Source organism: Papio anubis, chromosome 5 (assembly GCF_008728515.1).
Source record: "Papio anubis isolate 15944 chromosome 5, Panubis1.0, whole genome shotgun sequence".
Taxonomy (NCBI): domain Eukaryota; kingdom Metazoa; phylum Chordata; class Mammalia; order Primates; family Cercopithecidae; genus Papio; species Papio anubis.
This window is the reverse complement of record NC_044980.1, coordinates 155316922-155389010: the sequence shown is the minus strand read 5'-3', so window position 1 is coordinate 155389010 and position 72089 is coordinate 155316922. Positions and strand designations below refer to the sequence as shown.

Genomic DNA, 72089 nt, shown 5'->3' with positions numbered 1-72089 from the left:
AATAACTGATTTTGCTTTCAGTATTAAACTTAATATACTGCTATATTAGAACTAGAGAACTCGCATTTGTCAGTGACTTATAAAAACTTATGGAAGGAATAGAAATCGTCAGTTGGTATATCATTCATTTGTCTATTCATTCCTCAAATTTTACTGGAAATGACTTAAGGTCATTTACAAAAATACATGTTTTAATTATATAATAAAAATCTAAACAAAGCAACAAAATACAATAAATCCAGGGATGATGTCTGTAACAAAATTGTATTATTAGCTCTGTTCCAGTAAATAATGTAGGTGCTGGACTCCAAAAATTTGAAGAGTTTTTACAATTTGTTATCCTGTTTAATATGGATCAGAATGAGTCACCATGAATTAATCTTTTTAGGCTACAGAAATCTTGAAAGACATAGACTTCTCAAAACTATATAAAGATTAAAACACCAAGTTGGAACTTGCTTGTTATATTCATATGGGTATTATTAAGAGATGAGGGATTGTGGAGAGAGGCATAATTGTCTGGGAGTTTGGAGTTGTGGATTTCTGGACTGTCCCTTCTAAACATAGTTTGTTCATTTCATAGGCCCAAATTGTGATGGACTCTGGATGCAGAAGATTTCACAGTTGAATAGAATATAGTCTCTTCTTTCAAAACTTCACAGTGCTGTGTCACAGAAAACATTGTGGCAAGTTCTAAAATTAGAAAGTGTACAACTCTACAGGGACAGAATTCTGTGAAATGGAATTCTAAAGCCCTCATCATATGATCTGAGTATTAAAGATTGACAGTTCAGAAATCACACAGTAAAGAAAGAGGAAAAAATATAGAAATAGAGAAAACAAATTTCAAAGACAGACATTGAACAGCATCTCTATCTTGAAATCTGGTGCGGGAGGAAATGTGAATATATTTTTAAAACTGGAACAACTTAACAATGATACTGGGTTTCCATGAGTTGTATTTTCCGTACTACCCCAAATAAGCATTTCTGATAAGCGAGAAGACTTAGTGCTTTAATTAACATTACAGGTTTAAAGTTAAAAAAAAGAAAAAAAAAGAAATATACTTGTTTTAAGTTAAATAAGTTTTTCTCTACAATTCTCACTCTTTTGCTTTATATTAATCATGATAATTATTGCTGATCTCTCTGTTGCCATCAAGTACCACCCCTGGAAAGTTTTGGATTGTTTCTTAAAATGTACGGTTAATAAAATCTGAGAAAAATCTACTTTGGTTAGAATACACACATGAGGAATGGGCTGAGTGAGTAAGCTGTAGCAGGAAGAACTGGTTTCCTAGAAATAGAAGCAGAGGAAGCTTTTGTGATTAAACATAAATCCTTTCAGTATTCTATTAGTTAGGGGTCCATTTTTGTAAATAATGCTCTCTTTTGAAGATGCAAAGCTAAGAAAACTTATTTTTTAAGAGAGAGCAGTTAAAATAATTGTTCTTACAGTGGAAAAAAAGTGAGTCATATTCGGTCTTTAACATATACTAGTTTAATGTGAGGGAAAACGGTCATTCTTTCTCCAACACTCTTTTTGTTGTTGTTGTTGTTGTTGTTGTTTGTTTGTTTGTTCCCCAAAAGGGAGATAATCCAATCCGATTCTTCAGACCTTGGATCAGTGGTTGGGTTATTGCTACTAGTAGTCAGGACCACTATTCATCTTTTCTTTTTACTTTCTTTTCCTTGTCTCTAGGACTTGTAAGGGGACTAAGTTGAACTCCTACATGGGAGGGTCAGTTCCCCATCTGATATCTCTCTGCTTCCTCTTAGAACATTCCCTAAACCTAGGAAATCATCCTGATTGGATTGCATCCAGTAAAATAGAGAAACCCTGTTAGGGCTTGAGTCTAAAGTGATATATTTGATCCAGGTTACAAGAAAGTCTTGCATTTGGGTATTCCTGCTATCCCACTAGGAATTAAAGCAACATTTTGGGTTTCTGTTTAATAGTAATGTATGTATTTAGCTTCCTCAGCAATCATATCAGAAATATTTGATGAAAAGGGATTGTGGGGTCTTAGACTATTAATCAAATCTTATCAAATTGTGCCTCAAATACCATTGCAATAACTAATATTTGCTTTTGAAGATTAGATATCCAGGGACTTAAAAAATGACACTCTTTGGGCTTGGGCTTGTTAAAGAATTTATCACATCTTTAAAATGGTATTAACCCTAGCTCAAAGGATTTAAAGAATAAAATAAGATACTATACATTGCACATCACCTATTGGCATATAGTAAGGGCTTAATAAGTTTTATTTATTATTTATCAAACCCTAAGTATTTGAGGGCAGGAAATTGATTTATTCACTATTGTTTCTTCAACACTCAGTATATGGTGCGCGCGCACACACACACACACACTCTCTCTCTCTTTCTGTCTCTCTCTCTCTCTTCCTAAATGAATGAAATGAAAGAAGGGAATGTTAAAACTTCTTCAGAGTGTAGAATTATCAAATAATCATCTGTTTGACTTTCTGGAATATTCTCTCTAATTGGTATGGGAAGGAAAGCAGAAGAGACTTTTCGTGGAGTAAAACAAAAAGACCTCATGTTTTTGTTAAATTTGACAGTTTCCCGGCATCAGAGGACAATGGGTATCTAAAAAATTTGAGAAGTAAGAGATAAGATACTCATTTATGACGCAGTTTTAAAGCTAATTTTTAATGTTTTCATTCAAAACATACTGTGTGCTTATGTGTGCATACATATGTGTATATTATACAGCTATGTACATAAGTTGTACATTAAATAATTATCGAATAATGATAAAATGTTATATTAAAATTATTTTCCCAAATCAGAATGCAATTGGACTTGTTTAAACTAGACCATATAATTACTGCATACTACATAAAGTGTAAGCTATGCATTTATTTTAACTTGTTTGATATTTTTATGGACAAATCACAGTCATAAATGGGGTTTCTCCTGTCAGAATATGTAGTTAAATCTGTAGCTTTTCCAGGAAAACGCTAAACTTTCCCAAACTTTCTTTCCCATCTGCTTATGAATTGGTTGCTTGAGCTGTTTAAGTTGTCTTTCCTCGACAAAGGAAGTAAAACAATCGAATACAGAAGAAAAAAATGGTACATACTTCTATTTTTATAACTCTCATTCCTTTTTTTTCTTGTCATATCATCATTCCAATAAAGAAAATGTTGCTTCAAACATGTGATTGTGAATAAGTAATCCTAAAGATTTTGGAATATTTCCTTATGTACTTGATTTAAATATTCATTATTTTCTTACTCTTCAAAATTGTCAATAATATCACTCAGCTATCTACTTCATCTTTTACATGTAATTTTAGGGCTTTTAAAATTACTTTTCTGTGCATGGTTTCCTGAGGAACCACTTAATAAAATATTTATGTTTCTAAATAGGGGAATGTTATTTGAAAATTTATTAATCATCTTTATCATTCTGTTGTCAAGAGCTTTGTAGTAGCCACTTTTTTGAGATTTCTGCTATGGACATAGACAGCTGTGTATATAACCCTCTCCTCAAATGACTATCAATAGTTGGTCATAAATTATTCAAATTATTTTGATTATTTCTTAAAATAATTTCAAATTAAAGAATGGTGAGATTACACTAATTTGGATGCTGTGGGGCTGCTATGTGAACTTGGAAGCAGAGAAACCAATCTTTAGGGAAAGAAACATAAAGCAGATGCACAAAGAAAAGAAGAGATGAGAGACTGTGAACATGAACAAAAAAGTGAAAGAGAGTGGGAGAGAGAGGAGAAGCAAAGACAGACACTGATGCATATTAAGGAACCTTCATCTGAAACCAATAACTAGAGAATATACATTCATTCTTTTATTTGTTTAATACATTTTTGCTATTATGTGTCAGGTACTGTTAAAGATTCTAATGATAAAGTGGTAAATGTGAAACTTAAGCCTCTTTCTCATGGAGATTTTATCCTAGTGAGATAGGTTCTCAGTGAATAAACAAAGATATATTACAATTGAGGATAATATGAGTCATATGAAGCATCAAGAATAAAATAAAGGGTTAACTTGTGAGTGGAGAGGAGGGAAAAGGCCTCTGTGATGCGGTAACATTTTCAGAGCCTATACTAGGCAACTAACACTACTAATTTTCTGTTTTACAATTATTTCCCTGGAGTTGCCAGCTCAATAATTATATGATCAAAAGTTGCTGTAGGTAATAGCATAATCACATGTTTTCTTTCTGTATATGAAGGATTAATACATTTACAACCTCCAATATCCCTTTCTTGGCTGTCCTGACGTTTGACTCCTGAGCAGACACCACATATTTTTGTTTTCATTTTTGTTAGAGAAGTCCCCGCCCATTCCTAGTACTGATCTTGTTAATTTTTAGACTAATTAATGCTAGCTGCTACAAGACACAAATCCCATAATCTCAGTGCCTTGACCCAATATAAGTGCATTTCTTATCTCACAGTCCGAAGCAGTTTGGGAAGCTCTCCAAAGTGGCCCTCCTCCAAATGGTGACTCAAGAATCCCAGCATCTTCAATCTTCTAGCTATGCCATCTGGAACATGTGGCCTTTAAGGTCACGACAGCTGAGCAAGAGGGAGATAAAGGATGCCTACCATTTCCTAATTGCCTTGAAGATCGTAGCTGTTGCTATTCAAATTTCTTTGACTGAATTAATCCCATGGCTCCAACCTAACTACATGGGGATTAGGAAATGTGCAAAAGAATGGGGATATTTGTTGAACATTAACAATGGTTTCTACAAGGGATATATTTTGAAAACAGAGTCACAGGTTTTGGTGGTGGATGGAATGTAAGGATGAGAGAGAAAGTGGAAAATCAGAGATGATTCCTAAGTTTTGGCTTGTGTAATTGGGAGAATGGTTGCAAAAGGTCATTGGTATGTACAAACCTGGCTTTGACATTATTCACAGGTGTGCTTTACTATAGCTGCAGCCATAGCTATTATTTCTTGGTACCATTACAATTGATTTAGAAATATGATTATATACCTTATCTTATAAAATTATTTTTAGTTCATAAAGATGGGGTGCTTGTTTTCTCTCAATTTGATTTTCAGCTCCATTTTCAGCTTTTATGGCATGAAGAATTTTATGTTACATTTATTTATTCAATATATCATTCCAGAACACATATTGAATGCTCACTATGTACTAGGTACTGAAGATTAAAAAGTAAATAAGATATAATTCCTTATCTCAAGGAGCTCAAAGGTAAGTACAAATTTTAAAACAGTGATAAGCCTAAGTTTGTGACATTTTTATCTCATATGAAGACAGGGGAATATATCAAGTGACCTTTAAATATTTCTTCCGAATCTGCCTGTGGTTTGATGAGTCTAGGAATCTTCGGAGCACTTTCTTCCATCTAAATTTATTTTAACTGTCTGGTTGGAGCTCTAAGCTGAGTGAATCCGGCTTTGATTCTGCTAAGATTGTCCCTTATGGGCTTGGTAGCAAATATAAAGCAGATGTTCATAAAATATTTTAGGATAACATACTTTGGCTATTAAAAGCAGTATGTAAAAACGAATTTCCTTCTAGCATATTATGTGTCGCCAAATAAAATAACTTGATGAGCTGGAAAAATCTCCAAGATGCTCATCACCTGTTGGATTCATCTCAGCTTTGGAGGAGTCATAGGTCACTGAATTAATACATTCATTAAGCAGATTGTTGAACAACACAAAAGGCACTGCTCTAGGTACGTGGGATAGAGCAGTGACCCAAGTGGACAGAAATTCCTCTCTCAGGGAGAATACATTTGAGACGAGGAAGTATAATAGGCAGAATAATGGTCTCAAAAGATGCCTACATACCAGTCTCTGGAACCTGTGACTGTGTTACCTTATATGGCAAAGGGGACTTTGCAAATATGATTAAGTTAAGAATTTTGAGATGGGAAGAATATTGTAGATTATCAGACTGCCCAATATAATTACAAGGATTCTCACAAGAAAAAGTGGAAAGCAGAATAGTTAGCTCAGAGAAGGAGATGTGACTACAGAAGCAGAGGCCCGAGTACTGGGATTGTTGGCTTTGCAAAGGAGAAATGGGGCCATGAGCCAAGGGATGCCAGCAATCTTGAGGCTAGAGAGTGCAAGGAAATGGATTCTCTTCTACAGCCTCTAGAAGAAACAAAGCCTTGCTGACACCTTGGATTTTAGCCCAGTAATTTCCATCTTGAACTTCTGACCTCCTGAACTGTAAGATTATAAATTTGTGTTATTTTAAGATGCAGTGTGTAGTAATTTGTTACATTGGCAATAGGAACCTAGTATGAGAAGCTAAGAAATAACAAATAAGTAAAACACCTATAATGACATATGATACATGCTTGGAGAAATTAAAAGTTTTGAGAAGGAGGGGGTGACACTTTCAAATAGATAAGTTGGAAAATGACTAATGGGTCAGTGAAGTTTGGCAAAGATCTGAGGCTAGTGAGGAGTGAACCATCAGATATGTGAGGGAAAGCATCCCAAGCAGAGAAAACAGTAAGCTCAGAGTTCAGAGTATTGCTTGGTGTGTTTGAAAAATGAGAAAGTGTCCAGTGAGGCTGAAGCTCAGTGAGATGTGGCCAGAATGCTAGGAGAGGAGATCAGAGAGAACCAAGAGTTAGAGTTCTTTTTTTATTTTTTTTATTTTTTATTTTATTTATTTATTTTTTATTATACTTTAAGTTCTAGGGTACATGTGCATAATGTGCAGGTTTGTTACATATGTATACTTGTGCCATGTTGGTGTGCTGTACCCATCAATTTGTCAGCACCCATCAACTCGTCATTTACATCAGGTATAACTCCCAATGCAATCCTTTCCCCCTCCCCCCTCCCCGTGATAGGCCCCGGTGTGTGATGTTCCCCTTCCCGAGTCCAAGTGATCTCATTGTTCAGTTCCCACCTATGAGTGAGAACATGCGGTGTTTGGTTTTCTGTTCTTGTGATAGTTTGCTAAGAATGATGGTTTCCAGCTGCATCCATGTCCCTACAAAGGACACAAACTCATCCTTTTTTATGGCTGCATAATATTCCATGGTGTATATGTGCCACATTTTCTTAATCCAGTCTGTCACTGATGGACATTTGGGTTGATTCCAAGTCTTTGCTATTGTGAATAGTGCCGCAATAAACATACGTGTACATGTGTCTTTATAGCAGCATGATTGAGTTAGAGTTCTAAGACAATGCTTCTTAACTCTAGAATGCATGTCAGATGCTCTTATTAAGAGCTACACAATTAGTGAGGACCACATATCACCTCCAGATATTCTTATTCAATTCGTTTGTGCTCAGTTTCAGGCTGGAGTAGTGGTTAAAGATCTCCAGGTGATTCTAACGTACATCCAGGGTTGAGAACCACTGGTATCAGGTCTTGCAGACTATTCTAACAAACAAAACAAAACAAAAAGACATAAAATGACATAACAGGAAAGAAATGACATAACTTGGTATTTTAACATAACTGTTTTGGCCGCTCTATTGAAAACAGATTGCATGGTATTTAAAGCAACAAAACTAGCTAATATCAGCAAAAGAACGTGGGGAGAATTTTTTTAAAAAGGAAGAGGACTAGGAAGTGAGTTTTGAGGCATGATCAATTAGGGAAATAACTTACAAACAAGACGAAATAGTGGCCAAGGAAATAGAAAACAAAAACAAAAACAGATGACTATGGTGTCTATAATCTAAGTAAATAATGTGTTTTGAGGAATATGAGAAATAAAATGCATGTCACAACCGGATGGATTCTCAGTCAAGCAGACTCTGAAACCAATTGTAGCATATGCAGTTTTCATTAGGGGCTACCAGTGGGAGTAAAATCTGTGGAAGGAAGTGGAAGGAAGCAAGTTAGGGCAATGAGAGAGGTAGAGCTGAAATGCTGGTGTGATAACAGCCTGGGTTGATCCCACAGAATTAAAATGGTCCATTAAAATTGTCCCTTTCCGGGCAGAAATGTCTGGGCTTTCACCCCCCACCCACCCCAACTAGGCTTTGAATGTGTGCTTCCTTGGGAAGGGTGTATCCTTGAACTCAGCGACTCTCTACCACTGAGGAAATCCCTTAAGGATCTAACAGCTGAAGGCTGCTTAGTTGTAGTCACTCCTAGCAGCTGAGGCCACAAGTCTTCTTGAGGGGCACATCATTGTGCCTACTGCAATTCATCTCTTGCACTCAGATTCTTTTCATTACACAGATTCAAAGAGCAGTTCCCCCAAGATTCCAGTGGGCCCCTCTGCCTGGGGTAAACCACTTCTCACCAAGTATCAGCCTGTAGGAAGAGGCAGAGGCCTATGGAGTACACACCCACTCCTTTTCATGGCAACATCCAGACATTGTACATTTAATTTTTTTTTTCACATCCCAATTGCCAAAACTCTATCACACAGCCACTTTTTTTTAAAGGCACTATTTAGACATTGTACATTTAATTTTTTTTCACATCCCAGTGGTCAAAACTTTATTACATGGCCAAGCACAAGTGCAAGGTTTGCTGGGGAATGTGGTAAAGCTGTGTGGCCACATACCCATCCAAATCTCTATGAGGGGTAGGAAACTGAATGTTAGGGGACAAGCTAAATTCAGCCATACCTATACTATGCACAGTAATCTCCATATGGGAATTTACATTCAACCTACCATGTGATTTTATCTAAATTTAACTGTAAGATTAGCTCAAAGTAAAATTTTTTTGTGTGTGATGGTCTTCCCATTCACACTAATGAGTCTAATCCCAGAGCTTAGATTAACTACTATGGTGTACTGCTCTTGTATAATGACATTTGACAGCAGGGAAGGAGTTTGTTTTTCCAAGTTTTCTTCATCTGCTACTCTTAGTGTATGTATTTCTGATTTATCTCCAGGTATTTTATTCTAAGTCACTCCTTCATTTCTCCTGATTTCATTGTAGGGCTTTTGGCACAGTGAATGGTTAAGCAATATTAACTGACAAATACATCAACTGACACTTTGTATTACAGGTCAGCGACCACTTTGTGTTTTTATTGAGTTGAAATTCAAGTCTCTGAAAAGTCAAAAGCAAGGAACATCTACATGTAAATTTGTCATAAGATTATTGCTCTCAGAACAAAAGATGGGGTATAATAGCTATAGTAATGTCTGATGGTAGTGTTTGAAATCTTTAAGAAATTATTTTGGGAGACTCTTAGTTTCTCTTCAGTTTTGCTATTATAAACTATGTTGATAAAAATATTTGTATTTCTTTTGTGTTTACTCAGTGTGATATGACACTTTTCTTAGTACATTTTTCTTCTTCATATTTTACCTTCTGAATTCTGAGATTAAATTGGTGCCAAAATTGGTGAAAATAATCAGAGTGGCCCTGTAAGATATTTTGGCAAAATATATCAGGAGCTTTATACTATTTATTCCTTGATTTATTAATTTCCATTTGGAGGGACTGCAACTAAAAAAAAAAAAAAAATTCAACATGAAAAAATCATGCACAAAGATATTTATATCAAAATAAATGATAGTTTCTAATAGTAAAAACTGAAAAGAAACTAAATGTCCAATTATAAGAGAATTGTTGAATAACCTTACACCCATTCAATACAAAATAGGTAACCATTAAAAATAACAAAATATTCATAATCGTAAGTAAAAACAGTCAAGATACTGATAGCCAGTATGTACTCAGTGTTTACTATATGACACTTTTCTAAGTGTGCTACATTTTTAACCTCATTGAATTCTCATAACAACTCTGTAAAGGAAGCAGTGATATCGTTCCTGTTATGCACATAAGGAAGTCTAGGAACAGAACATTTGTAGTATTTGACCAAGGTCATAATGAAAATAAATGACAAGGGTGATATTTCAACCAAGACATTGAGGCTTCAGAACCCATGCTCTTAATTGCCAAATGATGTTGCCTTGTCTTTATAGTAACTAGATTTGGTGAGGAAAAATTTTATCACCTTAAGGACAGCAACGATTTTTGCAACTGGAAGTTTGTCTTAGAATTAATGAGCTCATTTACATAAGGTGCCTGGGAACTTTTTCAGAGAGATAGGATCAAGACCCAACTCTTTTCTCCTATGACAGTTGGACTGAGGTAGCCCTGAGTGAGGCCCTGGGATCAGGTCAAAGCAACATGACCTAAGAAATGAAATGTCAATAAAAGTAGAAAGGCACAGCATGATTGAATGGGCTCTTCCCTGCTCTAAAACTACAGATCAAAGGAAATGGTATTGTTGTCTTATGGGTGACACAGGGATATACTCTATGCAAGCAAGGCTTGTGCTTCAGCAAAATGGCTTTTGTGACTGAATCCAAACAGTTATAATATTGGAATCCAAGGCCAGTGATGGTGCAAAACATCCTTAGATCCTGTATCACTGATGGAAAGACTGTCCATCTCCCAGCTTAAAGAAATTCTGTGACCTGCCTGAAAAGGCATTAACTTCTTCTAAAGAAGGTTCAGGCCCAAGCATTAGCATTGGAACCGTATAGGATGTTGGTATGTTTCAGCATTCACAGGGGCAATTGCCTTTTTTCAGGTTTCATTTCAACCTCATATTTTGGGAACTGTTTGGACCAGACTAATCAGCTCTAAATTCTGGAATCTTTCACCTTCTTTATCTTCAAAGGGATGGGTACATATTCTGGCTAAGAAAACTAGAGCAAATAGTACTTGTCCTTTGGATGAGAGAATGATGGCTGAAGCATGTGTGTGTGTGTGTGTGTGTGTGTAAAGAACATGACATTCAGATTTAAATACTGTACATTGGACCCAAACTGTAAAGATAAACAGCATGGTTTCAATAGATGATTGATGCTTTGAAAAACAAAACCGATCATACTTGAGGAAGAGAAATGAGAGGAAATACACTAACACATTAACGTTGTTTTATGCTAGTGGCTCTTGGGATAGTAAAAATGTTCTTTATATTTAACCTTTTCTTTAAGGCATAGGCATTACCTTTCTAATAAAAACTAAAGGTAATGTTAACTTTTTTGATAACTATTATTGGGGAATGAGTTGTGTTTCTTCATGATTTTTAAGTTATTAAACATATCAATGTTCTTATTCTATTATTTAAATAAATTTCCTTACTAATTCACTGGACCAGTTGAAGAAGAATCAGTATTTAAAAAAAATTGTGTTCAACATCTCCGTAGACCGGACATGATTCAGCATTTTATTTATACAGTACGCTGCCTTCTAAATAGACAACAGAAGGACCTTAGGGAAACACCAAGGAGGTGTATTTTTGATCTATGCTCACAGTAAATCTCAAGGAAATCAGATCATCCCTTTACTCAATTCATCTCAAAATGCCCAAATCAGCCATGCATTAAAATTTAGTGGTTCAGGAAAATGCTCCCCAATGTCATCTTCATAACCTCTTACAGGGAGCAAGTATAATTCTATAAAGTTGTTCCCTGAATTTTAACACCCTTTCAGTCTGCACCTTTGGCGTGTAAAAATTAAATTAAGAGAAGCAAATTAAATTACCAAATTTTATCATATGTTGACTTCTTGCATTCCTCTAAAGCTAAAATGATTTAGGTTTGTTTTTGAAGGTTATATGGGGTTATTAACCTGGAGAAAATCACCAAGACATATTTATTCACCTAGTGAGCAGTCCCTGATTTCACTGGTTTCTTTTCAGAGAGGTAACTTGCAGTAAATGCTGTCAGTAAACGCTTTGCTATACTTAATGCTGATTTCATGGTCCTGGGAAAAGATAATAGAATGTAAGATATATGGTTAGTCCCAGTAAGCAAATCAGGGTGTATACAACCTTTGAGAGTTTAAATACTTAATAGTAGACCTCTTTTACATTTTGGAGTGGTGATCCAATCAGGGTCACTGTGTACCGCTGTTTGTGTAGTGTACTGCAGGATTCCACGGAGTGATATTCACTGTACTATCTGGTGAATGCGATAACTCAGGAGAAATTATTAAGTGTTATGGTGATGTACTAGAAAGAACATTGTTCTGAGAGCTAGAAAAATGTGATTCCTTCCCTGACTTTGCTAAGGTTGAGCCATGATTTTGATGGGAATTGTAAAGAATAAATACATAATCTGGGTTATCTTGGTGATTACTTTATATCAATAATGTCCATTCTATTTTCCTGCCTGTTTTCTCATTTTACTTAACATGATATTGACAAGAAATTTAAAATGGAAGCAGTTGGCATTTTAGAAATAACAACTTTATTGAGATGGACTCACATAGCACACAATTCATCTGTTTAAAGTATACAGTTTTTCATACATTCCAAAATTGTGCAATCATTGTCACAATTTTAGAACAATTTCACCACTCCAGAAAGAAGCCTCATTCCTACACCCCCCAAAAATAAGAAGCATACCCCTTGACTAATGAGCCACCAAGAAGGCTTATTCCAATTAGCAGTGAGGTACCATTTCCCTCTAACTTCTCAGAAACCCTAGGGAACCACTAATCTTTCTGTATCTATACATTTGCCTTTTCTGGACATTTCATCCAAATGGAATCATGCAATAGGTTGTCTTTTGTCTTTTGTGACTGATTTCTTTCTTTCTCTCTTTCTTTTTTTTTTTTTTTTTTTTGAGACAGAGTCTCACTCTGTCGCCCAGGCTGGAGTGCAGTGGCCGATCTCGGCTCACTGAAAGCTCCACCTCCTGGGTTCACGCCATTCTCCTGCTTGAGCCTCCTGAGTAGCTGGGACTACAGGCGCCTGCCACCATGCCCAGCTAATTTTTTTGGTACTTTTAGTAGAGACCGGGTTTCACGTGTTAGCCGGGATGGTCTCGATCTCCTGAGACTTCTTTCATTTAGCATAATGTTTCAATGTTTGTCCATGTTGCAGCATGAATTAGAACTTCATTCCTTTTTATTGTTAAATATATTTCATTGTGTGGATATACCACATTTACTCATGAGTTCACTTGATTGATGCTTGAGTTGTTCTCACTTTTTGGCTATTATGAATAATGCTGCTATGAATGTGTGTTAACGAGTTTTGTGTGAACATTTTTTTATTTCCTTGGGATATATACTTAGAGTGGAATTTCTGGGTAAATGGTGAATATGTTTAATATTTTGTGGCATGTCTAGATTGTTTTCCAAAGTGGCTGTAGCATTTTACAATTCTACAAGCAGTGTGTGATAGATCCATTTTTTCCTCAAGAACAGTTATTATTACCTGTCTATTTCATTATAGCCAGCCTAATGCATATAAAGTAGTAACTCAATGCACTTTTGATTTGCATTTCTCTGCTGGCTAATGATGTCTTAATGACCATTTGTATACCTTCTTTGGAAAACTGTTTATTTAGCAAACAATTTTTAATTGAGTGTTTCTCAAATAACAATACTTTTATAGAACTTTGAAAGATTCAAATTAGTAGTAGGTTTGAGAATATTTTATGTTTTTCATTCTAGCTTTAATATTCCATCATTTTGTATGATATGTGTGATCTGAAGAGGGTATATAGCCCACAGTATCTCTCCCCATCAGGCTGTAAGCTCCAAGAAGACAAAGATGGTCTCCTCCAGTAACTGTTGTTTGTAGCAACAAGTAGATTTCTTCTAATATGATAGATACTAAAATAATATTTGATGGATGAATAAACAGAGACGCTTCTGTTCAAAGACACTGATTCTATATTTCTGGAGCTGATTATATTATCTTTTCTACACCCCCTCCCCCTAGAACATATTTATTTTGAAATCCTTAAAAGTTACATAAACTTAATCATTTGCAATTTAAACAAAAAAATTACTCATTTGATTTGAGAGAAATGCCATACCTGTCAGCAAAAAAAGATGACTCAGATCCTAACTTTCAGGTTTTTCGAAGTATTTTCTTATTTGTGTCACAGGTCCATATTCACCAAGGGCCTGGCAGAAAACATCTAGGTTAATGCCATAATATAATAATCAGAGGCTATGGTTTTGCTGGTGAAGCAATATTCTATATATCCTGGCCCTGGTTATTCTAAGCAGTCTCTTATTGATTTTGCAAGTGGAAGATGAATCCCAAAATGCCTCCCGGCAGCCTGCTCATTGGTAAGTCTGGGTGAGTGAAATCCTGTCCCTCCTATCCTCAGCAAGCAGCTATATAATAAGCTGGGGATTCTATGCTAAATTGTGTTCCCATAAATTTGAATCATCAAAGTCTTAATTTCCCATTTTCTCTGAATTTGGAGAAAGGATCTGTAGAGAGGTAATTAAATTAAAATTAGGTCATAAGGGTGGTCGCTAATCCTACATGACTTGTGTTTTTCTAAGAGGAGATTAGTAAACAGACACCACACAGATCAGAGACCATGAGAAGCTACAGGGAGAATATGGCTATCTACAAAACAAGAAGACAGGCCTTGAAGGAAACCAACTCTCCTGACACCTTGATCTCAGACTTCTAGCCTTCAGGATTGTGGGGAAAATAACATTTCTGTTGTTTAAGCCACCAGTCTCTGGTACTAATGCACTGAGTATGGGCTGCATGAAGATAGAGGGTGATATGGTTTGGATCTCTGTCCCTGCCCAAATCTCATGTGGAGTTGTACCCTCCAGTGTTGGAGGTGGGACCTGGTGGGAGGTGACTGCATCATAGGGATAGGTGTCTCCTGAATGGTTTAGCACCATCCCCCCTTGGTGCTGTATAGTGAGCGAGTTCTCATGAGATCTGATTATTTATAAGTGTGAGGCACCTCCCCGCTGCCCCAAACTTCCTCCTGCTCCAGCCATGTAAGACCAGCCTGCATGACCTTTGCCTTCTGCCGTGATTATGTTTCCTGAGGCCTCTCCAGAAGCAGATGCTGCCATGCTTCCTGTACAGCCTGCAGAACCATGAGTCAATTAAACTTCTCTTCTTTGTAGATTACCCAGTCTCAGATATTTCTTTATAGCAGTGTGAGAACAAACTAATACAGAGGGTTTATCTTGAATTGACTGTGGCAGCATTCTTGGCTTTCTACTAGAGAAATAGAGAGAATCGGGAAGATGACATGATATGTGTCTACCCAAAAGCAGAAGAATCTAGAACAAAAGCATTCGTATCCTTGATCCTTTCATTAAACATTTTCTCAATATTGCTCTGAGCTGAGAGCCAGGACTACTTTTCTAGTTTCAAAGGCCGCATTTTAAATCAAAAGCATAGTATGCATTCAAAATAGCAAATGAAAGCTTTCTGTGTTTAGCACTTGAACTTAAATGATGGACTGCTACAATGTGGCTATGGTTTTCTTTTCTCTTTCTTTTGTTTTTAATTTTTGTTCCCTTAATATTTTCCTATGTCATTAAGAGTTATTAGAACACTAAAACCACAAATATCCTGATGTTAATATTTTTCTTGTGGAAAGATATAAATAACAAAATGTATTATATTAACTATTTTTAAAGGTACAGCTCCATGGCATTAAGGATATTCATGTTGTTGTGCAGTCATCACCATCCATCTTCCGAACTTTAAAAAAAGCCTGGTTATAACTTTTAAAATAAGTGTTTCCATTGAAACTGGCCCCCTTTCTTACACCTTGTACAAAAATTAACTCAAGATGGATTAAAGACTTAGATATAAAACCCAAAACTATAAAAACCCTAGAAGAAAATCTAGGCAATACCACACATGACACAGGCACGGGCAAAGATTTCAATTGCAACAAAAGCAAAAATTGGCAAATGGGATCTAATTAAACTAAAGAGCATCTTCACAACAAAATAAACCATCATCAGAATGAATAGGCAGCCTACAGAATGGGGGAAAAATTTTGCAATCTATCCATCTGACAAAGGTCTAATATCCAGAATCTATAAGGAACTTAAATGAATTTACACACACACACACACACACAAACAACCCCATTAAAAAGTGGGCAAAGGACATGAACAGACACTTCTCAAAAGAAGACATTTATGCGGCCAACAAACATATGAAAAAAAGCTCAACACAACTGATCATTAGAGAAATGAAAATCAAAACCACAATGAGATACCATCTCACTCCAGTCAGAATGGCAATTATTAAAAAGTCAAGAAACAACAGATGCTGGCGAGGCTGTGGAGAAATAGAAACTCTTTTACACTGTTGGTGGGAATGTAAATTAGTTCAACCATTGTGGAAGACGGTGTAGCAATTCTTTAAATATCTAGAACCAGAAATACCATTTGACCCAGCAATCCCATTACTGGGTATATAAAGGAATATAAATCACTCTATTATAATGATACATACATGCGTATGTTCATTGCAACACTATTCACAGTAGCAAAGACATTGAATCAACCCAAGTGCCCATCAATGATAGACTGGATAAAAGAAATGTACATATACACCATGGAATACTATGCAGCCACAAAAAGGAATGAGGTAATGTTCTTTGCAGGGATATGGATGGAGCTGTAAGCCATTATCCTCAGCAAACTAATGCAGGAACAGAAAACCAAACACCACATGTTCTCACTTGTAAGTGGGAGCTGAACAATGAGAACACATGGACACACGGAGGGGAAAAACACACAGTGGGGCCTATGCGGGGATGGGGAAGGTGAGGGAGAGCATCAGGATAAATAGCTAATGCATGTGCGGCTTAATACCTAGGTGATGGGTTGGTAGGTGCAGTAAAACACGATGGCACATGTTTATCTATGTAACAAACCTGCACATCTTACACGTGTATCCTGGAACTTATACAAAATTTTTTTTAAAAAAATAAGTTTTTCCTTTTAATTTGTAGCTGGATGAATAATTCTTACTGCTTTTGTTTTAGTTTTTGCTTTTGAGACACAGTCTCCTCTGTCACTCAGGCTGGAGTATAGTGGTGTGATCACGGCTTACAGCAGCCTCAAACTCCTGGGCTTAAGTGATCCTCCTGCCTTGGCCTCCCAGAGTGCTGGAATTACAGCCAGGAGCCACTGTACCTGGACTGGGTGAATAATTCTAATAAGCATAGTAGGAAGTTTCCAGTGAAGTTCTATAGGATTTCTCTCTCCTTCCCAAGCACTCTCCTTCCTCGCTTTCTTCCTGGCTCTCTCCACGTTTTCCCATCCAATGTCCTTTGTAAATAATGACCCTTTACAAGTGTGGCTACAAGAATGATTTGTCTTTGTTTTCTTTTGTAATATCTTTTCTATACAAAAGTGTGAATGCAGTAATTGTTCATATTTAACATAACAATGGATGTAATAGATTTTCTTTCTTCTGGTTCATGTATGTGTACTGTTTATATTGCATTATTGTTTACTTTTTGCCATTTCATTTTTACTGGTGGGGACAAGCTGCTATTTTGGAGTTTTATTGTATATTCCATTGCTCTAATGGCCTCATACCTTTGTCATAGTAAAAGACATTTATCTGTTATATGAAAGTAATTTATAAATAATTTCTTCTCATAATAAACTCTTTTTCTGTTTCCTTATTGTCCAAAAAGAGATATTGAGAATAGTCTACCTCTACATCCTATCCGTTTTAATGACCTATTCATGTGTTTATTTTTTTCTGAGATACCTTAGTACTTTTAGCATCAGACTATCATGATGTTTTCACCCACAGTATGTATTTTCTATGCCAACAAACCTTACTGAGTGCTCAAATTATGTATTTGCAGCCACTATATCATTATCCATTTAAACTGAACTGTGTGCCCTGCAAAGTTAATTGCTTGCCCTTATTCAGTTTCTTCTCTTATAATGATGTCTCCGTCCTAACATTTGTATTTCTGGTTACAGTTCTTTCCTAAATTTTTTTCTCAGAAAAATTTTAAAAATTTATTTAATCATGGTTTTTCTATGTTCATCTGTTGCTTTTTCTTTCTGGATTACCTATTATTTGTGGTTAGTACTCTTGGATTTATCCTCCAACTCTCTAATGTTTTCTTATTATTTCCCCTCTTTTTTGTTATTATTTTTGCATTATCTTATGGCAAATCTTAATCTTTTTTTTAAATGGCATCTTATGTGGAATTCTTCAGTGGTTTTAATCTCTTAATCTTTCAGGTTACTAATTTGGATTTCAACAATGCCCATTCAATTAATTCCTGAACTTTATAGCTGTATACTTTCAATTTCCATTTCTGACTCTTAATGCTCAAGTTGAACTATAAGATAGATATCTAAACTTAGTACCACTGGAAAGAATAAAACTAGAAATCATCTGTATCACTGATCTCAGAAAATATGTTAGCATCGACAATCATCTCTTTTCTACTCAGTATGATTGTTTCATGGCCAAAAGCCCAGGTTATATTTCACTGACAGTTCACACTTGTTTAGAGCTTCCTATATATGTCTTTACAAATTAAATACGTAAAATAATAATGCAGTCTATATAGGAGATGAAGAGATTCTCAAAAGTGTTTAAATATTACTTAACATTTATGGAATATTTCATACAATTTTAGACCATCTCTTATACTGCTGATTGCTAATTTCACAATTTTCTGTTTCCCGGGCAAAGTTTCTTAAGTTTCTTAAGACCAAGTTTCTTAAGAACAAGCTTTCTAATGACTAAATGGGAATGCAATTGAATTGTCATATACCTTAATGAAGTTTATTTAGAGAAATATTTTCTAACCTTTTATTTTTAAAGTAGCAAAACACTTAAAAAATGGTATCTTTTGTGGAATGATTTTGTGGTTTTAAGATATGTCTAGAAGCTTTTCAGTGCTCTTTACTCCAGCAGGTGGAGTCTGATTCTTCTTGTTTTGAGTGTGGGCTAGACTTAGTGACTCGTCTCTAATAGATAGACTATGGCAGCAATGGCAGGTCAAGAAGGACACTGCTCCTTCTCTTGAGTCACTCACTCTGGAAAAGGCTAACTGCCATGTCATGAGGACCAGCCATATGAAGAAGCCCACATGGTAAGGAACTGAGGCTTTTAGGTAACAGCCATGTTAATTTGTCATCCTACAGCCAGATGACTGCAGCACTGGCCAGCATCTTAATTGCAACCTCATGCGTGACCCTGAATCATAACAACACATTTAAGCTGCTCCCAGATTGCTGACTCTCAAAACCGTGTAATATAATTTTAAGTGCTTAAGCTTAGGAATAATTTGTTACAGAGCAATAGCTAGCTAATATGAGTGCCAATATATAAAGTAGTTTTAAACAGAACTGCTGTTTTCAAAGAGGATGAGGGAGAAACCAGAAGAAATTCAACTCTCTGGGTCTCTCCTTCATCCCCAGCTGTGATCAGAGAAACACCTCAGCATGACCATAATAACTCACAGAAAATGGATTGTGATACATTTGTGTAAAACCCACTTTGTAGTCTTGAGATGATGATTCAACTTGATATTTTTTGCTGAGTCAGAAATATCTTCCTGTAAGGAAAGGAAAGAAGATCCTTGCTTTACCACATCCTAACTTCCCCTAACTTGTCCTTTGATAGCTAAGATGAGAGATTACCTACAGACTGAAGTGATGTATCATTTCTTTCCCAGTTTTTGAACATGGAGAGAAGCTCTTTGATATTCTATATGCTGTGTGTGTATATATTGGATAAATGTATGTGCATGCATGTGGATATTCTGAAATTATATTTATTTTTAAAGCTCTTCGTTATGGTCTATGAAAGCTATTTTTGTGTAACAAGACCAAAATTCAATCCTTGGCATATCACCTTCCTGTAATGGAAATTTTGAAAAACTATTCATCTTTTGGAAGCTCAGTTTTCTTAACTGTAAAATGAAAATAATATTTATAGCTCAAGGAATTTTCAAGATGACATGAGGTCTTTTTGGCAATATATATGTTTGTGTGTCTCAACATAATTTCTATCAAAAAGTAGGCACTTAATAAATGCTTTTTATTTTTCTCTTTGCCATTGCTTTTCACTTTTTCTTTGATGCAAAAATATTAACTGAAATAATAATTTACATTCTCTCTCTCATTCTTTCTTTTGTCTCAAAAATAAAGCAACTGAAACCTAATATAAATTAAAATCAACTATGTATAGAAAATCTATTAGCTGGATTTTTTGCTTCTTTCATGTTTTCTTTTTTTTAGTTTATTATTTCTATTTCCATTCTAAAGAGCTTTATTGTATGTATGGAGTATTCTTGTTGAGTAAGCTGATTCAAACCCTTTCTAAAAGTAGGGAAGGTATATCATTATAAATTAAACAAACATGCAAACAAACAAACATACTTTGGTTTCCTAAACCAAAAAGGTATTTAGATTAATAGAAAATAAATTGAAACTCTTGAACACTGGACATTCAATATCTTTTAAGCTGTGACATATTCGTTTTTAACACACATAATGGTTGAGAATGAGAGCTATAAATGACTTCCATGAACTCTCATAGGCTTAAGAATAATGCATTTATGTCACACTTTTTCCTATTCTTGCTATTGAGAGCTATAAGAAAGTTTCTATTACTTTTTTGATTGAAGACTATTCATAAGTTAAAATAGTACTGCCCTGGGGCCTCAGCCAGATGCTTAACATGAATCAATACAAATTTTAGTAAAGTGTAGAAAAATTCCTGAATATCTGTCCTCTATTCTCCTCTTAGGATTTAATATTCTTTTTTCAAAACGAAATACTTGATGCTTATTTAATACATTTTCTATCATTCCTTTTGTTGCCAGCTATGTATTTCAGAATGCGTTTGCTCGTGATCTTTGCATAGATTCAGTGACAGCCCCACAAGAAAAGGAATATATAGACAGGAATGTGAAGATTTTAGATTGCCCTATTTTATGCATACAATTAAGGTCATTTTTGTTATACAATGTGGATTCTTGCCAAGTCCCATGTGGTAGGGTTCTGAATGAATGCATATTACATATAACACAAGCTCTAGCGTTTGTTATGCTACCAGTGGTGTGGAAGAGGCTGAGAATAAGAGACTGAAGAACACATGGTTTTATTAGAGTTTACACATTTCTAATTGAATATATCTAACAGGGGACTAAAGGTTATCTTTCTCCATTTCATAAATCACATTTAAATGGCAGGAAAAAAAATGTTTTAATCAAAAATATTAACACAGGTTCTGCTTAAATCAGTACTCCATCTGTAAAAACAAAACATTCTCTACAAAAATCTAACTAGAAGCCAGTTTCTTATTTTATTTTATTTAGAGACACAGTCTGACTGTATTGCCCAGAATGGAGTGCAGTGGCTATTCACAGGTGTGATCCTACTACTAATCAGCATGGAAGTTATTTTTTTTTTTTAAGTGGCAAGATTTATTAAATTGTATGTGTTGTATGTTTTATTTGCTTGTTATTGGACTGTATTGTATGTTTTTAAATTCTGGGGTACATGTGCAGGATGTGCAGATTTGTTACATAGGTAAACGTGTACCATGGTGGTTTGCTACTCCTATCAACTCATCACCTAAGTATTAAGCCCAGCATGCATTAGCTGTTTTCCCTAATGTTCTCCCCGACTGCCCCTTCCGTGGCAGGCCCCAGTGTGTTTTGTTCCCCTCCCTGCGTCCATGTGGTCTCATTGTTCAGCTCCCACTTATTTATTTATTTATTTATTTATTTATTTATTTATTTATTTATTTATTTTTGAGGTGGAGTCTCGCTCTGTCGCCCAGGCTGGAGTGCAGTGGCGAGACCTCGGCTCACTGCAAGCTCCGCCTCCCCCGTTCACACCATTCTCCTGCCTCAGCCTCCCGAGTAGCTGGGACTACAGGCGCCTGCTACCACGCCCGGCTAATTTTTTGTATTTTTAGTAGAGACGGGGTTTCACCGTGTTAGCCAGGATGGTCTTGATCTCCTGACCTCGTGATCTGCCCGCCTCGGCCACCCAAAGTGCTGGGATTACAGGCGTGAGCCACCGCGCCTGGCCTCAGCTCCCACTTACAAGTAAGAACAAAGCATGGGAGTTTTGACCTGCTCTGTTTCTGACCCGGGCCAGTTCACCTCTCCTTAGGTAATGTGGGGGTCTCCTGCTCCAGAGAGGTTATCATATTAATGCTGAACTCAGTGCCTTAGTGCAGCCACCAAGCAGCATAGTGCTCTACAAGCCAGAACTCCTGGACTCAAGCTGTCCTCCTCCATCACCCTCCAGAGTAGTTGAGACTATAGGTACACGCCACCACACCTGGCCTAGTTCTCATTTTAAATGAGACAAATTATGATAATCCTCCCAACCAATTTCTTAAAATATAGATAAAACACAGGGAAATGCCCACATATAAATACAAACTATTATTTTAGGATATAACATACTTAAAACATTAATTTGTGACCACTAAAATAACAATATGAGTTTTAACTAAAAGGGTAATAAGAGGAAACCCCGCCCCCCCCCCCCATTAAGGAATTTCTAGAAAGAACCAGTGGCCTATACAGAAGAAAGAAATACTTTCCCCAAAGTGACCTTTCCCAGAAAAACCCTAGAATAACATGATTATTAAAGGCATCAACGTCTGGGACAGCGAATGGGCTGTGAGCTGTTGCATAGGATGACTGATCAATGCCTTTGTGCCCCAGCTTCTGGTAGGCTGGCTTAGTGTTTGCCCACAGGTTAACGACTGAGTCCATTTCTCCAGATAAAGTTGGAGATCTACAGGGGGACACTGTCTTAGTGAGCTTTGACACAGAGAAAGTATCAGGCTCTGCCCCACATACATTTAAGGACAGGTAAGGAGCTTCCAACACTGGAAAGGCGTGCTTCTTCTCTTCTCTAAAAGAAAACTCCAGGAGCTTTGTTTCCCTTCCCTCAACACTCCCCCAGGTGACTCTTGAAACTTTAGTTCTTTATTCACTGCAAAGCAGACAAGACATTTTGCTTAGATGTAGGAAATACACTTTAGCTTCTAATAGGAATCAAACTAAAAGCTCATTCATATATATCTACAATGAACAAAAATTTGTTCTGTAATAAATTGAGAGACATAGATTGTTTCTCATCTGCATCACAGAATGAAACAAATGATTAAAGTGATGTCTAAATGTGCTGAAGAAGGACATTACAGTTAAAATCCAATTTCAGTGAAACTTCACAAATAAGGACAGAATAAATTAATTTTTAGACTTAATCAGGAATTAAAACATTGATGCCCAAACCTAAATCTGGTTTTTGCTTAATATACTTCATCAAAAAATAAGTAAATTTGTAAAAAGACTAAAGTTTAGTGTATGAAATATTGTGTTGAGCATAATCATGTAAACTCATAGTTAATTCCAAATAAATGTTAATAATGCAGATTTGACAATCTGGAACAAAAATTACAAATTATTTCAACAAAATCTAGGAAATGAAAAAAGGAAAGATAAAATATATGGTAACATCTTAACCCATTCAAGGGATACAGTATAGATATTAATTATTGTCAACAATACAATGTAAGTAAATATAATAGCTACATAATTATTAGATTTGTGTGTGTATATAAATATATATACACATACATGTATATAGGTGTATATATATGTATACATCCAAACAAATAAAAGAGAGAAAAGGAAGTAACATAAAATATATCCAGCTTTGCAAATTTCAAAAAAGAAAAATGTATACCACTTGGAAATATGATGCACCCAAAATAAGATGAATAATTTACTCCAAATTATAATGATTCTAATGTTTAAAGTGTATTTTCCCATGAAAAGTTTCTTCTGAAGTGATCACACAATTCATTTAGTGGGCGATGTTTACACTAAAATCCAGACTTTATCGTTATGCAATATATCCATGTAACAAAACTTCACTTGTACCCCTTAAATGCATACAAACAAAAACAAATAAACAAAAAATCAATTTAGAAGATATTTATAAGAAACATGTAACAATTTAAAATATAGATTGAGCATCCCTTATCCTAAATGTTTGGGATCAGAAGTATTTTGGATTTTGAATTCTTTTTGATTTTGGAATGTTTGTATTACACTTACAGGTTGAATATTCAAAAATCCCAAAATTTAAGATTCAAAATGCTATAATGAGCATTTCCTTTGAGCATCATGTCAGTGCTCAAAATAATTTCAGGTTTCGGGCTTCTTTGAATTTCTGACTTGGCATCCTCTACCTGTATAAGAATGTGGAAATTATTATAGAAATAAAAACACATAAAGACAGCAATGATTATAGTTATATAAGAAAAAATTGAATTCAAGGCAAAAGGCATTAGATCAAATGGGAATATTTAATGTAGTTTAACTATAGAAGTCACTGAGAAGTTATGGAAATAATATAGAAACATAATACAAAAAGGCATTAGATCAAATGGGAATATTTAACGTAGTTTAACTATAGAAGTCACTGAGAAGTTATGGAAATAATATAGAAACATAATACAAACAACAGCTTCTAGCATCATGGTGTTGATTGTTAAAGAGAAAAAGAATTTGATAAAAGACATTAATTGATTCATTTAATCAACAAATATATATTTTGAATACTTCAGCTGTTTGTGTTAGGTATCAGGGATACAGCAATAAAACAAAACAAAACATAAAAGGTCTTCATCTTCAAGGAATTGACATTGTATTGTAGGGAGAATAATCACTCCCCAAATATATATCCAGTAGGTGAGATGTTAATAAGTAATTTTAAAAAAGTAAAGCCTGAAGAATAATGAGTTAGGGCTATTTTATACAAGGTAGTCAGGGGAGGCTTCCTCAAAGCTTTGATATTTGTGTGCAGAGCACAAGGGGGAAAAACAATTCAAGCCATGCTTATATCTTACGCAGTAGCATTCCACGAAGAAGAAACGGCCAATACAATGCAAGGTAGGATTATGTCTAGGGAGGAGGTCAGACTGGATGGAGTGGAATAAATGTGAAATCAAAAAGCAAACGGGAGACCAGATCATGCAAGGAATACTGTGTCATGATAAGGACTTTGGATGTCATTCTATGAAATAAGGAAATAAGTCTTATAATCTGATTTTGTATTATCATTGTATTTAAAACAATCTGTACTGAAGTGAAGAGAATAGTCTATAAGGGTGCAAGCACTGACACAGGTAGAATAGGTAAGAGATGATGATAGCTTGAATTAGGGTGGTAGAAATGAAGGTTGTTAGACGGTAATGAGACTCTGGGTTTTGAAGGCTTGTGTTTGTTGACATATTGTCATGAGATGAGAGTAAATTAAAAGTCAAGAATGACTCTAGAATTTTGGCTCGGGCAACTGAAGGAATGGAGGTGCCATCTATGAAGGTAACAAAGATTGTAGGAAACACTAGTTTGAGGGAACTACTCAAGAGTTCTATTTATGACCTGATTAGGTTGAGATGTCTATAAGACAGTCAAATGGAGATGCTGATTTGGCAGAATATATGAGTCTGGATGTTATGGATGGTGTCTAACCTGGATGTGGAAATGTAGAGTTGGCAGTACTTATAATATGCTAATACATACATTGCTTTAGAAGGGCAAAACTAGAATGGGTCCAAAGTTGGACCTTGGACACTTCAATGATTAGAAGAGAAGGGATTAGAGGATAAAAGAGTGAAGGAGTAGGAAGATAATCAAAGACCAAGTGAAGTGCTTTAAGAAGGAAGGAGATATGAAATGACAATTGTTATTGATAAACCAAGTAAGATAAGGTTTGATCATTGACTGTTGAATTTGGTATTTTGAGAAATGATATGAAAAATACTCTGATAAGAATAAGAGATAATGTAAGAAGAAATGAACACTGAAATTAGAAATAGGTTTTTGGAGGGGCTTTGTTGTAAAGAGGAACAGGGATACAGGACAATAGCTGGCATACAGGAAGGATTTCTTTTAGTTGCATAGTTATTATTTTAGTATGTTTTCATGCAGATGGGACTGAGACAGTAAAGAAAGGGAAACTGAGAGGGAACGAGAGAAGAATTGCAATAATAGTGTTTCTGAGATACTCCGACTTGACATGTAAGTGAACAGGTGCACAGCCCTACATTAATCAGAAATTAATACAAAAAGATAAGTTGAGTTATGGTAAAGGGGAAAATGTCCCCAAAATTTGAGTGGAGTAAAATAACAAATATTCATTTTTCACTTAAAATTTATTTGCATTGTAGATCTGACCTGGCTTTGTTCTGTGTTGTCTTTGGTCCATAATTCAGGTTGACAAAGTAGTATTTAGCTGGAACATTTCCTACAGACAGCAAAAACCAGACAGGTGAACCATGAGATGGTTCCTATACTTCTGATCAGAGTATACACATTTTATTTCTTCCAACATTTCATTAATGAAACCAAGTCATGCGGTCACTCCTGGGCTCAATGAGATGGGGATATATAATCTTCCCATGAATTGGGAAGTCAATGAAAGTTTCTACTGGTAATACTGCTCATTCTATGGCAAATCTCACTGGTTGTTTTTTGTTTGTTTGTTTCTGTGGGGGGGGGGTAGCAAAGGGGGGGAGTTAACAGTACTTTCTTATCTTCTTCTATTTCTTAGAAATCAAACTCACCCGATACTCCTAGTAATTTATTCCTTTTCCATAGAATCCTCTTGGTTTTACTCTCTATTTATCCTCCACTGCAAATCATCTTATTATTTTCTTACTTTTCATTAGAGTGTTAAACACATACCCCAAATTACTAGCGACTGTGAACAATTTTATTTTAAAAGGAGGGCTTCATCTTCAAACACCCACAGAAGGTAAGAGAAAAGGTTTGCAATAAAGCAAAGAAAGGAACTCAGAACAGTTAGATTTCCATACAAAATAGCTTATGCTAATCCACTTCTGCTTCTTAGAATATGGAGTAAATGTACTTTTCCCTATTCAACCAAAAATCCTGGACATTATATCTAAAACAAACATAAGAAGACTGAAATGAAAATAAATAGGTAGACCAGCTAAAGACCTTGGTACTCAAGGCATGAAATGGTGGCGAATTCCCTAGGTTTTTTTGGTTTCTCTCTCTTTTTTTTTTTTGCCTCGCATATCTCAGACATGGAGCTGAAGAAGCTGGCAACCTAGAAAAACCAATTGATGCAGACAAAGAAAGCTTGAACAAAAGCAATCTCTCTTGTCAAAGGATCAGGAAGAGTGTGACCTAGCAAGGCAAAAACATTTAGATAACTGCACTATTCTAGCCAAACACATCACAGAAAAACTGTATTTCCACTTCCACACACAGCAAAAAAAGCCTAGTGGTGAGCCTAGTCTCATGAGGTTCCCTCACACCAGCACTGTGGTAATGTCAGAGAAAGTCAAATAGGCACCTGGGACTTTCCTTTCAAGAAAACCATAACGAGCTTCCTCTGCTGTGATGTGGCTGATAATCACTTGGGGAACCTGAACTTCTGTCTCCACCCATCAGTGAAGAGGTGACACCTTAACCCACTGAGGTACTGTCAGAGGTGGCCTAGTTGAGAGTCAGAACATTCGCTAGCAACTAAACACTAACAAAGACTGTCCCTGCACTGTGGTCTCAGTGAGGCCACATGGGAAGCAATACCCAGGCACTTTTACCCCTCCCAGCTAAGGAGGCATCAGTGGAGGCCCAGTAGAAAGACAGAATTTCCAAATACCCAGCCATAAAAAGGAGCCACCCCCTGAAGTGTCAATAAAGAGCAAGTGAGGAACCTGGACTTCTACCACTGCCTGGCAATAATGAAGCAATATATCTCCCTTCCTCTGCTGAAGCAGTGCCAGAGAAAGCCAGCAAAAACAAAAGGTTTAAATAAAATTCAGCATAATACCCAATATATCCAGACTTCAGTAAAAAATTACTTGTCATAGCAAAAGGCAGGAAGATTGCATACTGAAAAAAAATCAATATATGTCAATGTCAAGATGACATGGATGTTACAACCATCTGAAAAATATTTTAAAGCAGCCATAATAAAAATGTTACAAGAAGAAAGTATGAACATACTTGAAACAAATAAAAAAAGAAAATATCAAAAAAATAAATAGCAAGTCTGTATTAGTCCTTTTTCATACTGCTCTAAAGAACTGCCTGAGATTGAGTAATTTATTTATAAAAGAGAACTAATTGACTCACAGTTCAGTATGGCTGGGCAGACCTCAGGAAACTTAAAATCATGGCAAAGGCAAAGGGGAAGCAAGGCACCGTCTTCACAAGGTGACAGAAAACAGCGTGAATGAAGGAGGAACTACCAAACACTACAACACCATCAGATGTCGTGGTAACTCACTCACTATCACTATAACAGCATCGGGGAAACCGCCCCATGATCCAGTTACTCCACCTGACGTCTCCCTTGACAAGTAGGGACTGTGGGGATTATAATTCTGGATGAGATTTGGGTGAGGACACAAAGCTTAGCCATATCAAAGTCTTACCAAAAATTAGATTTATAAGAAAGCAATAGAGATTTCAGAGCTGAAGAAATACAATAACCAAAATAAACGACTGAGTGCATGAGCTCAGAGCAGAATGGAGGAGAAAGAGGAAAGAATCAGTGAACAGAAAGACAGAACAATGAAAATTACCCAATCTGAACAACAAGGAAATAATGCAGTTAAAAAATGAAGAAAGTCTCTGGAACCCAATGGACTGTAATTAAAGATCTGACATTTATGTCATTGGCATTCCAGGAGGAGAGAATAAACAGAGCAGGGATCAAAAAGTACTTGAGGAAATGATGGCTTCAACTTCCCGAATATGACAAACCATAATTTTACAAATTCAAGAATCTGACCAAATTCTGAACAGGATAAACCCAAAGAAATTCACACGAAGACACACCATAATAAAACTTCTACAACTATTAATACATACAAAGAAAAATCTTGAAAGCAAGGAGAGAGAGAGAAAAAAAATAAAAAATGATACCTTACCTATAGATGAACAAAAATTCAGATACAGTGAATTTCCAATTAGGAACCATGGAGGCCAGTCCCAAGTAGCACAACATTTTGAAATGCTGGAAGGAAAGAATTCTCAACCCCAAATCCGAAACTCAGTGAAAATATCCTTTAGGAATGAAAAGGAAATCAAGATATTCTCAAATGAGGAAAAACAAAGAGAATTTTGTTTCTGCAGACTTACCCTAAAGAAACGACTGAAAGAAGTTCTCTAAACAAAATACAAATGGTAATAGATGAAATGTTGAAATATAAGGAAAAAAGAAATAATCAGTAGCAAAAATACAAAAAAATACATCTCTTGAGTTTTCTAAACCTTTGATGGTTGAAGCAAAAATTATCTAATTTGATTATAAATGTACATAGTTAAAATATTTAAGAAAATTATATTACTAATGGAGGAGTTTAAAGAGACTGAAAGGGAGGTATGGTATATATAATATATACGAATATATAAAATCAGGATAGTAGCAGATTAGATAAATCAAAAATTGAATTCCAAAAAATGTTCAAGTATTCTACATAAAGGCAAGAAAGAGAAGAGACAGAGAAAAGTATCAAAAAGTGAAATGGCCTATTTAAGTTCTATTATGTTAACAATGACATTAATGTAAGTGGTCTAAATACATTAGTTAAAATACAGAGATTGGCAGGGTAGATAAAAAAATCACCTCCATATCCACTAACAAAAAAATAATCCAAGGATTTTCTGTATAAGAAACTCACCTCAAATATAAAGATATAGTCAGGTTGAAATTAAAGGGGAAAAGTTGAATCGAAAGAAAGCATATTAATGTCAGATATTAATATCAGATAAAGTAGACTTCAGAACAAAGTAGTATTCCAGAGGTAGACATTATATAATGATATCTGTATCAATCTTCCACAAAAACATAGGAATAGTAAATATGACACTTTACAATACCAAACAACAGAGTAACAAAATATGTGAAATAAAAACCAAAAGGAAGAGAGAGTGAGAACTGAACTAAAATGAGTACATAAATCCACAATTACAGTTGAACTTTAACACCCTTTACTCAGCAATTTATATAAATAATAGAAAATCAGCCTATAGAAATACCATAAAAACTATTTATAAGCATTATATAATAAAGTTATAAAATATTTCACCCAAAATATCAGAATATACATTTTTTTTAGTGTACATGGAACATGTGCCCATGTAGAACATATCTAGGCTCTTAAAAATAATCTGAAAAAATATTTAAAAATTGAAATAATACATATTGCATTCTGTGACCAAGAAATCAAACTGGAAACGAATACTAGAAAAATATCAGGAAAGTCTATAACACTTGACAACTAAACCAAACAGGTCTAAACAATTCTATGGGTTAAAGAGAAAGTCTCAAGAAAAAAATAAAAAACAATATTGAACTAATGAAAAGGAAAATACTATGTATTAGGATGGTGAAATGTGGCTAAAGTAGTGCTGAGAGGATAATTTATAACATAAAATACATACATTTGAGATGAAGGAATATGATAAATCAGTAACCCAAGCTTCCATATCAATAACCTAGAAAAAGAAGAGCCAAGTAAACCCAAAGCAGAAGGAAGAAAATAATAAGGATAAGAGCAGAAATAAATGAAACTGAAAATAGGAAAACAGAATGATAGAATGTATTTTTGAAACAGAGAGCTTACTCTCAGAAACCACAATTGGCAAACCTCTAGCAAGAACGACAATGAAAAAGAGAGAGAGAAAGAAAGAATTCATTTTACTAAAATCAGGAATGAAACAGAAAATATCACTACAGACCTTGAGACATCAAAAATATCATGTGTATATTACAAACAATTCTACAAAAATAAATTTGACAGCTTAGAATAAATGGACGAAGTTCTCAAAATATACAAACTGATATAAAATTAAATTTATAAATAAAAATCTTCCAAAAAATTAACTCCAATGGCCACATGGTATCTCTAGAAAAATCTACAAAAGACTTAAAAGAGAATTAACATTAAATTCTATATAAACTCTTCCAGAAAATATAAGAAGGGATATTTTTCAATTCATATTATAAAGCTAGTGTTACGTTGATACCAACGGCAGGCAAAGACAATATAAGAAAATGCTGTGTGTGTGTGTGTGTGTGTGTGTCTGTGTGTGCATGTGTGTGTATAGGCAAATATAATTGAACAATACATAAAAATAATAAATACCATTACCAACCTGGGTTTATTTCTTAAACGCAAGGTTGGTTTACTATTGAAAAATCTATCCATTAGTATACTATATTAATAAGCTATAGAAGAAAAATTACCTGATAGAAGTATTTGACAAAATTTTTCATTTCTTAAAAATTTACAGAAATCCACAGCCAAAATTTTACTTAATATTAAAAGACTAGATGCTTTTCCCCTAAGATTAAGAACAAAAAGAGGATAATTTTTTTCATCACTGTTATTCAACATATAATTCTGGAACTTCTAACCAGTGCAATAGGCAAATAAAGAAATAAAATACATACAGATGGAAACAAATATATAAAATTGTCCCCATTTTCAGACGGCATGGTTTTCTACACAAAATATCCAAAGTATCTAAAAGAAAACTCCTAAAACTGACAATTGAGTTTATCACGGTATTAAGATACAACAGAAACTTCCAAAAATTTGTCTTATTTGTACATATTAGCAATGAACATGGGACATCAAAGGTAAAAATACAATGCTACTTACAATCATTAAAAAATCAAAATAGTTTGATGTAAACCTAACAGAACATGTACGGGACTTGTATGCTGAAAACTACAAAATGCTGATGAAAAATTCAAAGAAAAGTTAAATACGTGGAGAAATCTATAGCATATTCACCAACGAGAAGACTCAACATCATGATGCCAATTTTTCCTAAACTAACATACAGATTTAACACAAATCCTATCAAAATCCCAGAAAAAAATACAGACAATGTCAACCTAAAATAAAAAGACGAACTGGAATGGCCTAAAAATACATAAAGAATAAAGTGGGAGAAACCAGTTTACCTGATTTCAAAACTTATTCATATGTCTATAGTAATCCAAATCTGTGGTACTGACAGAGACAGAGACCAATGGAACACAACAGAAACCCAGAAACAGACCCACACAAATATGTCCAACTGATTGCTGACAAAGGAGCAAATTGATTTCATTGAGGAAAGATAATTTTTTAACAAATTGTGCAGGAACAAAATTTTTTAACAAATGGTGCAGGATATCATAAACACAAAACAATGAACCTCAACTTAAGTCTTACACATTATACAAATATTAAGTTAAAATTGATCATGAGTTTCAGTGTAAAACAAAACTATATAACATTTAGAAAAAAATCATAGGAGAAAATATTCAGGATCTAGAGAAAAGCAAAGTATTCTTAGATCTGACATTGAAAGCATAATACATACAATGAAAAACTGACAAAGTAGACTTCAAAATTAAAAGCTTTGCTCTGTGAAAAGTTCTACTAAGAAGAGGAAAAGACAAGTTACAGCCTGGGGAAAAAAAAACATTTGCTAACCATACCCCCGACAAAGAACTAGAACTACAGTATATAAAGATCTCTCAAAGGTCAGCAATGAAAAAAACAAAACAAAATGTTCCGATTAGAAAAATGAGCAAAAGGCAAAAGAGAATGTACAGATGGCAAATAAGCACTCAAAAAACATCATCAATGTCATTTGCTGTTAGGGAAACACAAATTAAACCGTAATGCGAATACCTAATGGTATACCTAAACATAACAACACTAAATGCTGGTGACGATGTCAAGAAACTGGATCATTGATACATCACTTGTGGAAATATTAAAGGGAACATCTATTTTGCAAAATGGTTTGTCAGTTTCTTAAATAACTACACATGCAACTACCATATGACTTATTAATTACATTTCTAGGCATTCGTCCCAGAGAAATGAAAACTGATGTTTACATAATAGCTTGTAAATGAATGTTTATATAAGGTTGATTTGTAATCATCAAAAATTTGAAACATCCCAGGTGTCCTTCAGTGAATGAATGGTTAAATAAACCATGACACATCCATACCATGTTATAAAAAGGAACAAACTATTAATACATGCAACAGCCTGATCATAGGCCTGTGTATCATGTGGTTATGTTTATAAAGAGGCAACACCAAGGGATCCTCTTGGTGATGGGAATGTTCTGGAACTTGATGGTATCAATGTCAATACCCTAGTTGGGATATTGTACTACAGTATTATAGAATGTTACCATTGAGAAAAACTGGTTAAAGGCTGCACAAGAGCTACCTACATTATTTATTAAAACTAAATGTTAATCTAAAATTATCTTAAAATAAATGGCTTAATTGAGAAACAAAAAATTATCTTTTCTTATTTTTTTATAGACTGATATTTAAGTATACTTGCATAAATCAAAAGATACACAGCTATCTTCCTCAGTGACAAGTAGGAATTGACTCAGTACATGTCTAACAATAACATTTATTTATTTTTATTTTTGAGATGGAGTCTCACTCTGTTATCCAGGCAGGACTGCAGTGGCATGATCTGGCTCACTGCAACCTCCACCTCCACATTCAAGTGATTCTCCTGCTTCAGCCTCCCGGGTAACTGGGACTACAGGTGCCATCAACACGCCTGGCCAATTTTTTATTTTTTTTAATTTTTAGTAGAGATGAGGTTTTGCCATATTGCCCAGGCTGGTCTTGAACTCCTGAGCTCCAGTGATCCTCCCGCCTTGGCCCCGCAAAGTGCTAGAATTACAGGCGGTAGCCACTGTACTCAGCCAATAACATTTAAAGCTGAGACACTTATTCATAAATCATTCACACAACTTAAAAAAAAACTCCACAGCTGTGAGCCTATGTGCAAAAAAGCTCCAATCATGGAGTTGAGAGCTCAGCATAGTGCTTAGGAGAGATTTTTGCTTTCATAAAGACAGCTGAAAGTGAAGCCACAAATTTGACACTCAAATGTTAAACAAACAGAGCTTTGTAACTCTGAAGATATGCCCTCTACCAAATATATTTGGCTACTGCTAACCGAAAATAATTAAGAATTCTATAGAAACATAGACAGTTAATATATATGATTTTGCCTTGAGTAGATTGGATCTGGATTATCAAAAGGTTGCTTTTAGATTTTTATTATATAAAATCCATATTTATATTTTGTGCTTTCTGGAAAGTTGAGGCCAGAAAGACAATTTATGCTAAAGGCTTTGCTATTGACTTTTTGGTTTTGTTTTGTTTTGTTTTATTTTAGACAAGGTCTCACCACTCTGTTGTCCAGGCTGCAGTGGTGTGATCACGGCATCATGACCCACTGCAACCTCTACCTCCTGCACTCAAGTGATCTTCCCACCTCAGCCTCCCAAGTATCTGGGACTACATGTGCATCCCACCAAGCCTGGCTAATTTTTTGTATTTTTAGTAGAGACGGGGTTTCACTATGTTGCCCAGGCTGGTCTCGAGCTCCTGGGCTCAAGCAATCCACCCGCCTGTGCCTTCCACAGTGCTGGGATTACAGGCGTGAGCCACCGCACCTGGTCCTATTGCCGCCTAAAGTCAAGTGGCTAGGTTTTCCTTGTGTTCATAATTTTGCTGACTCATTATTCAGACTGGCAAAATGATTTCTGTATAATGATTTTCTGTGAACATGCTTTTATAGTTATTTTCGGGCTCTTTTGAGTCAGTGTTCACCAATGCAATCTACAGTATTACATGGTTAGATTCTCAAAGGAGTTCTCATTTCTGTTCTCAAGTTTGTATATCCAGTGGCAGAACTAACGGTTCTGGGTCATATAGGACCACAATAATGACTTGTGGGCTCCTGTTAAGTTTATGTCAGCAGAATTTCAATGTTCTTAAACATTTAAGCTTCTCAAACTAGGTTGCATGTTTTCTAATACGTTGGTGTTTCTAATACCTTGGTTTCCGGCCCAATATCTTTCTTCTTCCAAGGTTGAGATCTCTGATTTGCTGCAACTAAATCTCATATCCGGTGTGCTGCAAAGAGCCTTTCTGGGCTCTGACAATTTGGGGATCCATCGGCTGTCACAATTTGTTGGCATTACCTGCCCTTGGGTCCACCTGTCAATCACAAGCCATATCTCACACTACACTTCTCTCAGTCTTTTGGTTCCTGCCTGCTCTGTCACGAATGGCACCTTAGTCTTGATAGAAGCTGGTTATCTCAGCCTAAACAGAGTTATGCCTTGTTTAGGTGTTGAGTTGGTTTATGCAAATAAGACATTGACTATTTTGAAATCAACTACATTTTAAAAAGGGGGATTAAAGTATAATAAATCATAAAGTGGTATATTTATTTTGGAATGAGTGAAAGCTCAATAATTGTTTGCTGACTGGAATATTTTCTACATTTTAGTATTGGCCTAAGAGGTCAATTATATATAGGTCAAACTGTACAAATCAAGCATCGCAAATGAATGTGGCAGTAGCGCATACAGACTGGACAGGAAAAAAACATGGCATTTAACCAAACAAAGCTATAACTTTTAATGACTTGTCTTTTTAACATGCTTCTCTGTCAATTGCTGTCACAGAATCATATTAGCATAAAGCAGTCTTTGTTTCTGATTTACTTTTTGTATTAAGGCCATACATCTTTTGTCTTCGTTGCCTTGGCTTAAGTGTGTGACTTCTAACATCATTTATGCATTATTGGAATCAATAAAATATTGAAACAATGGGGATTATGTTCTGAGTGTTTCTGTGATCATAATTTTTATCTTCAAAGTAAAAAATGCAGGTCATAGGATAATGAGATACCAAAAAACAAGAAACTTCTTTATTTCTATGGAGACTTGTGCAATGATTTTATTTGAAATTGGCTGTTTCAAAGACATAATTTTGCAGTGTTTTGAACACAAAAGTGCTTTAAGTTAGATTCTTTCCTTTAATCGTATTCTGTCTGATCAGGGTATGTCAGCTGAACACTAAACTCCCTATGGGAGCTTGTTGTCACCATAGAAACTAGATTGCAGTTTCCAATATCTGTGTAATGAAGTGCTGACATGTTTTCAGCACAAGGTGCTAAGTGGAGGTTTGTTTCACTAATTAGGTGGCAAAAATAATCAATTCCTTCGTGATCAATGATATCACAAATTATACAGTAGATAAACCTGAAAAACTTTCTTAACTAGTACTTTCTATCTTAGAGAGAGAAGTAAAATAATAAAGTCATTTCTAAATTTCTCTGGTTAACTAGTAGGATAATTATTGTATCCTGAGGATGAATTTAATACTATTCTAGTTCTTTAGAGGTTTATAATTGAATTTATACTATTCTGGTTCTTTAGGGGTTTATAATTGAGGTAAACTTATGAGCTATATAAACCTGAAAATAGGTTTTTATGAAATCTTTCTAAATAGAATATGGATCAAGGTCTCTTAATTCAGAGCATGCAGGAAGAACTACATAACAATTACAAATGTGGACACCCTTAGTTCAGGGACTTACAAGTGACCAAGATTGTTGAGATAGTGGGTTTTCCTTAAATGAAGGGTCAACCATTCCCTAGAACAATTAGAAGAGTGTCCCTTTCCACTCGCCTCTCCATGGTCCTCAATAATGAAAACTTCTTTATTCTATAGTTAATTAGAACCCTCCGCTCTTTTCCCCTTTGTCTACTCCTGGCCCTTTCCCAAACCCTGTTTTTATAAATGCACAGGGTCCATAATTGAGAAAAAAAAATCAAAGGGAAGCCTAGTGATAATCTTTGTCTAAGACTTAAGGGGAGATACAGTCACTTTTTGATCAAGGATGTATACTTAGGCCAAAATCTTCTTTGAGTCTTTGTTTCTACTTTGGCCTAGGCTAGAGGAGGAGAAAGATTGTTCTCAGGATATACCCTGAGATGTAACCCTAATATATATTTATGAAGCACCTAATATAGCACCTAGCACATAATATGTAAAGAATAATGGGTATCTATTGTTAAAAATAATAGTGATCATGATGAAGTTAATACAGTGTGGGCTATATCTGCTGCCATAATATGGGATAGGCTGTGCATAGTGAAATAATCTGGGACAGATCATGCATGGTCAAATAATGTGGGGAAGATGACACGTCATTCAGGAATTTAGGGAAGGCAAAGATTATGTCATAATGAATTGATTGTATACATCGATATAAGAAAGAATGGCATTTTAGTGAGCAGAAGAGAGTTTAGAAGCATATTCTTAAGGTTATCATGACCTAGGAAATTAGAAAGAGGGAATGAACAATGTTTGTATGAAGGGCAATGTCAAGTAAAATGGCAATATGGGTTGATCTAGGAGGCCGCATGTGAGGTGATTTAGGTCATTTTCTTTACTCTCACAGAGGAGGGTGAGATGCAAAGATAATCTTAGAACATTTTCCAACTCGGGGCTGACTAAGCTGTTCTGGCTATCATGACAGCCCCTTCTATTACTTCCTGGTGGTCTTACTTGGAGATGTGGGCTTGGATAAAGAGTATGAGCTTACCAAATGCAAGAGGGTGTTTTTTTGTTTTTTTTTTTTTTTTTTTTTTTTTTTTTTTTTTTTATCAAGGTATATTCTCTAGGACAGCCCACATGGCCCACCAGTGGCCCTGAATCTAGATTCTCTTCACATGCTCTCTTCAATAAGCAGGGGATCTGTGAGTTATTTTCAATGTTTCAAATGCCTAATGGAGACCGCCTGTTACCTACTCTCAGTTTATATCTGCATACCAAATTAAACTGAAATCCAACAATTCTTCACTCTAACTCTTGCTGATCTGTGGTAATTATGCAGTCACATGTGTCTTCATGGTTCAAAAATTCTTAATACATATGGTTTGAGAGATCTTTTACAAAAGCACAGGGTCCATGATTAATATGGTTTGGATGTGTGTCCATGCCCAAATCTCATATTAAAATCCAGTCTCCAACATTGGAGATTGGGCCTGCGGGGAGGAGATGGGATCATGAGGGAAGATTTCTCATGAATGGTTTAGCACAGTCCCTCTTGGTGGTGTCCTCGTGGGAGTGAGTGAGTTCTCTCAAGATCTAGTCATTAAGTGTATAGCACCTCCCTCCTCGCTCTTATGCTCATGCTCTGACCATGGATGTGCCTGCTCTCCCTTTTGCCTTCCACCATGATTGCAAATTTCCTGAGGCCTCTCCAGAATCTGAGCAGATCCCAGCATCATGCTTCCTGTACAGCCTGCAGAACCATGAGCTAGTTAAACCCCTTTTCTTTATTAATTACCCATTCTCAGGTATTTCTTTATAGCAATGTGAGAATGGACTAATACAATGATCTAGAAAAGGAAATAAAAGAGAATTATAGCAGTAAAATTTGGAGAATTACTGATTTGTTCATTCCCTCATTCATTCCACAAAAAATTAGCACCACTACTGGGTGCCAGGCACTTTTCCCAGCACTGGGGACACAAATACGAATACAGCAAATGGTTATTCTAACAATAAGCTTGGAGTCAGCCTTTTTAGAAAAAAAAAAATGACTCTCGTTAGTGTACCTTAGAATCATTCAGCATTATCCATATTTGCCAAAGCTGAGACTGCCTTGGGTTTATCTCTGAAGAGAAGAAAAAAATTCATTGAAAAAGATGTGTCAATAGTTGTTCTTTTCAGGCAGTATTAAGAAGTATTAAGATTGAGTATTAAGAAAATACACAAGCGCTAACCCTCCATTAAGTAAGCCACTCGTTGTCTGGGTGGAGAGTTAGCCCTTGTTTATTTTCAATAAAATTACCTCCAAAAGAAACTCAACCCAGTAGAAACAACTAACTTTATTTGATAAAATAATGAAAGAATTGTCAGAAATTATTATGGATGTGTATTGTCCCTGCTTCTGTATTTCTGTGCCTCACAGCTGCATTAACATGGTTACTCTAATAAAAGAAACAGATGTTGGCTGGGAGAGCAAAGCTACAAAAGCCACACGGACAATTGCATAATTAGCCTTCAACTATATATTGTACCTTGTGGAAAGCAGTGTCATGAACCTATAGGAATCTATTAATACAATGGAGATCGGCAAATCCTGCAGGTTTGCAAAACCCACCCTTTTCTCCTGTGCTTTTTCTTCTCTCCTTTGATCAAAGGAGTGTGACAAGTACTTAGACATGAACATTTTAAAATACCTTTTATCATTTCAATTAATCTGCCTAAATGAAGGAGCAAGTTTTCCAATTTTCAGAAATTTAATTGCCTATAGTTACTGCTCTAAAGTGGCAGAACGCAAGGGGGCATCAAACTGCTGCTGCTTTACACAGCATAAAAAGGCATTTTGGCCGGGCGCGGTGGCTCACACCTGTAATCCCAGCACTTTGGGAGGCCGAGACGGGCGGATCACGAGGTCAGGAGATCGAGACCACCCTGGCTAACACGGTGAAACCCCGTCTCTACTAAAAATACAAAAATTATCCGGGCGTGGTGGCGGGCGCCTGTAGTCCCAGCTACACACGGGAGGCTGAGGCAGGAGAATGGCGTGAACCCGGGAGGTGGAGCTTGCAGTGAGCCGAGATCGCGCCACTACACTCCAGCCTGGGCAACACAGCAGACTCAGTCTCAAAAAAAAAAAAAGGCATTTTGATAGATTCCTAGTCTTCCCCAGTTCACCATGTCATTGCATTCCCCAAAGAGCTGAGTATGAGTTAGAATGCTTTCAACAACCACTATTACAAAACCCTATCAACAGCGGCTTCAGTATCAAAGGCAGTCATTCACCTTTGATGACAAGAAGTCTGGGGGTACATGGGTCCAAGGTTGACTCAGTAGCAGTTGTTGGTGTAGCATCTCTGGTTCTCTTGTCCCTTCCTTCATGGCTAGAGGATGGTGGCAGCATTGTTCTGTCTCAGGTCTTTATAGGTAAGTGTCTTACACAGGAAGCAAAATGGTGAATATAAAAAGGTTTTCTTGGTATGCCTCTTTTCAAGGAGGAAAATCTTTCTCTGGCACATACAATGAATTTAGGGTAATTTTTATTGGCAAGAACTGAACCACCTGTTCATTCTAAGACCAATTGCAGGTAAAGGAAATATCCTTTTAATGATTTGCTTAGACTAGTCATAATTCATTCCTCAGAGCTGGGCACATGACTGCTCGAACAAAATTGGATTGTTAGCAAGGAAGAAAGGCTGGCTGCTGTGTAGACACTTTAGAATATCTGCTAGAGGGCTCTGATGTAAACACAGGTTTTTCCTTAATTATTATAGCTTTACTTCTTTACTAATATGCCACGCCATCAGCAACTTATAATTGTACAGTTTCACACTTTTACAAGGGGTTAACATTCAGGTTGTCTTATTTGTTCTCCCAAACCACCCAGAGGAGGAAAGTAGAAGTGGGTATAATTTTCAGCATTTCACTGATATGCAGAAGCTCCTGGGTAAAGGAACTTGCCCAGGGTTGCACAGCTTAAAAAATATAATCTGGATTTTAATGTCTTCTTATTGCAATCTGATTGATGCTCCTTTTAAAAATATTCACTGTAGTCTTTTGTAGCAATGAAAGTCACTTTGTCTTCCCCCTTGGTCATGCTTGTGGATAGCAGAGGAAGTCCTTGACTTTCTCTTCACCTCATGCTACAGGAGTGTTATGAAATTAGAAGGAAGGAGGTTTGTAATCCCATAAGAACATGTGTCCTTCATTAATTAATTCAAGAATAAGTTATTAAGTATCACCTCTGCCAAGTACTGTAGTAAGTTATGGGGATAATAGAAGACAAGACATTCATGGTTACTAAAACTTAGAATCTGAGAAAGGTGACCGAACATGGAATAATCAATCACATTAAAGTCTGAGACATGCTTTGAAGGGGAAGTATAGGATATGTTGAAAGTATTTAGTCAAAGTATCAAATCTGGTCAATGGGAAAGGTGGTTAGAAAAAATTTCCAGAATAATTGCTATTTAATCGGAAACTCTGAAAGTCACAAAGAGGGAAACAACCAAGTGATCAATATGCAGTAGTTGCTCAATAAATGCTTTTGAGTGTCTTTACAAAAACACCTTTATTGAGATATAATTCCCATAGCATACAATTCACCCATTTAAAGTGTATGCTTTAATGATTTCTAGTATATTCTGAGAGTTGTGTGTCCATGAACAAAATTGATTTTAGAATATTTTTATTACTCCAGAAAGAAATCATGTATTCCCTAGCCATTACCCCGCCAAAATCCTCCTATCTCCACCCCACTAATCTACTTACTGTCTCTTTAATTTGTTTATTCTGGACATTCCATAGAATGAAATTATAAAATATGTAGTTTCTTCATAACCTAATCCTTTTAATTAGCATGTTTTCAAAGTTAATTTGTGTTGAAGCATGCATGAGTACTTTATTCCCTTTTATTGCCAAATACTGTTCCATTTTATGGATATAACACATTTTATTCATACACTCATCAATTGATGGGCATTTGGATTATTCCCATTTGTTTAGCTATTATAAATAACGCTGCTGTGAACATTTGTGCATAAGGTTTTGTGTGTGTGTGTGTGTGTGTGTGTAGACATATGCTTTCACCTATACCTGTGAGTGAAATTACTGCATCAATGTTTAACATTTTGAGAAACTGCCAGACTGTTTTTCAAAGGAATTGAACCATTTTACATTCTCACCAAGAATTATGGTGGTTTCATATCCTTACCAACACTTGCTATTTGTCCTTTGTTTTGATTATAACCAACCTAGTGTGTGTAAAGCGGTATCTCATTATGGTTTTCATTTTAATTTCCTTGGTGGCTAATAAAGTTGAGAATCTTTTCATGTGCTTATTGGTCAGTTGCTTATCTTTTTTGTCCTTCATGGTGCAAAAGTATTTAATGAACACATCAGTACACAAAAACACATAGCTTATAGCTCATTGATGTGAAAAGTCAGTACAGATCATTGTTTTTACTTTTAGAAACTCAAAGGATTGGGAATTAAGTTACTACTTTTTTTTTCTAGATATGTGACATATATGTTTTCTTGTAAGTAATATTCTACCAAACATTGTAGTAAACCAAAGCAGACAGATGACCAGTAAAGCTATTTACTACCTTCTGCTCATATTGAGCTCAATCAGTGGAACCCTATCGTGGTAGAAGAGATTTTTACAGGAAGAAGAAATTACAGAGTCTGTACCTACCCCAACAGCGAACCTAACAAACTGGTTTATACAGAAAGGATTTTCTGCAAATATGCACAGACACATTTATCATGCTATAAGAACAGGATACCTTTTAGTCTGTCTCCAACACATAACATACATTCATTGGTGCCCAGTAAAATAGGAGCAAAGGACAATGTGGGAAGCATTTTTGCCTTCATAGCGCTAAAGGCTAAAAAGCACACAGCATATAATACTTTGATCCTTGAATAATCATGAACATTCCAAGATGATAGCCACTAGGTAAGCTTGAGTATTCGTCTATCTATATATATATTTAAATAATGCTTAAGAGACACTTCTCAAAACAGTGTTACTACATCGGGACCAGAAGAAGATATAGTGACACTATGACTGCAAATGTTAAGACTAGTAGTTGACTTTCACATGTAGTTTTTAGGAAAAGGTCATCTCTTTCATCAGCTGATTCCTAAAGCCAAGACAAGCTGTCATAGAAGATTCTGAAATATCAAGACAGGCAGCTGGCTTGAGTAACACGCTAGATAAATACAAAAAAACCCATTGAGACTGAAGGACTGAAATTCTGAACCATGTACAAAGGAGCTGTGAGTATGCAAAAAGATTCATGCAAAGCTGCTGGGACAAAGAGGGCTCCTGATAATGGGTTAGTCCATGCTGTTAACACACCAACATGTATGCTGGGCCAGGGGCCCTCCAGGTGAAATGCTTGACATGGGCTTTCTTCACAGGGGTCTGATTAGAAGCATCTGAGAGATGTTTTTACTTGGGGAGGAGAGGAGTATTAGGGTTACTAAACACTTCAGGAGGTGTACTAAGGTTAATAAATACAAAGAAGGTGTTTCAGGAGGGTTAGGTCATTTTGGTTTTGACCCATCAATACATAACATGAGGGAATAGTTGCAGAACACAGTAAGTCTTTCCAAAATATATTCTTATGTCATTATTAGCTGAGCCTATTGGCCTTTTGGGCTGGTGACATCTGGAATGATCTCATTCATTGGCTGGAGGTAAGACCTAGTGCTTCAGATCGTTCTGGGAAGCTAACATAGAAGATGATCTACACAATGAAGTCATCACTAAACCACTGCTTAAGTCCAATCTCAGCCTTGGTTTTCTTCTTTGTAGTCCAGAAATCGTTCTTTAAATGCTATCAAACCTGTAAATGTGAACAGTATGTCAAATATGTCACCAACAACTTCCTCTTTATCGTGCTGTAATGTCGTAAAGGCTGCCGTGTTAAATCCAAGCATCTGCCCCAGCAGCTGGTCTTTAATATACTTTTCTACCAAAGAAATATATTCACTAAAAGTAGGCATGTAGGTGAGTTTATTCTTTAATGTGTCTTCAAGTTCCTGACAGTATTTGTCCAAGAAATTTCTCTGTAATAACTGCAACTCGTTATCCAGCATAATATGGTATCCAGCTACAGCATAAAATTGTTCACCAGAGATAGAGGAGAAAGACAGTAAGAAGTTCTCTTCCTCTAAAGTGTTCATCCTCCCTCTGGAGCAGGCCTTTCGGTCTTCTATCCCGCCAGCGACCCAACAGATGGCTCTTTGTGTTGCTGTGGCTGCCTCTGTACAACCTGGCTTTGGATGACTGTCTATCAAATTCTTTGCCATTTTAAAATTGAGCTATTTATCTTTTTATTATATTCTCGTAAGAGTTCTTTATCTATTCTTGGTGTAAGTCCCTCATCACTTACATTATTTACACAAAATTTCTACTACGTTGAATTCTTTTTACCTTCTTACTGGTGTCATTTGAAGCAAAATTAAAAAAGGTTTCAGCCAGGCATGGTGGCTCATGCCTGTAATCTCAGCACTTTGGGAGGCCAAGGCCAATAGCTCACCTGGGGTCAGAAGTTCAAGACCAACCTGACCTACATGGTGAAACCCCGTCACTAATAAAAACACAAAATTAGCCAGCCTTGGTGGTGGTTTCCTGTAGTCCCAGCTACTTGGGAGGCTGAGGCAGGAGAATCGCTTGAACTCGAGAGGCAGAGGTTGCAGTGAGCTGAGAGTGTGCCATTGCACCCCAGCCTGGCCAACAAGAGCAAAACTCTATCTTAAGGGAAAAAAAAAGTTTTCAATTTTGATGATGCCTGGTCATTTGTTTTTGTTGACAATGATGCTTGTGTTTCGTGTCAGATATTTTTAAAAATTGCATAATTCAGGATCATGAAGATTTTCTTTTAAGGTTTTATAGTTATTTTTATTGCTTCTCAGATTCTATAGTTTTGTTATAATTCTGAACACTTAGGACTTTGATTACATTTTGAGCTAATTTTTGTATATGATGTCAGTTTAATGGTTGAAATTCTACTTCCAGTAAGTGTGAGACTCTGGTCTTTACATCAACATCAGCCTCACTTGGGAATCTTTTTCACAATGCAAATACTCAGTTCTCCATCCCAAATCTCTCAATCATAACCTTTGAGGGTATAGCAGAGAATCTGCATTTTCACAAGTTCACAGGTGGTTCTTATATACTCTAAAATTTGAAAGGTGTTGCCTTAGAAAGTTGCAAACAACTTTACTATTCATTCCTACTAACCAACCTCCTCTCCAGCTCTACCATGGGAAAGTATCACTTTAGTGGTAACTGGAAGAACATTTTTTATTTTAAAATGGTAGCTAGTAACCTTCAACATTCAGCAAAGGGTGACTCAACATCTCTGACTGTTTCAAACCAGAAGATTGTCTTGTCCAACTACACTTTTAATGTTTTATATTAAAATTATTATTCATCCAGAGTCTGTATTTTCACATGGTTTAAACACTGGCTTAAATTCATGTTCAAGTAAAACCTTTCTGTGGACTAACAAAAGTCCGTAGACTCTAATTTTGTGGGCCCTGACTTATGACACACATACACACACACACACACACACACACACAAGTTTTGTTTTTTGGGTTTTTTTGTTTGTTTGTTTGTTTTTGAGATGGTGTCTTGCTGTGTTGCCCAGGCTGCAGGGCAGTGGGGCAATCTTGGCTCACTGCAAGCTCCGCCTCCCGGGTTCACGCCATTCTCCTGCCTCAGCCTGCCTCAGCCTCCCGAGTAGCTAGAACTACAGGTGCCCGCCATCACACCTGGCTAATTATTATTATTATTATTATTATTATTATTGTATTTTTAGTAGAGACGGGGTTTCACCATGTTAGCCAGGATGGTCTTCATCTCCTGACCTCGTGATCCACCCATCTCAGCCTCCCAAAATGCTGTGATTACGGGCATGAGCCACCACGCCCGGCCTGTTTTTTGGATTTTTTTTGAGATGGAGTCTTGCTCTGTCTCCCAGGAAGGAGTGCAGTGGCATAATCTCAGCTCACTGCAACCTCTGCCTCCTGGGTTTAAGCGATTCTCCTTCCTCAGCCTCCTGAGTAGCTGGAATTATAGGTGTGCACCACGATGCTGAGCTAATTTTTGTATTTTTAGTAGAGACGGGGTTTCACCATATTGGTCAGGCTGGTCTCAAACTCCTGACCTCGTGATCCACTGGCCTTGACTTCCCCAAATGCTGGGATTACAGGCATGAGCCACTGCACCCAGCCACACATTAGTTTTTTAAAATTGCCTTTTAAATATATTAGGACATGAACAAATAAAAAATTATATTTCTGGGTGAAATATTTGTTCTAAGGAAAAACAGTTATTTTATAAATTGTCTTTAGCTTGAAAACTGAGAAGACATAGTAATACAATATACATAGTTCTAGGCCTATCATAGTTTACTGATGTATTCTGTAATGTGGTTAGCTATTTATTCCAGCTTTTTCAGATAGATTTTGATGCTGCAAGCATCTCAGCAGTAAATAGAATATAAGAAAGACAATTTCAGAATATGCAATTTTGATCACATGCTTTTAAAGGAGGAAGATAGTCAACCTATTAAAGAAAACTCAACTTACGCATGAATTCTAAGATACCTGGGTTTATTTGAATAAGAGATTAAAAACACCCTATACCCTGAACACATGTATCATTTGGTAACTCTTAAAATAATTATTTGAAACTAGATAGTATTGAATATTGTCCTTTTTATCTATGTGCATTACATACAAACACCCACACACATTCACACACATGCATTAAAAATAAGTCATTCAAACCACCCCAGTCTCCTATATATCTAGAATCTATTCTATCCTGGTCCATCATATAATTCTACAAAACGACTGAATCACCAGATCACTGCTTATAAGTAGGTTTGGTCTCATAGTTGGAACTTTTGTACATACAGATTATTATAATTTCAGGTTAAGCAAAAGCTCTATGTTGGTTTGTATTCATGTCATGTCCTTTGCAAAATGTCAACTCCTCTCCATTTTTTTAAGAGAAAGGCAAATTATTATTGCACAGATGGAAACATTTCTGGCCTACATGGGAATGACTTCCCTTCCCATTGCCAAGGATAAACAGTGCAAGTACAGTTGTTCCTGCCAGGCGGAACTTTCATCTCAAAGAAGTTTTGATGCGTAAGATTTATATTTATGACATAAACATTTGTAGCTCTCCATGGAGATGAGAAGTGTTTAAGAACTTCAACTCTGTAGCCACATAGACCTGTGTTCAAATACTGCGTCTACCAGCTACTAGCTATGCAGCTCTGGACACGTCGCAATTCTAAGTCTCAGTCACTTCCTTTCTGAGACTGAAGGAGTGTGGATACCTACCTCCTTGTCCTTATTGGAAGACAAATACATAAATTCGTGCATTCCAAACAATCCAGTTAAATCCATGAACCCATTCTGTAATTTCAAGGTTACTTAGAGAAGGGCTAAAGGTGATGACCTAAAGAGTACCACGTTTTAAATGAAACCTTTGCAAAGAATGTACTCATCACTTCTAATGACTATCACTTGCTTTTATGATCCTAAGTAATATGGGTTAGTAATTAATTTTATATTTGAGCCATTTTATAGATTTCTCTAAGCTTCATTCATTCATATAAACCCAATCTCAAATATTCATAGAATTTGTAACTCCAACTGCACAGTTCACTTCATAGCTCTCAACTGATTTATATTTTCCAATGCCTAACTTTCAGAGAGTGTTAACTTGACAGATGAGAAATATTTTTGCCTTTTCTTTCCCTCATGGATCTTGCTGAGAGAAACACCTAGAAAGCCCATGAGAATGGAAGGGAGAGAAGCTCTTTATTGTGGTTTGGCCAATGACTGCTGTTTTTAACATGCCAGTTCCTATGGGCAAAACGCTGAAAGAAAATTGCGCTTAAAAAGTAGTGTTCCATGCAATCTGCAGAAAAGTTTGGAAATTCACTTGGGTTTCTCAGGAAATTAAAAAGCAGGAAAAATTGTACCAAAAAGATTAAGACAATTTTTAGATTACAAACACTTTCTGGGCAAGGATTCAAACCAATTCAAATAAGCAGCATAGAGGAGAACAAGGGAGGATTCAAGGACGACTGGGTAACACAAAATTACAGGGTTAGGTTAATTGGTATGGGTGGGAAGGCTTTCTATCAGGTTTAAGCAGTAAGCGTGTCTACATAATGCTGAGAAAATTGAGTTAGAAAGTGTACACACAACACTTAGGAACCATGATGATTGCATTTCTGCTTAAACCAGAGATTGAGCTAACGGAAATCTTTTTTTCTGTTTATTCACATGTGCAAGAGAGAAAGGACATCTAGAATTAAATCTGAAGGCAAGCTCATGAGCTGAGTTCGTTGTCTGCAACTCTAATACAATGATCCTGGTTGCAGATCTTTTAAAAAGTGCTTTTACTTACTTAGTTTCTCACTTATGTCAAATAAAATTTAAACAGTGAAAGTGCATAAGCTCAATTGCAGGAGATTGGGGAAGCAAGCATAATCAGTTTTCTACAGTTTTGTATATGATCATCATGGCAGTCAAAGTTGATGTTACATGTATTTCTGTTTAGTTTTTCATTCAGTCTTTTTGAAAGAGTACATATTTGCTAAATCCAAGCTTTAAACCTGATGGTTTTTTATTTGCAAAAAAATTGGACAACCTTGCTTGGCAAAGAGAATGTTGGACTATTTGCATAGAATATTTCTAATGCTATTAAAAGAGGAGATGGAAAGAGAGGGGTGATTCAGATAATCAGTTAATGTTTGTAAACCTAATAACAATATGCATTTTCATGCTGTTCCTTCATACATAGGATTACTTTCCCCAAATATCTGGCATTGTTATAAGTAGTCAATATCATTCTTTAAAACTTATAGTACATCACTCTTGAGTGTTTAGTTTCCTCATTGAAAGCAACTGAAACAATCTCTCGATACCCTGAGGAAAAAAATGAATTTAATAAAAAGTTTTATGAATTCACAGAGTAGACTAAAGGCTGGAGAATCAGACTCGTAAGGTAGAAGGAGGGCAGGAGAGGTAGAGGAAAAGCTTGATTGAGGCTTGCAATCAGGGAGCTCAGTACCATATTTAAGAATACAACAGGCCAGGCGGGGTGCCTTACACCTGTACTCCTAGCAGCTTGGGAGGCTGAGGCGGGCAAATCACGAGGTCAGGAGTTCAAGGCCAGCCTGGCCAAGATGGTGAAACCCCCATCTCTACTAAAAATATAAAAATTAGCCGGGCGCGGTGGCTCACACCTGTAATCCCAGCACTTTGGGAGGCCGAAGTGGGTGGATCACAAGGTCAAGAGATCGAGACCATCATGGCCAACATGGTGAAAACCCATCTCTACAAAAATTCAAAAATTAGCCAGGTGTGGTGGTGGGCACCTGCAGTCCCTGCTACTCAGTAGGCTGAGGCAGGAGAATCGCTTGAACCTGGAAGGCAGAGGTTGCAATCAGCCAAGATCCGGCCACTGCACTCCAGCCTGGCAACAGAGCGAGACTCCGTCTCAAAAAAAAAAATCAAGTAAAAAAGAGTAGATTTGGACCTTGTGATTGGTGCATGTATGTCCATATGGCTGTTAATTAAATGGACAGAATAGGATTCTATAGCTCTTGTCTGTCTAGCTTCTATAGAGGGATATGAAGAATTGTATATTTTCAATGAAGAATTGCCCTCCAAGGAGGAAAGACGTTGAATGCCTCGCGAGCGCACACACACACACACACACACAAAATCTCTCTCTCTCTGTTTTATACAAATACACTCTAGTGCTCAAAAAATGCTTTTTAAATTTATAGCATTTGAGTCAGGTAAGATTAAACGAACCTAGGGTAGCAATACGGTTATCTGTAATGACTTGCTAATAAAGGTTTGCTAGAGCTAGTCACAGCTTACAAAGAAAGTTCCAGAATATGTATTCTATAAAAGTATACATGTTTTTATTGCTATATAATGGTCATACATATTTGGGGGTATATGTAACATTTTGATACCTGTATACAATGTGTAATGATCAAATCAGAGTAATTGGGACATCTGTCAACTTAAACAGTTGCCTTTTCTTTGTGTTGGAAACATTAAAATTCTTCTTTTCGAGCTATTTTGAAATGAACAAATTATTGTTAACTATAATTTCCCTAGTGTACTATCTATATTCTATGAATTTAAAATTGGCACAAAGTAAATAGTGTTTCTGGTGAAAGTTTCCTTTGAAGATATTGGGGAAGAATCATGATTCACCAAGATGTCATGGTTTAAGAACCTTTTTTTAGAGATGGAGTCTCACTTTATTGTCCAAGCTGAAGTGTACTGTTGCAATCATAGGTCACTGAAATCTCAAATTCCTGGGCTCAAGCAATCCTCCCATCTCAGTCTCTTGAGTAGCTGGAACCACAGGTGTGTGCCACCATGCCCAGGTATTTTTAAATTTTTTTTGGAGAAAGGGGGTTTCACCATGTTATCTAGGATGGTCTTGAACTCCTGGACTCAAGCAATCTGCCTGCCTCAGCCTCCTAAAGTGTTGGGATTACAGGTGTGAGCCACTGCACATAGTCAAAAATTTCTGAGTATTAACAAATACTAACTTGGCCGGGCGCGGTGGCTCAAGCCTGTAATCCCAGCACTTTGGGAGGCCGAGGCGGGTGGATCACGAGGTCAGGAGATCGAGACCATCCTGGCTAACATGGTGAAACCCCGTCTCTACTAAAAATACAAAAAACTAGCCGGGCGTGGTGGCGGGCGCCTGTAGTCCCAGCTACTCGGAGGCTGAGGCGGGAGAATGGCGTGAGCCCGGGAGGTGGAGCTTGCAGTGAGCCGAGATCGCGCCACTGCACTCCAGCCTGGGCGACAGAGCGAGACTCCGTCTCAAAAAAAAAAAAAAAAAAAAAAACAAATACTAACTTTATATATATATAATAATAAACCAGGTATAAGTCAAGAGAATCATCTCAGTTAAACCTGCTATCCAGATTCAGAACCAGGGTTGGATTTAAGGCATAATAGAGAGTATAAAGGTGTATTTTCAGTAACTTGACTATTTAACTCTTTACTATGGTTTGACTGTTTGAATGTGTCCCCTACAAAATTTATGTTGAAACTTAGTACTCACTGTGTTGGTATTAAGAGTTAGGGCTTTTTGAGAAGTGATTAAGTCATGAGGTCCCTGCCCTTATGAATGAAGGAGCTGGAGGAAACTAGCTTAGGTGCTTTTGCTCTTTTGCTCCTCTGCCATGTGAGGACACAGCATTCAAGGCACCATCTTGAAAGCAGGTATCTGGCTCTCACCAGACACTGACCCTGCTGGTACTTTGATCTTAAATTTTCCAATCTCCAGAACTGTGGAAAAAAAATTCTATTATTTACAAATTATTCAGCTACATGTATTTTGTTTTAACAGCCCAAAACTGTTAAATGTCTTTATTTTAAGACATTTCTCTATCCAATATCTTAAAATAAAAAAGTAGTAGTATCAGTGGACAAAAAAATATTGGTACATGACTTTTATGTTCTCTCTCTTTTTCATTTAATTTTTCTTAGAGTTTTAAATTTTTTTCTAAGAGGTGTCTACTTCAAATTTTACACGTTTTTGGAGACTTCACCACAATTAGATATACGGACAATGTTAGCGCCATGTGATTTGTTTCAAAAGAGAGTAAGAAAGTGAGGAATAAACAATACATTGTGCAGCCAAATGAATGATTTATTATCATTATTCTTTGAAGAGATGAGGACTCATTGTGAGGTGTCATTATGAGGCCCAGGCTGGTCTTGAACTCCCGGACTCAAGCAACCCTCCCGCCTCGGCCTCCCAATGCGTGGGATTATAAGCATGAGTCACTGTGTCCAGCCCCAAATGAATCATTTAGGCTAAGGACATGTTTATACTTTGGCTTTTTCTTGTTGTTTCTGTTGCTGTTCTTCAAAACTACTTTTGAGGCTTGCCTAAGAGCATAAGGAGTTGAATTTTAATCTTCTAAATGAAAAACTCCATGTTTCATTAAAGAAAAAATATGCAGATTTTTTTCTGAATTACTGTGACTATGAATTTATTTCACTGGAATGCAATTTAAAACCATTACACTAATTTCTTATGCAAATGTATCAAAATTGACAATTTTTATTTTGTTTATAACTCATTGAACACTTAGTCATGTAAATGGGGAAAAGTGACTTGTTATCAAAACAAAAATGAAGTAGGAATTAAACTGGCAATTTCCAAAAGCATAGTTAAATTATTTCAAAGGAAAATCCCTGGATGAGTGGCAGAAATCCATTAGGACAAGCAAAGTTGTAGTCCATTCTCGGAGAATCTGAGCCAGGGGTTGCAGTAAATCGGGATCCTTGTGAAGTTTCATGGCCTCCTGCAAAGTCTTCACTAGCGCATTGGATACTGTTTGTACTACTTAGTGTTCTTGGTTGCAAACAAGGAAAGAAGACTTTGGCTGATTAAACAGACAATGAGTTTGTTAAAAGAATATTGGGAGTTTGTCTAATTGTTGAGGTCCTGGAAAACAAAACTCAAAGTTAGCAGCCAGAAACTATGTTCAAAATTGGGTAATAAATTGGCTCATTGATAAAACTGAAAGTTTTGCTTGGTCCTATAATTTTCAGATACTGCTACTGTTGCTATAAAGACAAAGTGATCCATTATTACCACCCTTACTTTTTAAATGACTGGTTCTGATGCACTTACCACACTGTGGCTAGGTCAAATGCCTCTGTCACAGCACTGTAGCTCTAACGGTGGAAGACAGATAGTCATAAGATGAGGAATTGCAGAAACACAAGAAAGAGCTTCAGTATCCTAAAAGTGGGAGTGTAGAATTCATTCTTTATTTTCTGTAGGGAGTTCATAAAAACCCCACAAATTACACTCTAATATAACCATATGTAAAGCTTATTTTAAAGGATATTCCAAAAGAGCCTCCAAAATATTTTCCCTCATCAGCATTTCCCATTAGTTAAAGTAACCATCTTTAAAAATATATATTAAGGCCAGGCGCCATGGCTCAAACCTGTAATCCCAGCACTTTGGGAAGCCGAGGCGGGAGGATCACCTGAGGTTGGAAGTTTGAGAACAGCCTGGCCAACATGGCAAAACCTCGTCTCTACTAAATATACAAAAATTAGCCAGGCGTGGTGGCATGTGCCTGTAATCCCAACTCACTCGGGACACTGAGCCAGGAGAGTTGCTTGAACTTGGGAGGTAGAAGCACAGTGAGCCGCGATGGATGATGCCATTCATTGCACTATAGCCTAGGCAACAGAGTGAGACTCTCTCTCTCTCTCTCTCTCTCTCTCTCTCTCTCTCTCTCTATATATATATATATATATATATATATATATATATATATATATATATATATACACACATATAGTTTTCTGGGAATCTAGGGAGCTTGCTTTCTTTGATAGTTACAAAAGACTCTTCTCTCTCTCTCTCTCTCTCTCTCTATATATATATATATGTATATATATCTCACATTTGGAAGAAGGATGCTAATAAGCTCCTATGACCACAAATCTTAAGTAAAATTTTTTCCTGGTTGACAGAATGAAACATGGAAAGATGATTACATTTTTGAAGGATGGAGGAATGTGGAAGGGGAAGATTCTAGGGAGTAACTTTATTACTATCCCCTGAATTTTCAGTCAAATACTAATCCAGGTGATATTGTGAAAGAACTTTGCAGAAGACATTTTGGAATATTAATCAACTCCCTTTAACATAAGGAGATTGTGATGGTGACCCCAGTGTGATCTTGAGTCTTTAAAAGCAGAAGTGGGAAGCAGAAGTGTCAGAGAGATGTAGAAGAGAGAAGCAAGAGGAGAGATGAGGCTAACAGGGAGGTCAGAGAGATGCAAAGCATGAAAACCAACTGTGCTGTTGGCTTGGAAGATGGAGTGAAGAAAGCTATGAGCCAAGGATGGGCATTTCAACGTCTAGAAGTTGAGAATGACCCACTTCACTCACTGCTACCAGCCAGCAAGAAAATGAGAACCTCAGACATACAATTGTAAAGATCTGAATTTGGCTAACAACCTGAATAACCTTGAAAACAAATTTTTCCCGGAGATGCCACAAAGTAACACAGTAACATGTTGATTCTAGCTTTGCGAAACCTGAAACAGAAAACTAGCTGAGCCTGGGAATGCCTAGATATCTAACCCACAGAATTCTCATATAATAAATTTCTGTGGTTTAAGTCACTCTGTTTGTAGTAATTTGTTTTGGTAGCAATAGAAAAATAATAAAAGAACAGAAGTGGCTGAGATGTGGAATAAAAGCTGATCTTTTAACAAGTGAGCCATATAGATAAGACAACATACCAGCACCAAGTGCCTTGGGTATAGATATTCAGAGGTGGGAAGTAGAATTTGGAAGGAAGAGGAAAAATACTGTGAAAAGCAATCTGAAGACTATTGAAGACATATTTGATCTTCATTCCTGCTCTTGGGTTTCCACCCTGAATATACCCCTTTTTGTAGAATATTACCGTCATTTACAGATCAAAAGATCTTTGCTTTAAATCTATAAGAATGACTAATAAAAATGGAGGAAAATTTAGAATTTCTACAGATTGGTGCAGAGAGCAAAATATATTTTCTTGATCCACAGACCCCACAATGTAGTCAGAATTCTTTTCAGTATTTTCCTGAATGAATATGTGGGTATAGTCATAAAGTATGCCAATATTAGGTACTGAATATTTACATAGAAAGTAATCCTTCATTTCCCAAACACTGAATGTATTTTTTAAACAATGACAATATTTGCTCTTATTTGTTTATCCTTCTATAATTTAAACATTTGAGTAGCTTTTGGTTTAAAAATAGAAAATAAAAAGTAACAGATGGGTTGAGTTATTTCCAAATAGACATTTGTTTTAATTACCTGTGATAAGAAGATAAAAACTTTTGGTCCAATGACTGTAACACTGTTAAAAGTTTGTTGTCAGACTTTGATATATGACCAAATTGAGAATTTTGGAATGTTGGGAGACAATCAAATTAGGATACCTCTGATGTCCTGGAATTGACAGCAACTGAGCAATTTTGGAGGCAACGAGAGAGAATCAAAGTACCCCAGCTAGAGGTAGCTGGAAGTAGGAGTAGAATGTTCTGTGAGGTAGAGGTAGGATTAGAATACCACGTCGTGCACATGTACCTAGTACTTAAAGTGTGTGTATGTGTGTGTATATAAAGTATACGTATATATAAAGTGTATATATATAAAGTATATATATATATAAAAGAATATCATATATTTTTATTCATATTGTCTTTTGACCAGTCACCTGAGGCTGCATTTCAAGTGCGGCAAAACACTGAAAAAGTCACTTAAAATTGACAAATTAGGAACAATGTATATTAAAAACAAAATGAATAATAAAAATATTCCTCTATATCAGCCAGGACTCTGTGCTATAATAATTGAACGTGGTAATTTAAAATAACTTTTAAAATAAAATAACTTTATTGGCTCACATAATTTGAAAGTCTGAGGGTAAATACAGCCTTGTCACTGGCTCTAAGACATCATTGGGGACCCTCTGAGTTGTCAGCCACATCTTAAGGCTTGTTTCTATCATAATAGAAAAAACGAATGTCCCAATCCTAGTTGTCAAACAAATCATGTCACACTACCCAAAAAGAGAGATAGAAATGGCTTCTGATAGCTTTTTTTTTTTTTTTTAAACTATCAAAGAAAGAAAGCTCCCTATATCCCCAGAAAAACACCTACTCTTTCTGCTTTGGCCCCAAGTCAGTCACATGCCTTATTTCTTACCCAATCTCTATTACAGGAAATTGTCATATGCTGACTGGCTTAGGCTTAGGTTAGTTGAATTAATAGAACCTACAACTGGGAGATAGAGTCCATCTCTACCAAACACATGGCTTCACAAAATAATTGTTGGGGTAACTCTCTTAATGCTCACTATGATCTCCATCTGAAAATCTCAGACTCCTTCCTTGATTCCTTAGAAAATATTAGCTCCCATAATAATTTGCATATCTCTCATGATCAGAATTTTTGCACTTCATAGATTTTCTACATCTACTGCTGAATTCTTATCTAAAATTTTGTAGTGAAATTTGTCAAACATACAGATAAATTGAAAGAATTATAGACTGAATATTTTATATTTACTCTCCACCTAGATTCCACAATTATCATTTCACTATATTTGCATTGTCACATATCTGTCTATATGTGTATCTATCCATTAATCAAATTTACTATATTCTCCTGGATTCTAGTCTGTTTGAAGGAAAGAGAACTTCTGTATTGTTCAATGTTGTATCCTCCGCATACTAGTATAATAGCTGACATATAGAAAGATCTCAAAAAACATTAGGGAAGGAAGAGAAGGAGATAAGGAAGGACGGAGTCAGGGAGGTAAAGATCGCTTTTTTGTGTGTGAAATAAGGGTTTATTTTCAGCTTAACCAGAGCCACATGCACCACGATAGGTCACGCTCAGTTTAAGAGGTCACTAAGCAATATCGCATGTTAAAGTCAACATGAATTTTAGACCATGTCTTTGAAAATGAGTACAAAATTAGGGATATTAATGTTTTTTCAGTAGCTGGGTACATGATCAGAAATCCACATACACATTCATATCTATTTTCCTTTAGCCAGACATCATTCAAAACATAGTTTATGAAATAATTTTGGTGGAATTAAACTTGAAATGTTCATAATTATGTAATTAATTATAATCAACTTTGATTACATTTGCTAATTAATGCAAGTTCATAAGCATGGCACTTTGTGCAGTGACTCGCAGCAGTAGCTGTGAGAAGGATGGTGGTTTGAGTATGATAATACATTCAAGAATTCTTCTTTATGGTTTCTTCTGAAAACCTCCAACAGGCAGCTTCTAAAGGTCCGTGAGGTCACATTTGTCCTTTCATCTCCAGACTGTTGGCAAAGGTTAAGGGTTCATTTGGCAATCAACTGCAGTGTCAGTTCAAGTGCTGCTAAAGCCATCTGTGAAGTGATTGTGTCAGCAGGATAACAGAAGGACACTACACCTACTTGCTAGAACAGAGAGGTGATCTGCCAATGGCATTTAAGGAGAGCAACATTTAACCTAGGCAACTACTGCAGGAATCATTTCAGAGCCCTTTTAAAATAGAAAAAATATCAATAACTTTGCAGTTGGAATTGGGACATCTCCTTCTACAGGCTCAGAGATACCATGGTTCTCAACATACAGAAGGTAGATGTGTCTAATTTTATCCTTTTTTTATTCATCAAGTGGATGGTAAACTCAGGAAGCAAGCTTTATACAAGTTAAATACTTTTTTTTAATTTCAAAAAAGACATTTCTGTTGGGAAAGTAAAAATTCATCTATGTTTATGATTTAAAATTGTCTTTCTGTTGTGAAATATATTTTAGTGATTAATGCAAACAACATATATTTGCAGCTTTATGTGTGTATCATATGTTCCTATTGGTTACACATAAACACTCTTTTGTATTCTTTATCAATAAACCTGAGTAGCACAGCAAATTTTATTATCCCCATTTAATTGATGAGAACATTGACAATCAGAGGAAAAGAAACTGATAGGCCTTTAGGACCAGGTCTACTGCCTCATAACTTCGTTGTATTGCCTTATCCCTTGACAACTATCTTCTTGCCTTATGAAGAAGCTATGTCTTTTCAGTCAAGAATGCTATATTTTCACAATGAAAAAAATCTATAGAATTTTTGGAGCCAATGAGAGAATAAGTGGATATGTTTACCTATATTATATTGGGTTTGTGTAGTGATTTGCGGGACTAAGGCTAAGAATCTATTTTATGCAACTGCCACCCTTTTTTTCCTCAACTGCCTTCCAACAAAGAGAGTCGAATTTCCATATGAAGGTGATTTTTAATCAGAAATAAGCAATCTCAATTTTGTATATGTGTTGCACCTTGGTGAATATTTTTTTCATTTGGGCCAAATTACACTAACAGGACTCTTTCTGGTCCAAGTGCCAGAAACCCGCTTACAAGGCTTACACAAAACAGGACTTTTATAGGCTCGGGAAATAAAAATCTACCTGGGAAAGTCTAAGCTTCTGACAGAGCTGAGTCCAGGTGCTCAAATGATGTTTTCAGTACTTTCTCCTTCCTTTGTTTGAGTCTGCTTCCTTTTAGGGTGACTTTAGTCTCTGGCAAGCCTTCCTTTAAGGTAGAAAAAGGATTAATAGCAGATCCAGACTCACATCCTATTCACTTAGCAGTACTCGTTCATTTTTTTGTGTGAACATACATTTGTTTATAAATAAAAATAATACGTTCTTATGGTGTATAGCATGATGTTTTGAAATATGTATATGTTATAAAATGATAACCATAATCAATCTAACACATCCATTGCCTTACATAGTTACCATTGTGCGTTTGTGCATGTGTGATGAGAACACCTAATGTCTATATTCTTAGCAAATTTCTAGTATATAATATATTATTATTAACTGTAGTCACCATATTTAAGTTAAATTTCCAGAACTTATTCATCTTATAATTAAAAATATGTTTTCTGTAACCAACATCCCATTTCCCTCATGCCTTGACCCTTGATAACTACACTTCTACTCTCTGTTTCTGTGAGTTCAACTTTTTAAGACTCTACAAGCAATATTTGTCTTTCTGTATCTGGCTTATTTCACTTAACATCATGCCCTCCAGGTTTATCCATATTGCAAATAGCAGAATTTCCTTCTCTTTTAAAACTGAATAATATTCCACTGTGTGTGTATATACACATATGTTGTATAGGTACAATTTCTACATATACAATATACAATCTAAGTATCTCTTAAAGATGAATGGATACATTGTAATATATATTGTAATATATATATTTACTTATATATATAATTTTCTAATTCATTGGTCTGTTGAGAAACATTTAGATTGTTTCCATAATTTGACTATTGTGAATAATGCTGCAATGAACATAGGAGTGCAGATGTACCTCTAAATAGTGATTTTATTTCTTTTAGATAGACACCTAGAAATGAGATTGCTGCTGGATCATCCGGTAGCTTTTTTTTTTTTTTTTTTTTTGAGGAGCCTCCATGCTGTTTTCCATAATTTTTACCAATTTACCCAACAGTATATAAGGGCTCCCTTTTCTGTACATCCCTACCAGTGCTTGTATCATTTGCCTTTTTTGATAATAGCCACCCTAACAGGTATGAGATATTATTTCCTGTGGTCTGCATTTGAATTCCCGTGATGATTGAACATCTTTTTATATCTCTTTTGATCATTTGTATGTTTTTTTCGACAATATGTCTATTCAGTTCCTTTGCCTGTATTTTAACTGGGTTGTTAGCTTTTTTTTTTTTTTTTTTGTAATTGAGTTGAATGAGTTTCTTCTATATTTTGGATATTAACTCCATATCAGATATATGGCTTGCAAATATTTTCTCTCATTCTGTATGCTGCCTTTTCATTTTGTTGGCTATTTTCTTTGTTGTGCAGTAACTTTCTAGTTTGATGTAGTCCCATTTGTCTATTTTTGCTTTTGCTTCTTGTGATTTTTGGCTCATATCTAAAAAATAATTGCCAGGACTAATGCCATGGAGATGATCCCCTATTTTCTTCTAAGTGTTTTACAGTTTAGGTCTTCTTAATGTATTAGGTGTTTAATACATTGTAAGTTGATTTTTGTTTGTGATAAAACATAAGGATCCAATTTTATTGTATTTTTGCATGTGGATATTCAGTTTTCTCAACAACATTTATTGAAGTAACTATCTTTCCCCATTGAATATATTTGATGCCTTTATCAACAAGTAGTTGATTGTATATATGTGAGTTTATTTCTGGGCTTTCTATTCTTTTCTATTGACCTATGTGTCTTTTTTATGTCAGTACCATACTGTTTTGATTTCTATAGCTTTGTAATATAATTTGAAGACAGGGTGCGTGATGCCTTCAGCTTTGCTGTTGTTCAAGATTGCCTTAGCTATTTGGAGGCTTTTACAGTTTCATATGTATTTTTGGATTGTTTTTCTATTTCTATGAAAAAGTACCAGTGGAATTTTAACAGGTATCTGTAGATTCCTTTGGATAGAATGGACATTTTGACAATATGGATTATTTTGATTCATAAACATGAGACATATTTTCCATTTACTTATGACTTCTTCAATTTATTTCATCAATATTTTTTAATTTTTCAGTGTACATATATTTTGCCTACTTGGATAAATTTACTCCTAAGTATTTTTTTTGATGCTATTGCAAATGAGATTGTTTTCTTAATTTATTTATCCATAGTCTGTTGTTAGTGTATGTAAATACTACTGATTTTTGTGTGCTGATCTTGTATCCTGCAACTTGCCTGAATTTTCTTACTATTTATAAGAGTTTTTTGGTAGAATCTTTAGCGTTTTCTATATATGAACTAATGTTATATGCCCACAGAAACAATTTTGCTTCTTCTTTTTTAATTTGGATGCCTTTTCTTCCTTTCTCTTTTCTTTCTCTCTTTGCTTTTTGCCTACATGCTTTAGTGAGGACTTTCAGACCTATGTTGAATAGAAAGGATAAGAGTGGGACTACTTGTTTTATTCTTGATCTTAGAGGAGAATTTTCAGCTCTTCACCACTGAGTATGATGTTAGCTGTGGGCTTGTTATATATAGCATTTATTATATTGAAGAACATTCCTTCTATACCTAGCTGTTGAGAGTTCCAATCACGAAAAGATGTTGAATTTTGTGAAAAGCTTTTTCTAAATCTATGGGGATGATCATATGATTTTTATCCTTAATTATATTAATGTGGTATTTTATATTTATTGATCAGCATTCCTTTTTGAAAGAGACTGTCTTCCCTAACTCAGTCCCCTACAGAAGTCCTAGGCTTGAGGACATTGGCCTGCATTGGATCATTTGGCCATATCGAATTAAATAAAATATATACCTCTGACTGATGATATGCTTAACCCCCAATCTCTGGGCTAGTCTCAGACCCCTTTTTTCACATTATACGTGCATAAGGTGGGGTGGTACTTTAGAATAAAATCAAGGCATTACTTAGCAGACAGGAAAGGGGACATTGGCAGATTCAGTGACATCACTACATCAAGTTTAAATAAAATGATGGGTTACATATGAGGCAAAGAGAGACAAATATGTAATTTTACAAGGCATAGGTTTTTCCTGTTTTTTTTGTTTGTTTGTTTGTTTGTTTGTTTTTTGAGAGGCAGTCTTGCTCTGTTGCCCAGGCTGGAGTGCAGTGGTGTGATCATGGCTCACTACAACCTCTGCCTCCTGGATTCAAGCAATTCTCCTGCCTCAGCCTCCCAAGTAGCTGCGATTACAGGTGCCTGCCACCACACCTGGCTAATTTTTGTATTTTAATAGAGTTGGGGTTTCACCATGTTGGTCAGGCTGGTCTCAAATTCCTGACCTCAAATGATCTGACCGCCTTGGTCTCCCAAAGTGCTGGGATTATAGGCATGAGCCACTTCACCCAGCCAGTTTTTTGAGAGGCACAAGTTGACTTTAATTCCATGGTATAAATCAGTTATTTATAGTTAAAAAGGAAAATACTATGAAATATCAAATATTTGTGGAGTATCAATACAAATCATCGTATTCCAAAGCCAGTAAACATTTAAAGATTGTAAGTAAATGATAAGCATTAGCAAGTCAATTAATTGGTGTCACATCTTTACTTTTGTTGCCAAATAAATACATAATTTGAAAGTAAAATGTATTTAATTTGTTACCATTTTTTTCTTCTGGTCATATGTTGGCAAACTTAATTTTATGAATATATACATTCCTTGCCAAAATATTATCTTTGAAATGTCCAGGAAGTTTTTAAAAATATTTTCAATTTTCCCTGGAAATCATACTTCAGAATATCACCCAGGATGACTTCCTGAACCTAGCAAGACAGGCCAACATTCAAAGTCAGGAAATGCCAGAAAATTCCAGTAAGATACTCCATGAGTAGACCATCTTCAAGACATAAAATCATCAGATTCTCCAAGGTCAAAATCAAAGAAAAAGTGTTCAGGGCAGCCAGAGAGAAAGGCAAGGTCACCTATAAAGGGATATCCATCAGACTAACAGAACATCTCTCAGTGAAAACCCTACAAGCTAGAAGAGATAGGAGGCCAATATTCAACATTCTTAAAGAAAAGAATTTCCAACCCAGGATTTCATATCCAGCCAAATTAAGCTTCACAAGCAAAGGAGAAATAAGATCCCTTTCAGGCAAAAAAATGCTGAGGGAATTTGTTACCACCAGACCTGCCTTACAAGAGCTCCTGAAGGGAGCACTAAATATGGAAATGAAAAACTGTTACCAGCCACTACAAAAACGCACTAAAGGCCAGGCATGGTGGCTTATGCCTCTAATCCCTGCAATTTGGGAGGCCGAGACAGGTGGATCACAAGGTCAGGAGATCAAGACCATCCCGGCTAACATGGTGAAACCCTGTCTCTACTAAAAAATACAAAAAATTAGCCAGGCGTGGTGGCGGGCACCTGTAGTCCCAGCCACTCAGCAGGCTGAGGCAGGAGAATGACATGAACCTGGGAGGCAGAGCTTACAGTGAGCGGAGATCATACCACTGCACTCCAGCCTGGGCAACAGAGTGAGACTCCGTCTCAAAAAAAAAAAAAAAAAAACCCACAAAAACCACTGAAACACACAGACAAGTGACACTATGAAACACATAAAACAAGACTGCATAATAACCAACTAACATCATGCTGACAGGATCAAATTCACACATAACGTTACTAATCTTAAATGTAAATAGGCTAAATGTCCTAATTAAAAGACACAGAATGGCAAGCTGGATAAAGAACCAAGACCTATTGGTATGCTGTCTTCAAGAGACCCATCACACATGCAAAGACATACATAGGCTCAAGATAAAGGATGGAGGAAAATTTACCAAGCAAATGGAAAACTGAAGAAAGCAAGAGTTGCACTCCTAGTTTCTGACATAACAATCTTTAAAGCAACAAAGATCAAAAAAGATAAAGAAGGGCATTACATAATGGTAAAGGGTTCAATTCAACAAGAAGAGCTAACTATCCTAAATATATATGCACCCAATACAGGAACACCCAGATTCATAACACAAGTTGTTAGAGACCTACAACGATACTTAGATGGCCACATAATAATAGTGGAGACTTTAACACCCCATTGACAATATTAGCTCACCGAGACAGAAAATTCACAAAGATATTCAGGACCTGAACTCAACTCTAGAACAAGTGTACCTGATAGATATCTATAGAAGTCTCCACTCAAAAACAAAAGAATATACATTCTTCTCATCACCACATAGTACTTACTGTAAAATTGATCACATAATCAAAACTAAAACAATTCTCAGTAAATGCAACAGTATTGAAATCATAACAAACAGTCTCTCAGACCATAGCTGAATCAAATTAGAACTCAAGTATAAGACGTTCACTCAAAACCATACAACTACATGGAAATTGAACAATCTGCTCCTGAATTACTTTTGGGTAAATAATGAAATTAAGGCAGAAATCAAGATATTCTTTGAAATGAATGAGGAAAGAGATACAATGTACCATAATCTCCTGGACTCAGCTAAACTAGGGTTAAGAGGGAAATTTATAGCACTAAATGCCCATAACAAAAAGCTAGAAATATCTCAAGTTAACAACCTAACATCACCACTAAAAGAATTAGAGAACCAAGAGCAAACAAACCCCAAAGCTAGCAGAAAACAAGAAATAACCAAGATCAGAACTGAACTGGAGAAGACAGAGAGAAGAAAAACTCTTCAAAAGATCAAGAAATCCAGGAGGTTTTTTTTGGAAAATAAAATAAAATAGATTATTAGCTAGACTAATGAAGAAAAGAGAGAAGATTCAAATAAACACAATCAGAAATCATAAGGGATATATCACCACTGACCCCACAGAAAAAGGAACAACCATCAGAAAATACTATAAACAACTCTACACACATAAACTAGAAAATTTAGAAGAAATTGATAAATTCCTGGACACATCCATCCACCAAGACTTAACCAGGAAGAAATTAAATCCCTGAATAGACCAATAACAAATTCTGAAATTGAGGCACTGATAAATAGCCTACCAACCCAAAATAGCCCAGGACCAGACGGATTCACAGCTGAATTCTACCAGAGTTACAGAGAAGAGCTGATACCATTCCTATTGAAACTATTCCAAACAATTGACAGAGAGGGACTCTTTCTTCCCTAACTCATTCCATGAGGCCAGCATTATCCTGACACCAAAACCTGGCAGAGATACAACAACAACAAAACAGAAAACTCCAGGCCAATATCCTTGATGAACATTGATGCAAATATCCTCAAAAAAAAAATACTGGCAAACTGAATCCAGCAGCACATCAAAAAGCTTATCCACCATGATCAAGCTGTCTTCATTCCCAGGATATTAGTTTGGTTCAACATATGCAAATCAATAAGTGTGATTCATCACATAAACTGATCTAAAGACAAAAACACATGATTGTCTCAATAGATGCAGAAAAGGCCTTTGATAAAATCCAACATCTTTTCATGTTAAAAACACTCAATAAACTAGGTATTGAAGGAACATAACCCCCCAAAATAAGACCCGTATATAACAAACCCACAGCCAAAATCATGCTGAGTGGGCAAAAGATGAAGCATTCCCCTTGAAAACCAGCACAAGGCAAAGATGCCTTCTCTTGCCACACCTATTCAACATAATATTGGAAGTTCTGGCCAGGGCAATCAGGCAAGGAAAACAAAGAAGGGGTATTCAATAAGGGGTATTTAGATAGAAGAGAGGAAGTGAAACTGTCTTTGCAGATGATAGGATCCTACATCTAGAAAACCCTATCATCTCAGTCCCAAAACTTCTTAAGCTGAAAAGCAAGTTTAGCAAAGTCTCAGGATAAAAAAATCAATGTGCAACATTTCATAGCATTCTTATACACCAGCAACAGGCAAGTTGAGGGCCAAATCATAAATGAACTCCCATTCACAATTACCACAAAAAGAATAACATGCTTAGGAATGTAGCTAATAAGGGAAGTGAAGAACATCTTCAAGAACTGCAAACCACTGCTCAAAGAAATCAGAGAGGAGACAAACAAATAGAAAAATATTCCATACTTATGGATCAATATCATGAGAATGGTCATACTGCTGAAAGCAATTTCTAGATTCCATGCTATCCCCTTTAAACTACCATTGACATTCTTCACAGAATTAGAAAAAAATCTATTTTAAAATTCATATGAAACCAAAAAGAACCTGAATAGCCAAGACAATCCTAAACAAAAAGAACAACGCCAGAGCCATCACATTACCCAACTTTATACTGCAAGGCTACAATAACCAAAACAGCATGGTACCAGTACGAAAACAGACACATAGAACATAGAATGGAACATAATAAATAGCCCAGAAATAAAGCTGCACACCCATAACCAACTGATCTTCAACAAAGGTGACAAAAGTAAGCAATGGGAAAACACCCTGTATTTAATAAATGGTGCTGGGATAACTGGCTAGCCATAGACATAGACCCTTGATGGTCATCAAAATTTTGTTTGCATAAAACTGTTATGTTTTTTGACAGGAACCATCAAACACAGTGGTCAAATATTTGGGCCTTAGAATCAAACAGCACTGGGTGGCATCTCAGCTTTGCCACTTCCCAGCTATGTGACTTTGAACAGGTTACCTTGTCAATTTTCAGTTTCCTCATCTTTGAAATTAAGAACAAATGATCTCCTTCAAAAGACTGTTGTAATTCCATGAGATACAACAGTTGAAACATTTACTGTAGTTCCTGGTGCAAAATAAGCATTCAGTTAGTCATTCTTTATCTCCTTATTAAAACACAGTAGTTAATGTCTGCCAAACCATAGTGAATCAGTATATAACCTTTCTTAGCTGGCTGTTTGAAACTGATTTGCTATATAGGTGAACTACCTTCTCATTAGTGAAGCCATTTGGAAATATACTACTTGTTCCTAATATGACTGCATTACAGTTTCATCAGCTCCAGTGTGCACAAGACTGTAATTAACAAGTAAAATGAACATAGACCATCTAAAAGTCATTAAAGTATGAGAAGAAAATTCCATTTGAACAAAAGTAAAATTCCCTGCATGTTTACTCACTTAGCGGAAGACATTTGAGGAGGATAATTTACTCACTGTTAGGCCTCTGAGCCTAAGCTAAGCCATCGTATCCCCTGTGACCTGCACGTATACATCCAGATGGCCTGAAGTAACTGAAGAATCACAAAAGGAGTGAAATTTAAATGGCCTGTTCCTGCCTTAACTGATGACATTCCACCACAAAAGAAGTGAAAATGGCCGGTCCTTCCCTTAACTGATGACATTACCTTGTGAAATTCCTTTTCCTGGCTCATCCTGGCTCAGACAGCTCCTTGTGACCCCCAACTCCTGCCCGCCAGAGAACAACCCTCCTTTGACTGTAATTTTCCTTTACCTACCCAAATCTTATAAAACAGCCCTACCCCTATCTCCCTTCACTGACTCTCTTTTCAGACTCAGCCCGCCTGCACTCAGGTGATTAAAAAGCTGTATTGCTCACACAAAGCCTGTTTAGTAGTCTCTTCACACGGACACGGACGTGAGTGAAACTCACTAATGTGGCAGCAGATCATGGATGAAACTGCTTGTAACCTCCTGCTGTCATTGTCATGAAATGCAACTAACATTAATTGAAATATCTGAATGCTTGGCTCTACAGCCTGTGAAACAAACGTAAAAATCTTTGTGTATTTTGTTAGTTTTTCGGTACAAATATTAGAATGTCAGGTTTTCATTAATTATTTGCTGTGTTGATATATATTGTAGTAACTGGCTTTTCTAAGATGTCTTTAAGGAATACTCATAAAATAATTAATATCCCTATCTCTTTGCCATTGGACACAGGTAAAACATTGTTTGTAACAAATGCCAAATCTAGATAACATTAATTATATTCCTAGTCTTCAAAGACTGACATTCTGAGATTAAATAGAATCTGATAATGTTTTGAAAAAGGAAAGAAAAAAAGCTGTCCCTATTCACCAGACTTGGTGGAGAGAGGGATTTGCTAATCACTGCAAAGTGAAAGTGTTCGGGACATTATGATAGCAATTAGTTGTGTACCTTGCTGAAGTGATGGCTTAAATAGCTGACAGAGCTTTCTTTAGTGAGTACTTTTGTATTCACCAATGGGTTCACCTTGCCTGCTGCCTAAGACAGACCTGATTTATCAAGACATGTGAATGGCAATAGAAAAAGAGTAATGCATGCAGAGCCAGCTCTGCAAGAGACTGGAGTTTTATTAGCCAAATCAGTCTCCCGGAGCTTTCAGGGATCAGAGTTTTTAAAGACAACGTGGTGGGTTTGGGGAAGCCGGTGAGCCGGGAGTGCTGATTGGTGAGGTCAGAGATGAAACTGTAAAGAGTCAAAGCAGTCTTCTTGCCACTGAGTCAGTTCCTGGGTTCCTCCCAAAGTTAGTTCAGCCTATGCCCAGGAATGAACAAGGAGGTCAGCTTGAAGGTTAGAAGCAAGATGGAGGTGGTTAGGTCAGATCTCTTTCACTGTCTGTTACAATTTTGCAATGGTGGTTTCACTTTGCCTAACTCAGACTGCTCTTCCTCTGTCTTGCATTATTATTATTATTTTTTAGCACCTTCAAAAGAAGAGAAATGAAAGAATATTGCACAAGTGCAAAATTTACCTTGTAAAGTCAAATGTAGGAAACGATTTTGAGGACCTAACAGTAACAGGATCTTGATACTGACTAAAATGAAATTACATTATCAAAGAAAGATGCAAGAGGCAGATAAAGGAGAGGGCCCCTGGAGAATCTCCGACCTGCCTACATGCTGGGAGAACAAGGTAGAGCCACGGGAAGTCCCTGCCTTGTGCAAGGGGAGGAGCCTGGCCTCTTCAGCTCAGGTGTGGTGGCCTGGAATCAGTCTGTGAGGTAGGGGCCTGCTAGGAGAACCCCTCTCATTTTGCTGAGAGTTTATTTTTTCTTTTCACCCAATATATTCCACTCTACTCATCCTTCAGGTGTCCGCATTCCTAATCTTTCCTGGTTGTGTAACAGGAACCCGGTTTTAGTTGAACTAAGGAGTAAAATTCTGAAAGACTATTATGCCATCTCTTTACTCTTTTATCGAAAATCACACACACACACCATGTATGTGACTCTTTTGAGCTTGTTCTTGTGATAACTGTTAACCTAGAAAAACATAAGAACATCTGCCTTAAAGCTGCCTGTAATCCTCTATAAGATTATGTACATTCATTAATTACTCAACAATTTAAACACTGATACATTAATATTATGTAAACAACTGTTTCTAAAGTACAAGTGCTAGATTACAAACTTCATTGATTCATAGGATATATGAGCTATTAAAAGCTTTAAGTACTCCAAAGGATTCTGTAACTTTTTTAGGAGAACCTATGTTTTCAATTTTAGTTTTAAAAATTTCAAATACAGAGAGAACTTGAAATAATTTTAGAGTGAATACCATATTCTAAGAACCTAGATTCGACCATTAAAATTTTAGCTATAAATCTTTTATCATATATCTATCAATATATGCACAGAAATCTACTTTAAAATTAAATCTTAATGGAACCTCAGTATTTCCTAAAACAGATAATAAATGCAGTGCTTCTCTGGTCACAAGATAGCTCAATGCCCAAAATTCTACTTGTTCTGGTTAGCTCTTCCCTAAGGGACCCGACCTCTTTGTTAGTTCCACTGTGCACAATTTGACAACCAATAATCTAGTCAAAGCCTCCTCATTATTTTGAAGATAAAAAAACAAAAACAAAAACGAAGATGCAGTGACTTGCTGCGATGAGTGCAAGGCTGCCTTTTAAGCTGTTGCTAGACCTGAAACTAGACTTTATTTTTCTCTGTCTTTGTTGCTGATGTACCACTGCTTAAAAATCACTTTGAGTTGCTTAAATAAGTGTCAGGATAGCCTCATCCATCTGCATATTTTGTATTCTGAAAGCATTGCAACTAGCGTGGTGCTGGTTAGAATGAGTATGTAGTCCAGGTGCAGTGGCTCACACCTGTAATCCCAGCACTTTGGGAGGCCGAGGCGGGCAGATCACGAGGTCAGGAGTTCGAGACCAACCTGGCCAATATGGTGAAACCCCGTCTCTACTAAAAATACAAAAATTAGCTGGGCGTGGTGGTGCACACCTGTAGTCTCAACTACTTAGGAGGCTGAGGCAGAAGAATTGCTTGAACCTGGGAGGCAGAGGTTGCAGTGAGCCGAGATGGCACCACTGCAGTCCAACCTGGGCGACAGAGCAAGACTCTGTCTCAAAAAAACCCAAAAAACAAAACAAAATGAGTGTGTAATAGCTTAGCCCATGTGATACAAACAAAGTAGTTATTTCTGGGCAAAGGTCAGGGTTATATTTTGACTCTGAGGGCAAAGGTAATTCTGGGGATCATCAAAAAATTAAATCTTACCATAGGCTTAGATCATTGTACAAATACTCCTAAGTAACATCTTTTTCCTTTCTGTTAGATCACTTTATTCTTGGGTTTACTCATGCATTTATTCATATGGCTTCTCTTTGGTAGTCTTACCTTCTTAAGTCAGCTGCATAGCATTTGATTTTTTAAAATACAGGACTTGGATATTTATGATTTCCTCTACAGAAGTATTTTTCCTTTAGCTTTTTCAGAGGTTGACTTCTTAACCTCCAGGCTCCCATTAAATATCACTTCCTCAGAAATACTTTGCTTGGCCCACTTCAGGCTGTCTCACTCAGTCACTGCATTTCTTTCACAGCACTTATCACCATCTGTAATTATCTGGCTTTTGTTTTGGTTTTTCATTTTCTCTTTGATATTCAACACATGTTGCACGAGAGCAGGACCAGAACAAAAGCCTGGCTTATAGTTAATGCTCCTTTATCCATATCTTTGTGTTTATTTGAATATCTACTATGAATATCTACTATGTGGCAGTCATGGTTTAGACTCCAAATTATTACAATAGATAAAATAAACAAAACCTTTGCTTTTATCAATTTTACGTTTTCATAAGGAACGGCAAAGACACACCATGTAAGTAGGTAAATAAAATGACAAAAATCTACAATGAATTGAAACATAGGGAGGATGGAGAGTGATGGAAGGTGATCTTTTAAACATAATAGTGAAGTCAGGTACCGTGGCTCATGCCTGTAATCCCAGTGCTTGGGGAGTCTGAGGCCAGGAGAATTGCTTTAAGACCAGGAGTTTGAAACCAGCCTGGGCAACTTGGCAAAATCCCATCTCTACCAAAAAAAAAAAAAAAAAAAAAAAAGTTAGCCTGGTGTCACAGTGTTCACCTGTAGTCCCAGCTACTTGGGCAGTTGGGAGGCTGAGGTGGGAGGATTGCCTGAGTCCAGGAGTTTGAGGCTGCAGTGAGCTGTGATCATGCTATCTCACTCCAGCCTGGGCAACAGAATGAGACCCTATCTCAAAAAATAAAAATAAATAAATAAGTAAACATGGTAGTCAGAGAAAGTGTTATTGGGAGGTGCTGTTTCAGTACTAGTATGAATAAAGTGAGGGAGGAAGTCATTGAGACATCTGGGAGATGAGCCTTCCAGACAGAAGGAATAGCATATGCAAAATCCCTGAGGTTTTTGTCATGTTCAAAGAACAAGAAAAATTTCATTAAGCCTGGAGAGAAGGGACTGCAATACAAAATTATAAGTGAGATATTCAAGGACCATGTAAAACGTTTATATTGTATTTATAAAAAGAGATGATAGCATCAGAGGTTTCTGTAGAGAGCAATTATTGATTTTATTTATATCGGGCAAGAGTCACTCTGGTTAATGCGTGGAGAACAGCATGACACTGGGGTGTAAGAGTAGAACAGGAACTAGTTAGAAGGATGCTGAATGGTCCAGGTCAGAGATGTTGGTGCCATTGAGGCAGGAGAATAGGCTCTGGGGGCCAGGAACCTAACGACTTCCTGGAATTAAATCAAATGGAAAAAACCCCAACTTTCTAAGACCAAGTGAATAACTTTGTAACTCCAGCTATGACAGGAAACATCCTCTTCATTTGCATAGGGTGTACACCAAGTAAATAACTTTGTAACTTAGCTTCATCCTCTTCATTTATAAAGGGTGTGCACCAAGTAACCAATGGGAAACCTCTATAGGATATTTAAACCCCAGAAAATTATGTAACCGGGCTCTGAGCCACTTGCTCAGGTGCACTCCCACCCTGTGGAATGTGCTTCTGTTTTCAATAAATCTCTGCCTTTGTTGCTTCATTCTTTCCTTGCTTCATTTGTGCGTTTTGTCCTATTCTTTGTTCAAAATGCCAAGAACCTGGACACCCTCCACCAGTAACACATGGTTTGGGCAGTGGAATAGGTAAAATGTGATCAGAACTGGGGTATGTTCTGAAGGAAGTAACAGCAAAATTTGCTCATGGATTGGGGTATAAAACTACATTTTCTTTATCCATTCTCTATCTTTCGGTGACCATTTGTGTTGTTTTCATATTTTGTAAGAACTTAGCCTTAAATATGAAGGAAATCCTACTATTTATGACAACATGGAGAACCTGAAAGACATTATGCCAAGTGAGGTATCTGTGACACGGGACAAATACTGCATGATTCCACTTACACGAGGAATCATTTTAAATTAAGTAGAAAATAGAATGGTGGTTTCCATGGGCCAGTGGGATGGGGACATGGGGATTTATTGTTTAATGGGTACAAGTTTTCATTTGTATGAGATGAATGAAGTTCTAAAGATCTGCTGTACAACATAGTGCCTGTGGTTAATGATGTATTGTATGCTTAAATGTTTATGAGGATAAACCTCATGCTAAACGTTCTTACCACATAAACAAAAGCAAAAGAGATACATCAAAATTTTGGAGGTGGTGGAAATATCTATTATATTGATTATGGTGATGATTTCACAGGTTTATGAATATGTCCAAACTGATCAAACTGTATTAAATGGGGGCAGTTTTTTTGCATAGCAGTTATACCTCAATAAAGCTTTTAAAGTAATTTTGATAAGGTATAATAAATTGGCCATAAGTTTTTAAAAAACTAATGCAATTTTTTTATTCTGAGAACTGGAAAAGTGCCGTTCTTATTTATTGAGAAAAGGAAGAGTGAGGAACAAACAGGGAAAAAAAATAAAGAGTTTGGTTTTGGACATGTTAAATTTGAGGCATCCAAGAGGATAAATTAAGGAGACAGATGGATCTAAGAGCCTGAAGTTCAGAGGAAAGACTGGAGAAACTAAATTGTGAGTCATAAGTATAAATATGGCATATAAACAAGGAGAAAGTCTAGGGTCACCTAAGGAATGAGGACAGATAATTGAAAGAAGATATCCCAGGAAAGATCTTCTGCATTTAGAGTTTGGGAAGAAAATATTCAGCAAAGGAGACACTGAAGTTGGAGGCAAAGTGAGGTAGGAGGAAAAAAGTATATGGTATCAGATAATGCAGTGACAGTATTTCTAGAAGAAAGGAGTGATCAGCTACTTCAAATGTTAGTTAATAGGCAGAATAATATAATAATGAAAAGTGGCCATTGAGTCTTTTCATGTAGAAGTCACCACTGACCTTGACAAGAATGGATTTGGTGATTAGGGATAATTTAAAAAACGACGTAAGAATAACAAATAGAGACAGCATTTAAAAATTTTGTCATAAAAAGAGTAGATAAGGCAGTGCTAACTGAAGAAGGATGTGAAATAGAGATTATTGTTAAATGCCAGAATTATCACAAAAATATTTAATGACAAATTATCTAGTGAAGAAGACATTAATGATGAATGAGGTTAATGATGAATGTGTAGAC

General features: G+C 36.2%; 1 pseudogene; it reads right to left on the bottom strand.

Moving 5' to 3' along the window:
- Positions 1–42724: 42724 nt before the first annotated feature.
- LOC108586513 lies at positions 42725–43347 on the bottom strand (annotated as a pseudogene).
- Between the last annotated feature and the right edge of the window lie 28742 nt (positions 43348–72089).